General features: G+C 47.8%; 2 protein-coding genes and 1 non-coding gene across 3 annotated transcripts; 1 reads left to right on the top strand and 2 right to left on the bottom strand.

The window, feature by feature from the left end:
* Positions 1-8,466: 8,466 nt before the first annotated feature.
* Positions 8,467-8,538, bottom strand: TRNAA-UGC (transfer RNA alanine (anticodon UGC)). Its single transcript has one exon. It is a non-coding gene; the product is annotated as a tRNA-Ala (tRNA).
* An 816-nt stretch (positions 8,539-9,354) lies between these two features.
* On the bottom strand, positions 9,355-18,368 carry ERCC6L (ERCC excision repair 6 like, spindle assembly checkpoint helicase). Its single transcript, XM_060249515.1, has 2 exons — positions 18,151-18,368; positions 9,355-13,386 (listed from the first exon to the last, which is right to left on the bottom strand). The coding sequence occupies exons 1-2, from the start codon at positions 18,201-18,203 to the stop codon at positions 9,852-9,854; spliced, it is 3,588 nt and encodes a 1,195-aa protein (XP_060105498.1). The 5' UTR covers positions 18,204-18,368; the 3' UTR covers positions 9,355-9,851.
* A 4,081-nt stretch (positions 18,369-22,449) lies between these two features.
* Positions 22,450-40,737, top strand: CHMP1B (charged multivesicular body protein 1B). Its single transcript, XM_060249039.1, has 8 exons — positions 22,450-22,705; positions 31,652-31,749; positions 32,536-32,682; positions 32,922-32,990; positions 33,075-33,182; positions 36,004-36,047; positions 37,941-38,013; positions 40,015-40,737. The coding sequence occupies exons 1-8, from the start codon at positions 22,690-22,692 to the stop codon at positions 40,057-40,059; spliced, it is 600 nt and encodes a 199-aa protein (XP_060105022.1). The 5' UTR covers positions 22,450-22,689; the 3' UTR covers positions 40,060-40,737.
* The last annotated feature ends 22,233 nt before the right edge of the window (positions 40,738-62,970 follow it).

The following is a 62,970-nucleotide window of genomic DNA, read 5'->3' as shown; positions in this document are numbered from 1 at the left end:
GCTGTAAGATGTTTGAGAGCTAAGAGACATGAAAGTCAGATGCTTGAGAGAAGGAGGGAAGGGAAGGGAAGGGAAGGGGAGGGAAGGGAAGGGGAGGAAGGGGAGGGAAGGGAAGGGAAGGAAGGGAAGGGAAGGGAGGGGAGGGGAGGGGGAGGGGAGGGGAGGAAGGAAGGAAGGAAGGAAGGAAGGAAGGAAGGAAGGAAGGAAGGAAGGAAGGAAGGAAGGAAGGAAGGAAGGAAGGAAGGAAGGAAGGAAGGAAGGAAGGAAGGAAGGAAGGAAGGAAGGGAGGGAGGGAGGGAGGAGGGAGGGAGGAGGAAGGAATCTCTGCATTCTTGTGCTTGGGGGGGCACAGTGGAAGGGCTTCTAGCCCCACTGGTGGACCTCTTGATGGCAATTGGGGGGGGGGTTTGGCCACGGTGTGACACAGAGTGTTGGACCGGATGGGCCATTGGCCTGATCCCAACATGGCTTCTCTTATGTTCTTATGTCTTCTGTCATGCCTCCTTCTGTCCCCAGGTGAGACTCCTTCCTGCTACTTCCAACCAAAGGTCAGCAGGTGGGGGCAGAAAGCACACAGTACTTGCTGCTGCTACAGGACGCCGGCTCTGTGTCCAAATCCCCTATTGCTGTCTATGCTTGCAGCCGCCGCCCCTCCTGTGGCAGTGAATTCCATGTGTTATCACCCTTTGGGTGAAGAAGGGACTTCCTTTTATCCACTCTAACCCGACTGCTCAGCAATTTCATTGAAAGTCCAATTCAAGTTTGTGTTTTTTTTTAAGGTAAAGGTAGTCCCCTGTGCAAGCACCAGTCGTTTCCGACACTGGGGTGACGTTGCTTACACGACGTTTTCACAGCAGACTTTTGACGGGGTGGTTTGCCATGGCCTTCCCCAGTCATCTACACTTTCCCCCCAGCAAGCTGGGTCCTCATTTTACCAACCTCGGAAGGATGGAAGGCTGAGTCGACTTGGAGCCGGCTACCTGAACCCAGCTTCCGCCGGGATCGAACTCAGGTCGTGAGCAGAGTTTAGAACTGCTGTACTGCAGCTTTACCACTCTGCCCTACGGGGCTCTTAATTCAAGTTTAGCCTCTCCAATGAAGCAACTGGACGGGGCCCTCCATCCTATTCAAGCCGAGGATGGTTTTGCCTTCTGTGCCGAAAGAAATCGAGAGCGGTCCTTCGTTGCCAAAGCCCGAGGATGCTCTTGGCCCTGGCTCCCTCCGTGTGTGATAGAGCGGGAGATCAATCAGACCTGACAAGGATGCAGCTGCACCACTTCTAATGACCTCAAAGCTCATTTACCTCTTCAGAGGCCTGACGTCAGCAGCACATGAGTCACTGCAGCGAGGGAAGCGGTAACCTTAGCTGAGTCTATATTTACAGTGCCCAAACAAAGCCTATGCGCTCCGGCCAGCGTCTGATGGCATTCGGGGAGATGCAGGAAGCGCCTGGGCATGCAAACACAGGCTGATACAAACATGGATCACGAGGCATCTGAATGTAACCCGGCCTTTATTGCTTCCAGTCGTGGTGCTTAAAATAAAGCCGTCGGCTGGCTACGTTTCACTGGGAAGCGAAAGACCAGCCGATGGTTAACATCCAAGTTCTGTAGAAATTAACTTTTCTTTTTTAAAAAAAAAAGAAAAGTAACAATTGAGAATAAAGTCTAACTGCTGAGTCTCTCCGATTCAGGGGGTGCCAGTATTATTAGGCAGTTCTTCAAGCGTTAGGTAAGGGCCCCCGTGGAGCAGAGTGGTAAAGCTGCAGTACTGCAGTTCGAGCTCTCTGCTCACGACCTGAGTTCGATCTCGGTGGAAGCTGGTTTCAGGTAGCTGGCTCCAGGTTGACTCATCCTTCCATCCTTCCGAGGTCAGTGAAATGAGTACCCAGCTTGTTGGGGGGAAAGTATAGATCACTGGGGAAGGCAATGGCAAACCACCCCGTAAAAAGTGTGCCATGAAAACATCGTGATGCAATGTCACCTGAGTCGGAAACAACTGGTGCTTGCACAGGGGACTACCTTTACCTTTTTAAAGCATTAGGTAGAACTGTCTCTCTTGTGCCTTTCCAAATATTCTATCGCCAATGGCTGGGGCTGATGGGAGTTGTAGGCAAAAAACATCTGGAGAGCTACTGTTGGCCACCCCTGTTCTATCGAATTCAGGGCTTTTCTTTGTAGCAGGAACTCCTTTGCATATTAGGCCACAGACCCCTGATGTAGCCAATCCTCCTGGAGCTTACAGTAGGCCCTGGACAAAGAGCCCTATAAGCTTTTAGAGGATTGGCTAAATCAGGGGGGGTGCAGCCTGATATGCAAAGGAGTTCCTGCTAAAAAAAACAGCCCTGCTATCAATTCATACATTTCTATACTACCATTTAGCAAAGGATTCAGTGTCGGCATTCTAATCCCCTATTATAATCCTCACAGCAACCTTGCGAGGTAGGATAGGCTAAGAGAGAATGACTGATCCAAGGTTGCCAACACTTGCTGGAGGGGGAATTTGAATCTAGGTCTTCCAGGTCCCAGTATTACAGTCACTCTGGAGAAGAAACACCTGCTTCTAAATTGTCAGTAGGGACGTTGGCTCCAAGAGTGGAATTCTAGAAGGAGCTCCTTTGCATATTAGGCCACACCTTCAGGGGTGTGCGGCCTAATATGCAAAGGAGCTCCTGCTAGAATTCCATCCCTGGTTGGCACAATTTTATTTTAATTAATTTAATTCATTCGTATCCTGACTTTCTCCTCAGTGGGGACCCAAGTCAGATTACAGCATTCTCCTCTCCTCCATTTTATCCTCAGAGCAGCCCTGTGAGGTAGGCTAGGCTGAGAGTGTGACTGACCCAAGGTCGCCCAGGAAGCTTTTGGGGCATGACCGTGGAACTGAAGGGCTTTTTAAAAAGACTTTTTTTTTCAAAACCAAAAGGCCAAAACAAATTTAGAACTGCCTACCAGCTAAACCTGTTACCAGCAGATTTGTTGGGAATCCCAATTATCAGGCCTTGACTTCAGCAGCTCATAGGAGCGCAGCTCCTGAACCTTTCTGAGGGTTCCCCCTCCTCCTCCCCACCTACCTTCCTTGCCCATCAAATAGGAGGTGCAGCTGCATAACAATCCCTGGATTGAGAGAGCGGGCAGCCAGCCAGCCAGCCAGGCACCAGGAGCTTTGCCACACCCCCTGTGGCAGCCCTCATTAACCCCTGGAGAAGCCTGCACCACCCTTTCTCCACCTGTTATGTGATTTTGGGTAGCAGTTAGCTTGCTGGCCTTTTGATGTGAGGGGGGGCAGCCAAGGAGAGCCCCAGGTGAGCGAGGCCTGCTTGGACTGGCTGGATCTCTAACCAGCTCAAGAAGGACTCACTCACCCGGGGCTCTCCTTTCTTGCATTGGTTTGCTTTTGGCTGCTGGGGGTGGTGGCATATGCTAATGAGTTATGCTAATGAGCTCCATCACCTATTTTTCTACAATTTGTGGCCAGACAATATCCAGGAGCTTGCATACAATGGAAAAACTCTTGCATCAAATTAAAGCAGCAAAATAGGAATGTCAACAAGAAGATTTTGCATTAAACGGGTACTCTTTAGGATAGGCGTGTCAAACATGTGGCCAGGGGGCCAAATCAGACCCTCAGAGGGGTCCTACCAGGCCCCGAGCAACTGTACTATCATCTGCTTTCTTCTTCTCTCTTGCTTCCTTCTGCATCGCAGTTTGCTTTGCAAGACTTGCTCATTTGCACAGGAGCTACAGAGCAAAGTCTATATTTTCTCCATTGGCTGAGGCTCCTCCCTTGGGGAGGAAGGGAGAGCTTGCTTTGCCAGGCTCTTTCAATTGCACAGCAGAGCTACTGAGCCAAGCCTCTCTTCCTTCAGTTGGCTGAGGCTCCTCCCCCTCCTGGCCACCTGGGGAAGGAAGGAAAGAGCCAGAGCTTCCTTTGCCCAATTCCCTGAATTCCAGGGGAGAGATACAAAGAAAGCACCTTTAAGATCAACAAGCATGATTTAAGGGTTTTTTTTTTAAAAAAAAATTGTGTTTGTCTGTGTCCTTTATAAAGTGTATATCTCTGCTACCTAATCTTAAATAGGTACACATACAGCCCAGCGCAACATGGCCCGGCCCAACAAGGTTTCATTTATGTCAGATCCGGCCCTCCTAACAAATGAGTTCAACACCCCTCTTTAGAAAGTGTGGAAAAACAAGGCAAATTCTATGTAGGCCAATGAAAGACAAAGTAATTTTTTTCCCCAATAGGATATGTGTAAAAGCATACAAAGATGAGAAAACTGAATAGATTTTGCTTCTTTATTAAGTATTGATATGAGGCTTAGGTTGTCGTGTTACTCTTTCTGCTTATGTAAAGGCCTACAGGGCATGCTTCTTGCAAAGAATACAAGCACTCATGCTAGATCATCTTTCTTGTGTATTTGTAGAAGAGAGATTTTTTTTTTAAAAGATACAAGAACTTAAAGCCCATGGAGTCTGAGGACAGCCTGGTGATTAAAAATAAAATAAATCAGTGTATTTTGTGAGGCTGTTTTCCTCTGCCACTTGGGAAACAGCAGCCATTTCAACTGGACAGAACTACCAAAAATGATGGATTTCAAAAGACCAGGCGATACTGAAAGAGCTCCACCACTAAAGCAGCAGCACAAATTCCAGTGCAATTGTTTCATACATACTTTTATGTCTGTAATAAAACAGGCCCAGCTGGGGAGACGGGGCTGATGCTAATCTTGAGCTTCAGAGCAATCCATCAAGAGAAAAGCAGATTTTTATGAAGGCACTGAAGAAAGTATAGCTTTGTATGTGGGGCATTTTCTCTTTTATTTTCCTGATTTATTGGGCATCTCTATATTGCTTCTCTGCTATCTAAAGCAATGCACTTCCTAGCAATCCTTTAGAAAACCCAGGATTTTCAACTTTAAAGATACCATATTCAAAATAACGCTGCAAACCCTGTGCGAACGTAGCTAGAAGCGAGTCCCATTGACCACAAAGGTTTGAATGGCTTAAGAGTCCCCTTGAGAAAGAGCTAGAAAACGTAGTAGATTCTTGATGTAGGTTTGGTTGGATCCAGACAGCTTTTTCAGGTAGCTGGAGAGCCAGTTTGGTGTAGTGAAGTGTGCGGACTCTTTTCTGGGAGAACTGGGTTTGATTCCTCACTCCTCCACTTACAGCTGCTGGAATGGCCTTGGGTCAGCCATAGCTCTGGCAGGAATTGTCCTTGAAAGGGCAGCTGATGTGAGAGCCCTCTCAGCCCCACCCACCTCACAGGGTGTCTGTTGTGGGGGAGAAGATATAGGAGATTGTAACCTGCTTTGAGTCTCTGATTCAGAGAGAAGGGCAGGATATAAATCTGCAGTCTTCTTGATCTCCTTAGATCTGGGAGCTAAGCAGGGTTGGTGCTCACTAATATTTGATGGGAGACCTCCATACCAGGGCCATGGCGCAGAGGCCGGCAATGGCAAATCACCTTTTAATGTTTCCTGCCTTGAAAACCTCCCCAGGGATTGCCATAAATCAGCTGCTTGTGGAGAAAGAAGAGTACTTTTCAATACCTAATTTTCCTCTGCCCTACGGAGCTTCACAGCCACTTACAACCGTCTTTCCTTTCTTCACAACAGGCGCGTTCTGAGGTAGGTGGGGCTGAGGGAGTTCTGAGAGAGCTGTGACTGGCCCAAGGTCACCCAGCAGGCTTTGTACGGACCAGTGGAGAATTAAGGCCTGATTGCCAGATTAAAGCCCTTTGCTCTTAACTATGACACTGCACTGGCCTTTCTTCTGGAGTTGTGGGTTACGTAAGGACCAGTCAATTGAAGCTGAATCAGGACAGAACAGAGGTCTTTGGGATGAAAGCACTTGTTCTAGATGAAATCATACTTCCCCCTGAAGAGGTAGGGGCTGGATTGCCCAGTTTCCCACTGGATGGCCAGGGAGGACAAATAGTCCTTGCCCTCCCCCCTTCTCTGACCAGAAACTTGCACCTGCCAACAATGCAATGGTAACCTTCCAGTTAGATTAAAGGTAAAGGTAGTCGCCTGTGCAAGCATCAGTCGTTTCCAACTCTGGGGTGATGTCACATCACAACATTTTCACGGCAGATTTTTTTTACAGGGGTGGATTTGCCATTGCCTTCCCCAGTCATCTACACTCCCCTCTCCCCCGCCCCCCCAGCAAGCTGGGTATTCATTTTACTGACCTCGGAAGGATGGAAGGCTGAGTCAACCTTGAGCCAGCTACCTGAACCCAGCTTCTGCTGGGATTGAACTCAGGGCATGAGCAGAGAGCCTGGACTGCAGTACTGCAGCTTTGCATCACGGTGCTCGCTCCAGTTAGATCACTGCCATGTATTATACATTGGGCTGCCCTTGGGAGAAAATAACTCAAAAGTTTTAGCTAGCACAGATCACAGAAGACCCACTAATTAGTACAAGCAGGGGACCGAACCTATCCCTCCAGCGCTGATTCATGGAGGCTGTTTCCTGTCTAGCTTCCATACTCCTAGGGGCCTGCTCTTACCTTTAAAGCTTTCACTTAACATAGGTCCTGCCTACTTGTAGCAGTGCCTTCTCTCCTCCAGGTACCGTTGACACAACCAGAATTGCCACGTGGGTCTTCCCACCCTTTAGCTGAATGAGAACATGCGGAGCGGCCTTTCCAGGGGCTGCACTATACTTGGGCTGGCACAGGAGTCAACGGGCCATTTATGACCAGTCATTTATCGTGGTCAAATATTGCTTTCTTTAAAAAAAAAAAAGGGGGGGGGGAGCTCTCAACCATTCTTTGAAGTCAAGAAAGCCCCAGTGTAGGGGGCACCTTTCCTCTAAATTAAAAAAAGGAAGCTGAAGATGGTTTTCCCCTGGGGCAAGGAGAATTGCAAGGAGTTCCATGCAGAACTAGGAGCATAGCACGGTGTCTCCTGCTGGCCAGGTGCTGTAACTGCAGGCACCTTGACAAAAAAAAAAAAAAGAGAAGCAGACTACTTCCAAAACTGACTTTAAAACAGTGGAACAAAGTTTGTGCCCAGGGGGCAACTTTGCTCTGCTATTTCGACCGACACGGCTACCCACCTGAACTTAAAATAGGTGTAATTATTTTGCTTGGTCTTCATCTCATTTTTACATTATCATCTCCTAAACCAACAACTGCCCCAGCGTTCCGGGGGTGGGTGGGTGGGAACCAAAGACCCAAACTGTTCAGTGCATTGAAACAAAGTTTGAGCCCACTGGCACCTTTAAGTCCAACAAAGTTTTATTCCAGGTATAAGCTTGCACTTATACCTTGCATAAAAATTCTGTTCGTCTTAAAGAGCCGGCTTGATACAGTGGTTAAGAGAATCAGGTTTGATCCCCCACTCCTCCACATGAAGCCAGCTGGGTGACCTTGGGCCAATCACAGTTCCCTCAGAGCTTTCTGGGCCTCACAAAGTGAGCGTTGTGGGGAGACGAAGAGGAGATTGTAAGCTGCTTTGAGACTCCTTCAATTAGTGAAGGAAAGGTTTTCTGTGCAAGCACCAGTCGTTTTTCAACTCTGGGGTGACGCTGCTTTCACGTTTTCAGGGCAGACCTTTTTATGGGGTGGTTTGCCATTGCCTTCCCCGATCATCTACACTTTCCCCCCAGCAAGCTGGGTACTCATTTTACCCACCTTGGAAGGATGGAAGGCTGAGTCAACCTCGAGCCGGTTACCTGAACCAGCATCCGTTGGAATCGAACTGGTTGTGAGCAGAGGGCTCCGTGAAGTGAAGAGTGGGGTATAAAAACCAACTCTTGTTCTTCTGAAGATGCCACAGCTTATCATTGGAACTCTCTGTCTGGAGCAGTGATGCTCTGAATTCTTGGTGTTTGGGGGGGGGGGGCACAGTGGGAGGGCTTCTAGCGTCCTGGCCCCACTGGTGGACCTCCTGATAGCACTAGGGTTTTTTGGCCACTGTGTGACACAGAGTGTTGGACTGGATGGGCCATTGGCCTGATCCAACCTGGCTTCCCTTACGTTCACTGGACTCAGACTTTGTTCTGCTGCTGCAGACCAACACGGCTAACCGCATGAATCGAAGTTCAGTGAATTGTCCATGCTGATACCTCACCCAATCGCCGGCAAGTTCTGTTCTTTGCTTCACAACAGGCAATCTGTTTGCTTTTAAGGCCCAGTTGCAAGGCCGCTTGGGGGATATCATTTTTCTTAGAAAGGCAATGGCTTGAGAAACATCCAGCCCAGATGTTTTTCTTATCAAAGCTAGCCCTACCCCCAATTTTTTTAGATCTCAGAAGGATCTCCTCCTGTCCTTTCTCTGCTGTTTGCAGCTCACTGCCAACTAAAATGCACATCCTGGTCATTATTGTCTTAGCCTTGAATGTATATATGAAGCAGGAATCTATCCAATCTTGGTTTATCACAGCCAGTCTTGCCTACTCTGGCCGGCAACAGTTCTTCAAGGCCTTTACGCTGCTTCCCACCTGGTGCTTTTAACTGGAGATGCCGGGAATTGAACCTGGGGCATTCTGCATGCAAAGCAGACGCTCTACCACTGAGCCACAGCCCCTCCCTTGGTGTTTTTATGAACAGGGCATCTTTTCTCCTCACTCCTTTCTTTCACTCCCTGCTACCCTTTACTTTTTCAAAAACTCGTGGAAGGTTATTCATGAAATCTCCTGGCATGTTTTTGGCCCCACACAGAAGCCCTGTTCCCAAGTTACGAGTGAACACAGACCCATCCTCTTGGGGGTGAGAAAGTGCCAATACAAACTCAATTTATGAATGAAACAGGGAACCAAGACTTGGATAAATGTGATAACTCACATATTCAGTTGCATATGCGCTAAATGTAAGACAAGAATTACGCAATTACTTCTTCACCCTAAGGGTGATTAACATGTGGAATTCACTGTTACCGGAGGTGGTGGTAGCTAGAAGCATAGGCAGCTTCAAGAGGGGATTGGATAAACATATGGAGCAGAGGTCCATGGGCGGCTATTAGCCACAGCATATTTTTGGAACTCTCTTTCTGAGGCAGTGATGCTCTGTATTCTTGGTGCTTGGGAGGGGAGGCACAGTGGGAGGGCTTCTAGCCCCACTGGTGGACCTCCTGATGGCACTTGGTTTTTATGGCCACTGTGTTGGACTGGATGGGCCATTGGCCTGATCCAACATGGCTTCTATTATGTTCTTATGTTCTAACACACCCAAATAAAAATCAAGTGCACACAGATTGTACGTGCATCCTTCGTGACTTGGGAGTACAGTTGGATTAACCTGCATAAGCACCCATAGAAGGCCCTCTATAAGAACTGAGAGATTGCACCCACTGTAACTATCCCCTAAATGAAAGTGAGAACATATCAGGAGACACAAAAGGGGATAACACAGTGAAACCAAGTATATTTTTTAACCTTCAGCAGTCAAGCTGTAAGAAAGCAACGTAATCAAACTACAAGAGAGACAGCCAAGTGAAGCCAGCTAGGCCTTAAACATCTGCAAACGGTATGAAAGGCCTGAAATGCTGCCCGCAGTCAACAAATCTAATTCCCCAGTGTACTCATTGTGGGGGATTTTAAAAGCCCGAAATTCAAGAACTTGTGTTCGTGTTAAGAAAAGGCAACCGAGTGCTTTAAAGTTTCACAAAAGATATTAGATTTACCTTTTGGGGAAAGTACAGCTCGTAGATCAATATTTCCAGTTCCTTCATCTCCTTAAACATTCCCCGCCCACCTTCAGGAAAGACTACAATAACTGTTCAGAATCTCTACATGATTCTGCAGTTCAATGAAGCTTCTGTTATATTCCCCCCCTGCCCATAAATTATGAATTTATTATTGCCCGGGGGGGGGGGGGCGGCGGGCGCAAGGATTTCACCTTTCAGGGCACCATTCCTTCCAAAATAATAGAATTATCCAAAGGAGAGTCTGCTTCATCTGAATATCTGGATTTGCCCTTGGAATGCACCGTTTCACCTGGCCATTCCTCTTCTGTCTCCGCAGGCTCCCTGCCGCTGTACTCCTGAGCCAGCTCTTCCTCGAGATCACCTGGAAAGTGTCTCTCAGGAGACCCATCTGTGATGCTTTCTGCAACGTCCTCCACTTGATCAAAGACCACATTCGCCAAGGACCTTCTGGATGCTGTCGACCTTCTTTTACTCAGTTCGAACTGGGGGGAAAAACACAGATCGGCCAAAGGTTCGCTAGACTTCGGTGTTGACACGTAGATTCCTCCTGGGTAGTTTGAGGGAAAGGCTTTCCCGTGCTCGCCTTCACCCAGATTAATTATGGAACTCTCTTCATCCTCCTCGCTATCTGAAACAATCCTCTGGACCGGTTTCTTCTTACACGCAACAGGAACATCGCTGTTGTCCATCGAAGCATCGTCTGTGGAGTCGGAACCGTCTGTCGTAGGTGATCCCATCACATTTTCACTTGCCTGGAGGCTCCTGATGCTTCTGTTTTCTCCTACCCTGGATTGAGCCGCAGAGCTGCAGCGGCTGTCCAGCCTCAGATGAAACCCAGTGTTTTCTGTTTCTTCGAGCAACATTTCTTTGTCTGAAACGTCTTGCGGTTGGGTCTCCGAATCTTCTAACATGAGGTTGAAATCAGCCTGGTACGGGGACGAGGAAACTAAAGACCCCTCCCTTGCCAGAATTTCACTCCTCCCAGATTTCCGTTTTGCTGCATGCTCAGAAGTTTCACCAGCCTGTAATATTAGAGCTGTGGTCGCATCTCGCTCACCAGCTTGACTCGCCTCCCTGCACGGACTCCCGAGAACTTCAAGCGATATTTCCATCTTGGCTTGGGCTTCATGAACATCATCATCAGAGATGTATTCTACCGACTGCTGCAAAGCCGCCACGCAGACATCGTTAAAGCTGTCGTTTGGACCGGTTGGTGGCTCATGGGAGGTCATTTTGGATCCAGAATGGTCATCCTCTTCATTGGATACAAAGCGAGATGGAGGCGTGCTGAGGCTGTGCTTTTGTTCACATTCCTGTAGGCTGGCGTGTCTGGTTGCTTCAGCCTTGGAGAGAGAGACATCCATATGAGATACATCCAGAACCGGACTATCGTCAGCCACATCCTCAATAACCAGGCTCGTCATTTTAAAGCTGACATCAGCCAAGTCTTCCTCATCATCAGTTTCCACACTGATGACATCACCGCTGTCTGGAGGTTGCACAGGTACAGGCGTGGGAGCAGAATAAACTGGAGAAGGCTTTGGTGATTTTTTCCTTGGCTGAACGGATGACGAGTCTGTCGCTCTCAGCCATGCTCCTTCTGTTGTGTGTCTCATGTTGGCTGCCAGCTGGTCTTTCATTTGCGATTCAAGCTGCACCAGTTCTTGGGCTTTCTGTACCCTCTGCTCGATGTATCGATGAGCCTCTTCATCCTCTGCCTGGTCTTCATGGCCCGTTTCTCGCGTGTACATCAAGTCGTGGTCTGAAAGGCCAAAGATCTCCAGCGAGTAGAGGTAGGCAATGTGCTCGTCGAGTCGGACGTCTGTTTTCCTTTGATTCCTGTGCAAGGACTGCAGCTGGAGTTGGGTCGCAGAGCTCCGAGTATTCCCCAGAGTGAAAAGCTCTCTAAGTTCCTGCTTGGTGAAATACCGGTATGGGTTCTTCTTGTCCCCGGTGGTTTGCCTTATGAGCGAGTCTTTGAAGACTTGCCGCCGGTAGATTTTCTCCTCCACCGTCCCGCAGGTTATCAGCCGGTAGATCACGACATTCTCTTTCTGCCCTATTCTGTAAGCTCGGTCCACAGCTTGTGCGTCGGTTGCTGGGTTCCAGCTGGGGTCAAAAATCACCACCCTCGTAGCAGCAGTTAACGTCAAGCCAACTCCACCAACTTGGGTCGTAAGCAAAAAGACAGAGTAGTCTTTGTCGTTCTGGAAGGCGTCGATCCTCTTCTCTCGTTCCAATAGATGAGTCACCGTCCCATCGATGCGCATGAGTTTAAACCTCCTGTGAGTTAAGATGCGCTCAAGAATATCCAGCATCTTCCTCGACTGAGAAAACACCAAGGTTTGATGCCCTTCTTCTTGCAGTCTATCCAGCAGAGCGATGAGGAACCGGACCTTGCCCGACTCTTCGATAAGAATCTCGTCAGGAATGCGCTCAATGTCCATGTTCTTGCCCCAGAGCTCATCGGCTTCATTTTCACCACCTTCCTCCCTCTCGGAGTACTCAGACGTTGCCAGGCCAAGCTGGCTACAAGCTCGAGCAGACAACAGCCTGGGGTGGTCACAGAGCTTCTTCAGGACATTCAACTCAGCCAAGGGGGACCGGGTGGTCATCAACAGCTCCTTGATATGATCCAAGGACAGAAAGTTCCTGTATATTTCTTCTTGTATGGGCGATACATACACCCACACAATGAAATCATTTTTTCTGGGAAGAGAAGGCATCTCAGGAGCGGCAGCCTTGCTTTGATCCTTCAGAAGATTGTTCTGAGGTCCAGATTTTAGCTTCTTTTGAATGTCATCTTTGCTCCTTCTTAGGAAATAGGGCTTAATGATGGACATCAAGTTTTCAGACATCTTCAGCCCCAGGGCCTTCTCCCCTGGGGTGGCGTCCTTCTCCCTCGCTTTCGTTATGGGGTTTTCATATTCCATCCGGAAGGTTTTCATTGTGCCGAGAAGAGACCCTTGACAAGCAAAGTCAAAGAGAGCCCACAGTTCTTGCAGGTTGTTCTGGACCGGAGTCCCAGTAAGGAGGATGCGATTCCGGCAAGGGATGGCATGCACACATTTGGTGGTTTTGGCAGAAGGCGTTTTAATTTTATGGGCTTCGTCGAGGATCACGTAGTCCCAGACAAACTCCTGTCCTCCACAGCTAGAGAGCTGCTGCCAGTTGTTGAGGATCATCTGGTAGGTGGTGATCAAGACCCCGTTCCTCTTTTGGATGCGCTCTAGGTTTCTGCTGCGCTCCACCTTGCTGGTCCCATGGAAGACCTTCACTCGCAGGCCAGGCGTCCAGCTGGCAAACTCTCTCATCCAGTTGCTCACCAGAGTGGTCGGCATAACGAGCAACACGGACCGGATGTACTCGCTGTCAAACATGCCAGAGAGGAAAGCGATGATCTGAATCGTCTTCCCCAAGCCCATGTCGTCTGCCAGGATGCCGCCCTTCCGGCTATCCCTATATAAGCTGTACAGGAAGGCAATCCCTTCCCTCTGGTGGTCAAAGAGCTTGTCATGCATCTCTCCGTACAGCATCAGTCCGCTCTGACACACGTTCACAAAGCCGTCATCCTCCTGATTCAGGGCCAGTGATGCCAATGCCTCCTCGAGCTTTTGAACTTTCACCATCAGCTTTTCACTGGGATGGATCTCATGGGCTTCTCTGAAGAGCCGGATGGATTCTTCTAGATTCCCATTTCGGGCCTCCTGCTTAGCTTGGGACACACATCTGTAAAATACCACAAAACATAAGAACATAAGACAAGCCCTGCTAGGTCAGACCAGTTGTCCATCTAGTCCAGCATCCTGTCTCACTTAGTGGCCAACCAGTTTCTCTGGAGGTAAACAGGGCTTAGAGGCGGAGGCCTTCCCCTGATGTCACCTCCTGGCTCTGGGATTCAGAGGTTTACTGCCTCTGAATGTGGAGGTTCCCTTTAGGCACTGATGGCTAGTAGTCAGCCACTGATAGATCTATTCCCCATGAATCTATTCAATCCTCTTTTAAACCTGTCTATGCCTGTGGCCATCACTACATCCTCTAAAGAGTTTGCCCAGTGAGACACAAGACAAGCTCAAGGCCAGAACAGGTAAATACTTCTGTGCTTTCAATCACAAAACACACCACACCAGTTATGGTCAATGTGGATACTAGTTTGTGAAAATCAAAGGACAAGTCAATGCAGACAGATTGCGCAGCCAAAGGATTTCATTACTCTATAAAGGGCACTGATAGGAAAAGCTAGGCAAGTGTAATGCTTGATACACATTCTATTTAGCCAAGAAATGGGGTGGACAGAGAATCATGGACACCCAGATGGGCAGGGGTGGAATTCTAGCAGGCGCTCCTTTGCATATTAGGCCACACACCCCTGATGTAGCCAATCCTCCAAGAGCTTACAAAAAAGAGCCTTGTAAGCTCTTGGAGGACTGGCTACATGAGGGGTGTGTGGCCTAATATGCAAAGGAGCTCCTGCTAGAATTCCACCCCTGCAGATGGGGAGTTTTCAGGTTTTGTTTCCAAAAGGAAGCCAAAGGAAGATCATCAAACTTGGAACAGCAAGGAGAAATACTTAAATGTAATCAAATTTAAAACAATAGTTTAAATGCTGGCCATATCCTCACCTCCACAGTTACAATGCCTTCCTGTTAGGTTGACCAGGGATTGCCTATGCATTTTAAAAAAATGGCAAAGAATGTTTATGTCATGGTGCATGGATTACTAACATCTGGACCACTCTTCAGTATGGTGTTTTCCTGGTTTTTCAACAGGTGTTTTTAAACTGACTCTCTGAAGAGGACAGGCAGGGTTATCAATATATTAAAATAAACAAGCAGTTGCACAAGGCCTTTCTCAGGATGCATTCAGAAGACCCAAAGCAGCAAGCATTGAATTTCACCAGAGCTGTTCATCAGGCCGGCTAAGCAAAATAACAACACTTGAAATCCTACCGAAGCATAACAAGGAAGGAAGGAGGAAGAAACATATAGAAAATAGGCATGAGAAGCAGAATCATATCATTGGCTTCTTTAGTCTTCAAAATGAAAACCTGGCTATTGAAATGGCCATTCCCCCAGGGCCAGATTAAAGAAGAAAAGAGTTGGTTTTACACAAGGGGAGTATTCTAGCAGGAGTTCCTTTGTATATTAAGCCACACACCCCTGATGTAGCCAAAAAAGAGCCTTGTAAGCTCTTGGAGGATTGGCTACATCAGGGGTGGCCAACGGTAGCTCTTTGCATGTTTTTTGCCTACAACTCCCAGCCAGTATGGCCAATGGCTGGGGCTGATGGGAGTTGTAGACAAAAAAACATCTGGAGAGCTACCGTTGGCCACCCCTGGCCTACAGTGTTCCCTCTAAGCTGAGTTAGTGTGAGCTAGCTCACAGATGTTTAGCCTCCAGCTCACACATTTTTGTCTTAACTCAGGAAGGATGACCCCAGAGCACATTAATTTATGCAGTCGCTCACAGCTTTAATACCAGTAGCTCACAAAATATAATTTTTGCTCACAAGACTCTGCAGCTTAGAGGGAACATTGCTGGCCTAATATGCAAAGGAGCTCCTGTTAGAATTCCACCCCTGGACACCCTGCTCTCCACTACCTGAAGGAATCTCAGAGTGGCTTACAATCACCTTCCCTTCGTCTCCCCTACAGCAGACACCCTGTGGGGGAGGTGGGGCTGAGAGTGCTCTGAGAGAACTGTGACTGGCCCAAAGTCACCCAGTTGCATGTGGAGGAGTGGGGAATCCAAACCAGTTCTCCAATTTAGAGTCCGCAGCTCTTAACCATGACACCACACTGGCTTTCACGTAATGTGCTAAACACAGCCCTACAATGGTGCCCCTTGGCCCTTCTGTTGCTTAACGGACAAGACATTGAGAATCAGTAAGTGCTGAAAGGGAAATAAAACCTTTTTTTAAAAAAAAATGCAGGCTAAAGTTGAACATTGCAGAATAAGGACAATGATGAAAAAAACTGACTCAAGTCAGAGTGTGGCAGTGAAAGAGTTAAGAGCATGACAGCTAGGGGGGAAACTAGAGGGTGCCCCCCTTCCCTTGGTACCTTAAGCACATGTTTCTTTTGCTTAATGATTAATACAGGGCTGCATTCCTTCCCCCCACCCCGCGCACACACCTTTTTGTATATTTTTGCTCACATCCAGCCTGGAGAGAATGAATGAATGATGAATTCTAAACCTTGGTTCCCAGGAACCCATTAGTTCATGGGTTCCCATTAGTACACGGGTGGTCATAGACACGTGACACCTTTCCTTTCTTTTTTCCAAATATGCTGATAGAGGACAGGTAGAAGGGAAGAGGCACTGCTACAGGGTAGCAGAACCTCTACTGCACGGCAGACGTCCCAAAACTCAGACCTCTTCCCAAGATTCTATTCACGGTAGCAGCAGCCTGCTTCTGTCCTTTCCAAGAGCTAAGTGCCACACTTCCTTCTCACACAAACATTCCAAGGGCTGGCTCAGTTGGTGGAGCATCTGCTTGGCATGGCATCGCCAGCACCTCCAGCTCAGGTAACAGGTGATGTGAAGGACATCTACCTGAAGCCCTGGAGAGCCACTGCCAGTCTGAGTAGACTTTGATGGGCCAGTGATCTCATTCAGTATAAGGCAGCTTCATGTTTTCACCTCCACAAGTTTGGGGATCTGCTTCCTCAATGCCATGAAGACTGACTGAGGCGGCTATTCACAGTCCTTCATTACAGACCATTTTGCAAGGTAGGAAAGCCCAAGTTGCAGCAATCAGAACCCAAGTTTGTTATCCTAGCCATTGGGGCTACCAACCTCCAGGTGCCACCTGGAGATCCCCAGATCAGTTCCCCTAGGGAAAATGTCTTCTTTGAACGATGTACTCTATGGCATTAATAACCTCCACTAAAGTCCCGCCCCCCCCCCCCCCCTGGCTCTATTCCCAGAGCTGGCAACACCTTCCCAGCTCAGAAGCAGTCTTTGGAAACTTCCTGACTCCCCCAACCAGTGTTAGCAGGCGCTCCACAGTGATTCTAAGGAGTAGGATTGCCATCCTCCAGGCGGGCAAAAAAATCAAAGGTACATAACCCACCGTGAAAACCAGCTTCTATTATTAAATTATACAAGGTCAACAAAAATAAACACAAATTCCACCATCATAAATTACAAAACAACCATAACTTTTAGTCCTTAATAGAAAAGGAAGCAATAGCACCAAGAGTCTTTCTTTTCATCCTACGGTAAAACTTCCCATCTTATTCCATGCAATCCTGGTGTAGCATTCCAGATGTTTAATGTCTGTCCAAAGATGCAGCCAATAATCCAATAATCCAAGTTTCCAAGGACAAGGTCGTAGGTGTTCCTTCAAATATGCTGGCTGTTTGGCCTAACACTTAAGAGAAATTGCTAAGAGGATTGTTGCAGCTTGAAGAAGCTCAGGCGAAACAAGGGCTCAGTACGACCTTGTCCTTGCAAACTTGGATTATTGGCTGCATTTTTGGACAGACATTAAACATCTGGAGTACTGCACCAGGATTGCATGGAATAAGATGGGAAGTTTTACCATAGGATGAAAAGAAAGACTCTTGGTGCTATTGCTTTCTTTTCTATTAAGGACTAAAAGTTATGGTTGTTTTGTAATTTATGATGGTGGAATTTGTGTTTATTTTTGTTGACCTTGTATAATTTAATAATAGAAGCTGGTTTTCACGGTGGGTTATGTGCCTTTGATTTTTTTGTCCTTTTGCCGTGTTACTCTCTCTGTGTTGTATATCCTCCAGGCGGGGGCTGGAGGTTCCCTTGGAATCACAACTGATTCCTGAACTACATGGAGAGCTTATTTATTTAGAACATTCATTCCACTTCTCCTGGAGAAAATGGCTACTTCAGAATGCAGGTTATAGGGCAATATGCCCCACTGAGGTCCCTCTCCTTAGTGGCGGACTGGCCAGGGTGTCAGCTTGCCCGATGGCAAGAGGGCCCCTGATGAAGTGGGCCCCCTTAAACGTTAGACAATATGTTAAAAATGTTAATGTCCTTTTAGTAGCTTTAAAATATAATAGAAGTCCCAATATTATTTCTGTAATGCACCTCAAATTTGCATTGCATGTAGCGTTACCAGCCTCCAGGCGGGACCTGGGGATCTCCCGCTTTTACAACTGATCTCCAGTTGGCAGATATCAGCTCCCCTGGAGAAAATGCAATCTGTATTTACATTTAACATCTACTGCATACTGCCAGTAAAATGTACCATATATGTACGCTGTAATCACTAATATATACACAAACATTTATTTCGCAAAAGTTTTAATTGTACTTTTTCCCACTTATTTTTTTGAAAACTATTTATTTCTTATAAAAGTGAAATGATAGCCTCATAGTTGTGGGTGGGCCGCCTTTGTCTCCTGGCAAGCCACATTTTTAGACCCAGTCTGCCACTGCCTCTCCTCCCTAAAAGCCCCCCTCCCCGGACCCCACCCTCAAATCGCCACCTATTTCTCAACCTTTTTACCTCCGGTACCGCTCCGCCTGCTCGGGGCTGACCAGCTCTTCTGTCTCAGCCATGACGCTGCAAGTCTAAATTAAAAAAAAGATGAACGGCAACTCCGGCGGCTCTCCATGAAGATTCAAACCGGCCCGCCTGCGCGCCCTCTCCGGCAGCCTATCCCTTCGCGCCTTGCAAAGAAGTCGCTGGGCCGCCAGCCAATAAGCTCGCCGGGAAGGCCGTCAGTCAGGAAAGAGGCGGCCCCATTGCTTTTATTCGTTCGTTCTGTTCCGGGACTCCTCAGCGGCCAGTGACGCAACAGTCGGGTTTCTGGGCATGCGCTTTGCTTGTTTCTCCTGTTGTAGTCCGTTCAACAGGGCTGTTTGCGAGTGAGATGTTAGTTATGGCCAAACTGTGGCGACGGAGCCACATGCGACTCTTTCCCAGATATTGTGTGGCTCTTGAAGCCCCCACAATCCCGTCATTTGTTTCTTTAAATCATTTCTCCAAGCCTAGCCAGCTTGGAGTATGCATTTAAAGTTGCTTTCTTTTCACTTCTCTCTCCCTCCTCCCTTGACATTCATGTCTTGCAGCTCTCAAACATCTGATGTTTACTCTATGTAGCTCTTATGTTAAGCAACTTCGGCCACCCCGTGTCTCTGCTTCAAGCCAAATGGGCCACCCATTTGGAGCTTCCCTAAGAAAAGATAGTTGTGCATTTGTTAAACTGCAAAATCTGGAGGGGGGGTTTATATCGGACCTTTTCCTTCCTGAGCCGTATGGCTAAGGCAACAGAACGCATCCCATGGGCAGCCTACATAAATCGCAATGTACCCGTCATGCAAGCTCCAAAGCAGGGGTGGTCAGACTGTGGCTTTGGAGCCGCATGTGGCTCTTTCGCACATATCATGTGGCTCTCAAAACCCCCACCACCCCATTGGCCAGCTTGGATAAGGCATTTCTCTCTGTAAACCACTTCTTCGTCAAACCAGGTGGTGGCTTGGCGAACGCATATAAACTTAAAGTTGATTTCTTTTCATCTCTCCATCTCCCTCCCTCCCTTCCTGTATTGTGGCTCTCAAAACAGCTGACGTTTAGTCTATGTGGCTCATACATTAAGTTTGGCCACCCCTGCTCCAGAGGGAAAACTTGCATGGACAAGGTCTCTGGTTCAAGCTGTAGCATCTCCCACAGGCGCCAGGAAAGTTTTCTCTGTGTTTTGCTTTCCTAGAGAGCTGCTGCCAGTCAGAACAAAGCAGATGCTCGGCCGCTATCCTAAGTTGCCTAAACAATGAGAGCTATTCTAAATGAGGTGAGATGGGGACGACATGGTTCAATCCACAGGGGTAGCTGTGTTAGTCTATTGTAGAAAACCAGAACAGGGGTCCAGTGGCACCTTAAAGACTAGTGTTTATCCCAGGATAAGCTTTCCTGAAACAATGCTCACTTTTCCAGATGCAATTAGAGGTAAAGGTAGTCCCCTGTGCAAGCACCAGTCATTTCCGACTCTGGGGTGACGTTGCTTTCACGTTTTCACGGCAGACTTTTTACAGGGTGGTTTGCCATTGCCTTCCCCAGTCATCTACAGTTTCCCCCCAGCAAGCTGGGTATTCATTTTACTGACCTTGGAAGGATGGAAGGCTGAGTCAACTTGAGCCGCCTACCTGAACCAACTTTCGCTGGGATCGAACTCAGGCTGTGAGCAGAGAGTTCAGACTGCAGTGCTGCAGCTTTACCACTCTGCACCACGGGGCAGAAGCCTTATTCATTTATACTAATTATATTATGACTGCATCACAATATATCCTGCTGTGTCTGGGGAAGGGAGCTCTGCCTCATGAAAACTCATAATGGCATAAATGTCACTGGATTTCCAGCATGGATAATCCAGTGCTAAACTACCCCACTGTCCTCTCCCATGGGGATACAAAGTGATTTACAACATTCTCTCCTCCATTCTGTCTTCAGAATGTGGTGGGTCAGGCTGAAAGTGTGTAACTGGCTTAAGGTCACCCACCAAGCTTCCCTGGCAGAGGGGAGATTCAAACCTGGGCTTCCTAGATCCTAGACTGACACTTCTGAACAGTCTGGAGAGGGGTCTGGAGACTAAATCCTATGAGGAAAGGTTGAAGGAGCTGGGCATGTTTAGCCTGGAGAGGAGGCAGCTGAGAGGTGATATGTTCACCATCTTCAAGTACCTGAAGGGCTGTCATCTATTCTAAAGGATGGTGTGGAGTTGTTTTCTGTGGCCCCAGAAGGTAGGGCCAGAACCAATGGGTTGAAATTACATCAAAAGAGTTTCCGGCTCAATATTAGGAGGAACTTCCTGACTGTTAGAGCGGTTCCTCAGTGGAACAGGCTTCCTCAGGAGGTGGTGGGCTCTCTTTCCTTGGAGGTTTTTAAACAGAGACTAGATGGCCATCTGACAGCAATGAGGATCCTGTGAATTTAGGGGGAGGTATTTGTGAGTTTCCTGAATTGTGCAGGGGGTTGGAATAGATGGCCCTGAAGGTGCCTTCCAACTCTATGATTCTATGAATCGATTTCTTTCAACAGATTTTCTTGTGATTAACTTTTTGAGACTGGCTGTGCCAAAGGATGCATGTAAGTGAGTATAGTCTGTTTAGAAGGCATATGTATTTGTCTTTTTTCTTCTTTACGAAGAAATCTGCTGCGATTACAACAGTCAAGTTGCAACGCACAACAGCAAATGCTGCTATCGTCAAGAAGAGGCTTCTTGCCAATGGTTTTGTATGTCATCTGATTTCCAGTATTGATCGTTGAACTCTTTAAGTTTCACTTTTAAGAAAAGACACTTAACAAGAGTGGAGGGGTATTTGAGCAGCTAGCTATTTTGAATGCTTTTTGCCGCCTGGAATTGCTTATGTCACTAACTGCATAAGGTGTAAGGATCTGGTCCTGCCCTGGATCAGTAGTTCTAACAAAGTACGTCTTGCTGTGAACATGCATCTCTTCAATAAAATCCTTATTTGACTCAAATAAAAGAGGATGTTGATGAGAGCTACACAGAACCTGACACCTACAACTCTGCCCACTGTTGTCTCCATATTAGAGATGGTACTACATGTGTTTTCTTTCAGGAAGGGGTACGGTTGCCAACTCTAGGGTTGGAAAATATTGAAGATTTGGGGCTAGAACGTGGGGACAGCAGGGTAGCCCAGCAGGGCTGTGATGCCATAGAGCCCACCCTCCAGAGCTGCCATTCTCTCCAGGGGAAAATGGTCTTTGTAGCCTATTGTGAGTGATCTGATGGCCAACCTAGGGAGGAGGGTGGCTCAGTGGTAGTGCATCTGTGCACATTAAGCCGTAGGTTCAAGGCCTGCTGTCGCGAGTTAAAATGACAAGGTAGTAGTTGATGTTGAAACAGCCGTTGTCAGAGCCAGCGATTCTGGCATTGACAAGTTGCTAATTCATTCTAATACTTCAGAATGAGTTAAATGTGGAGCATTAAAATATATGAAGGTTTTTAAATGGTTATAATAAATTTTGTTATTCACCACAGTAGTTGTTTAACTTCCATTGTTTGTCCCATTTACTGTGATCCTTTTCCTTGTTACAATCCCCAGGTGGGGGCAGGGGATCCCCGGTTTGGGGGCCCTCCCCCACTTCAGGGTCATTATAAAGCGGGGGGGGGGATGTCTGCTGGGCACTCATTATTCCCTATGGAGACCGATTCCCATAGGGTATAATGGTGAATTGATCTGCTAGTATCTGGGGCGGGGTGTTTTTTTTTTGAGGCAGAGGCACCAAATTTGCAGCATAGCATCCGATGCCTCTCCTCAAAATACCCTCCAAGTTTCAAAAGGATTGGACCAGGGGGTCCAATTCCATGACCCCCAAAAGAAGGTGCCCCAATCCTTCATTATTTCCAATGGAGGAAAGGCATTTAAAAGGAGTGTGGTCCCTTTCAATGCGATGGCCAGATCAATTATGCTTGTCACACCCTTGCTCCTGGCTCCACCCCCAAAGTCCCCAGATATTTCTTGAATTGGACTTGGCAACCCTAAGAAGGATGCCAGTGGGTAGCCGTGTTGTTCTGAAGCAACAGAGAACAAAGAGTCCAGTAGCACCTTTAAGACAATCAAAGTTTAATTCTGGGAAGAAGCTTTTGTGACTCCTCGTTCAGCTACCCTCATTTTGCGAAGCCGGCGACCCCCCCTTTTCCAAACAACCCCGTGCAGTTACCCCTGACATCCTGCAGGGGCAGCCTTTTAAATAAACAACCCGCCGAGCGAAAAGGGAGGAAATGAGAGTTTTACGCCTGCGCTTTTGTGCACTTCTCCCGCTCGCCTGAAAAGCCGCGCTGTGATTGGGAGCCCGCAGCGCCCGCAGGCGCATGCGCCCTTGAGTCACCAACACAGCTCTCCGTTGCCGAGCTCCGCCTTCCGCGCGTGACAGGATGGAGGGGCGGAGGAGGAGGAGAAAGAGAAGGAGGAAGCAGGAAGTGAGTGCTCACAAACAAGACCGGAGTCTGGGCAGCGGCTGCCCTCGCGAGCTCAAGAGCCATCATCGCCGGGCCTCTGAGGTGCCTCCATAGCCGCCGCCATGTCAGCGATGGAGAGTATCCTTTCGGGGGTTGCGGGAGACAGAGGAACGTTCCTGATTGGGGGCTGTGGCGCTCGAGGGCGCCTAAGCCCCACCCCTCGCCCGTGAATGACAGGGAGGGGGCGGGACTTACCTGTTGGATTCCGGCGCTTGGGGGAGCTCTTGATTGGTGGGCGCTGACTGTGTGGGCGTTGTCTCGGAGTAGCCCCTTCCCCTTTTGCTGTGGGTGGGAGTCATGGCTGACGGAGGGTCTCCTTCTGGGTCCTCACCTGTTGGATTGTGTGTTGCTGTGAGTGGCAGCAGAAGGTGGAGCTTGTTGAGGGGGGGTGTGGCCCTGGAAGCCTTCCTTGGGGGTTTGATTACTATAAGTGTCCCCACAAAACTTGTGGCTTCTCAGAGCCTTAAAAGAATGAAATGAACTGATGTACAGTAGCTAAGAGGTGGGGTCCAGGAAGTCCCTGGCTCAAAGGTTATTTCCACCAACAACTTGCTAGGTTGCCTTCGGCAAGACATTCTACTCAAGTGTGAGCATTGGAGAAACGTTGACTGAGGGGTGATATGATAGAGGTTTACAAGATTATGCATGGGACAGAGAAGACAGAGAAAGAAGGACTTTTCTCCCTTTCTCACAGTGTGTGGACATTCAATGAAATTGCTGAGCAGTCAGGTTAGAATGGATAAAAGGAAGTACTTCTTCACCCAAAGGGTGATTAACTTGTGGAATTCACTGCCACAGGAGGTGGTTGCGGCTGCAAGCATAACAAGCTTCAAGAGGGGATTAGATAAGCTTATGGAGCAGAGGTCCATCGATGGCTATTAGCCACAGTGTATTGTTGGAACCCTCTATCTGGGGCAGTGATACTCTGTATTCTTGGTCCTTAGGGGGACACAGTGAGAGGGCTTCCAGTAGCCCTGGCGTCACTGATGGACCTCCTGATGGCACTTGGGTTTTTTGGCCACTATGTGACACAGAGTGTTGGACTGGATGGGCCATTGGCCTGATCCAACATGGCTTCTTATTTCCTCCCCCCCTCCCCCCCATGTGTGCAGTGTTTGGGGTGTGTGGTGTCTGTACTGCCCTAGCTGGTGTATCTGTTCTGATGGTTAAAGCAAGATAATGTGGCGGGCCTTGAAGATGCAAAACATTGTATAAGTGTCAAGTGTTGTAGAGGCATGATATCTGCTGGACTAGAGTCCACTTTGTAAGTGCATGAAGCGTGAACTTTGGTTGTGGGAATCTAGAGGAAAACAAGTTGTAGAAATGGTACATGAAAAATCCCAGTCATTGATGTGTGTGCCTGCAATATAAGCACTGGGAGATTGCATTAATAATTGGTGGTAGTGCGGTCTTTGTATCTCTTGCATCAATTTGTCTCCCTTGTTGTATAACTGTTAAGGAGAACATTTAATGGGATTGACGGTGTGGCTCTAAGCCGTGAAGGTTTATAGCTCCTGAAGGTACTGCTAGATTATTAGTGTTACTTCAAATAACTCCAAATATAGCTAGAGAGGGCAGGGATCCCTTTGGGAGTCCTCATTTTTCCACAGCCTCCTGTTTCAGAACTGAAGTTCTGCTCTCTCAAACTAAACAGGGCATCCCATGCAGAATTACTCTGATCAAAGCCAATTGAAATCAGTGAGTTTGGATTGGAGTAATTCTGCATAGAATTGCAGAGTAACCCAGGCCTGCACTAGACACCGATAGGGCTCAGTCTTCCTAACATCTGTCACTCGGTTTTGCCTGTGGATGACTTCGGTGATGCTGCATGATATCACCTCCACCCACCCCCCTTTTTAAAAATTTGGTTTCTCGCGGTGGATGTAGTTTTCTTTCTGTCTCTCTGAAATCTTGTCCTGTCAAGGAAAATAGAATCACTTCTTCCTTCTGTTTCAGTTGTCGAATGTACTCTTTCTGCTGTTTCATTGAAAGGCTACAGGACAAGCTGACTTAAGAGCTCTGTACTCTCGCACTGTTCCTATTAAGTAGGAAGTGTCCTGAATTTTACAACAGTTTCCAGGCTGGCTTGTTTTGTTCTCAGCCTGCCTTTTTGGGTGTTGAAAGTGATGCACTTCTGGTAAGTGTGATCTGAGAGAACAAGTAAAATTTTTAAGCTTTGTATCCTTTAGGCTTTAGGGGAAAAGCTAGCTGGTAGTTTTACTGTACCCAGCTTGCTGGGGGGGAAGTGTAGATGACTGGGGAAGGCAATGGCAAACCACCCCATAAAAAGTCTGCCATAAAAATGTTGTGATGTGATATCACCCCAGAGTTGGAAATGACTGGTGCTTGCACAGGGGGCTACCTTTACCTTTTTAGTTTTACTGTAGAGTGGATTTATTCAGCTCAAGGTGATTTCAGTTGAAGTGGGGAGGAAGGCTAATTTAAAATATAAATGACCCATTTATTATTTAGCTTTTTCCTATTTTATGTATGGCCACAGAAGCTATGCTATATGTTCCTTGAATATTTACCCTGAAAACTGTCTATAATTTTTTGGATAACAATTTTCATGACCTTATATAGAGATCTCTTTTACAACTTGCAGCCACAATAGGTCTTTTTGACCAGTCCTAGTTGGAATTGACTATAGAAACTGTTTCTTTCCACTGGTTTTTCTGCTTTTGGTTTGACTCATGAATGCAGAAGAATGAGGTGAGAGAATGGACTGTGTCATTACAGGCTGCACATGAAGGATCCCATTTCAGAATACTCATCTGTGTTGGAAACTCCCCGCAAATAGAAAACAGCTCAGGAAGCAAAGGGCGGGCTAGAAGCTTTCTCTGTGTTGTGCTAGATTTCTTCTTGGGGGGAATTTTAATTCAGAAGAGCATTTATAGCTGGAATTCAGGGCTAAGTCTTCCCCATCTTGTTTGTCATAGAACTTCCCTGACTTGCTAAACTCTCCACCACACCACTCCACTCCACTATACTCTCCACTAGAACTAAAGGCCGGTGGTAGTTACTGGTTAAATTGCTGTCTTCCTCCCCTTTCATCTAAGGTTTGGAAACCTTTCAGGGTTGCTGCAGTACATCTTCCTTGAAGCTGAGATGACTTGGAAGCTCTGACTGATGTGAAAGGTGTGGCCTTCCTCCTTGAGCATTCAGTGAGGTGAGAGCATATTTCAGGTAGAGCCCTGGGTGCGAATCACCATTCTGCTATGAAGCTCATTGGGCTAATCGCTCTAGGGCAGTGATGGTGAACCTTTTAGAGACCGAGTGCCCAAACTGCAACCCAAAACCCACTTATTTATTGCGAAGTGCCAACACGGCAATTTAACCTGAATATTGAGGTTTTAGTTTAGAAAAAACAACTCATAGTGAAATTAACAAACTGAAAGAATATTTGGTCTGCATAGCATTTGCTTAGGAAACCAACAAAATAGTAACATGTCAGAATGGGAGAATGATGGTGAGAGTGTCATAAGGCAATAAATGGAAGCTGTTCATTGCTCTGCTTGCAAGTCTGGGTTGAACTGAGAATATGCCTTTCCCAGAGGTGTTCCTGTCCACCTAATTTAATTTTGAACATGTAACATGTATTATAAACATCATTCTAGTTTGTCATTAGGAAAAAAGAATACATTAAAATATAGTGTGTTTAGTAGGAGCTGGTGGTTAGGGTGTCCAAATCAGATCTGGGAGGTCCTGATTCCTATGCCCACTCTGCCCTGGTAGTTTGCTGGGAAACCTTGGACCAGTAATATACTCTGAGTTAACCCGCCTCATAGGTTCGTTGTGAAGATAAAAGAGAAGGGGAGAGTGTGTCAAACCAACCTTCCTTTTGGGGGAAGAAGGCAGGGGATACATGATGTTAGTTAATAAATTAAGTTGATGAAAGGAGTCCACTGATTTATATGGCTAAATCTGAGTCCAGCAGCACCTTAGAGAGCAAGATTTTTGAGAGTCAAAGCTCCTTTTATCTAATCGAGGGAGCTCTAATGCTGGAAAGCTTGTGCCCCCTCCCCCAAATCTTGTTGGTCTCTAAGATGTTCCTGGGCTTGAATCTACTATGGACCAGCATGGCTACCCTTGAAAAGTTCAGGGATGGTCTGAACTGTATTAACTAAAAAGTCTGATGTGTTAAAGGAGGGCCAGTTTGGTGTAGAGGTTAAGTGTATGGACTTTTATCTGGGAGAACCGGGTTTGATTCCCCACTCCTCCACTTTTAACTGCTGGAATGGCCTTGGGTCAGCCATAGCTATCACAGAGCTGTCCTTGAAAGGGCAGCTTCTGGGAGAGCTTCTCTCAGCCCCACCTACCTTACAGGGTGTCTGTTGTGGGGGAGGAATATAAAGGAGATTGTGAGCTGCTCTGAGGCCCTGAGAGTCAGAGTGAAGGGTGGGATATAAATCCAATATCATCTTCTTTCTTTAAATTAAAACTGCAATCCTGTGCATGTGTAGAGAGTAGGTGCCACAGTGCTCACTGTAGATTACTTCCAAGTAACCATGGAGAGCAAGCCCAATGAGGAAAGGCTAAGGGACTTGGGGATATTCAGTCTTGAGAAGAGGAGGTTGAAGGGGGGGGAGACATGATTGCTCTTTAGAAGTATTAGAAGGGCTGCTACTTAGAGGAGGGCAGGGAGCTGTTCCTGCTGGCAGCAAAGGAGAGGACTGGCATAGGAAGAACTTTTTAACAGTAAGAGTTGTTCAACAGTGCAATCAACCCCTCACTGGCAGTCTTTAAGCAGCGGCTGGACAAACACTTGTCAAGGATGCTCTGGAAAACCAGAGCAGCAGTGCAACAGTTCAAAAACAGCTTATCAACAATTGGCCTTATGGTCCCTGTAGCTTGAAAGAGCTCTGCTCAGATACTGCTTTCAGAAGCATTGTATTTGAAAGCAAGGAAGCCTGCAGTTCCTCCCTTTCCACTCTTCCAGAGGCAATCCCGGCCGCTGTTTCTGCCAGATTAGTGGGATTCAGCATTTCCTGTAATAAACCCACATCCCTTTTAAAAAAGTGCTTGATTCAAGGTCCTGATCTCTCCTTCCTCCCCCCCCCCCAAACCCCACACACCCATGCTCTCTTCTTCCCTTCGACTTGGACCGTGCCACAGCAGTTTTGAAATATGAAACGCAACCAGGTCTTGACCACATGAAAACATGAAGCTGCTTTATACCCATCTCTCTAGTGCACGGGTGGCCAAACTGTGGCTCAGGAGCCCCATGTGGCTTTTTCAACACATCGTGTGGCTCTTGAAGCTCCCACCAGAGAAGGCATTTGTCTCTTTAAACCACTTCTTCAAGCCAAGCCAGCCAGTGGCTTGGAGAATGCATTTAAAGTTCAAGTTGCTTTCTTTCCACCTCTCTCTCTCCCTCCCCACCTATTTTCCTTCCTTCTCGCAGTTCGTCTCCGGTGGCTCTCACACATCTGACATTTATTCTATGTGACTCTTATGTTAAGCAAGTTTGGCCACCCCTGCCCTAGTGGGTCCCATCTAACCCCCTCCTTAAAACTGCAGGAACACCTGCAAGGAATTTTCCTCTGCTGCATTATGGTTGCACCCCCCCCCACACACACATCAGAATTCCAAAGGTGCCCACAAGTTCAAAAAGGTTGGAGTGTCCTGTTGTCTCTCTGAAGGAGGCCCAGTTAGGGTTGCCAGGTTTGGATTGGGAAATACTTGGAGATTTGGGGGAAGGAGGAGCTCCAATGAGAAACGACTCCAGAGCCTCGTGCGCAGGGTGGGGGCGGGGAGGGAGCGTGCATGCCCACAGAGAGGGCTCCGAGTGCTGCCTCTGGCACCCATGCCATAGGTTCGCCACCACTGCTCTAGCATAGCCTACCATGTAGGGATGTTTTGAGAGTAAAATGAAGTACAGAAACATATACCCTGAGCCGCTTGGACAAAGAGTTCACAGGGACGATCCACAGTTTGGCAGTGGTTCCATTGAGAACAAGTGTTAGACCTGGGCCTTGGAGCTAATTCTGAAGTATTAGAATGAATCAGCAACTTGTACATTACAAAAAAGGAAACTGAAATTTAACCTTGCGTTTACTGGAACATTTATTTTAGTGAAAGCCTTTTAACTAGATAAATTCATCTTTCTGTATTTTTAAAAAAGCTATATCTCGGTATCCAGTTTCTGTCCCAGCTGTTATAACTTCCTCATTGAATAGCTTATCATATCTGCAGTCCACTCTTAAGTAGGTCTACTCAGAATTCTACCGGAGTCTGCTCAGTGGGACTTACTCTCAGGAAAGTGTTCTTAGGGCTGCACTGTTAGTGTTGTAAATGCTTAGTAGGTGTTGTTTTGGCCATCCGATCCCCCATCTGTACAATATTCAAAATCTCAGAAATGAATGAGAAATAAGGAACTGTATCATCTTATGCTGCCATGGGACAGTCCTCAACTTTACACCTGTTGTTTTTGTGGATCTCAAGCTGCAACATTTAGCAAAAAATCAAGTTTAGGGTTTGCTGGACCCCTCAGCCCCTTTCTAGTAAAGGACTAAGCAAGGTGTCTAACTGCTGGGTTTGTAACTTAGAAGATATGATTCTGATATACTTAGGACCAGTGATCCTTCTAAGCTGCAGAGTCTTGTGAGCAAAAATTCTGCTTTGTGAGCTACTGGCATTAAAGTTGTGAGCTACTGCATAAATTAGTGTGCTCTGGGGTCATCCTTCCTGAGCGAAGACAAAAATGTGTGAGCTAAAAGCTAAAAATCTATGTGCTCGCTCACACTAACTCATCTTAGAGGGAACACTTTGGATCTGTCCAGTTATTCAGTCTTTTTGGCAGGAAGTTGTTATATTACATTTGTATGAGTCTATGCACTTACCTTGAGGGTGCTTGTGTACTTTTAGACTATTGGCCTGTTTCTTGGAGGATGACTGATTGGCCAGTGAGGTAGTAGTGGACCCTCCATGTCCTTACTGTTGCCAACACCCCCCCCCCCAAAAAAAAAACAAACCCTACCACACCAGACAAATACCCACCTCCAGTAATTCAGTGTATTGAGGCCATTACAACATTATCAACATTTGAAACTGTAGCATGTAGATGGCATTTGCACATGGCAATATTTTTAGGTATTTGGACACTGGTTTTAGATGCTTATCTATAGACTTAATAACATAAAAGAAGCCATGTTGGATCAGACCAGTAGCTCATCCAGTCCAATACTCTGTCGCACAGTGGCCAAAACCCAGGTGCCGTCAGGAGGTTCACTAGCAGGGCCAGGACTCTAGAAGTCCTCCCATTGTTGCCCACCCCAGCACCTAGAATAAAGAGCATCACTGTCCCAGACATAGTGTTCAGTCTGTACCTTGTGTCTAATAGCTACTGATAGACCTCTGCTCCATATGTTTATCCAATCCCCTCTTGAAGCTGTTTATGCTTGTAGCCATCCCTATTGTTGTATTTTTTTTTTATTTTTAGCTTTGGAATATTATGTTTAAAAATTAAAGTAAATACCGTAAGACGCACTTTTTCCTCCCAAAAAAGTGGGGGGGGGAAGTGTGTGCGTCTTACGGAGCGAAGGTACCATACGTACCTTCCTCGGGGGGGGGGGGGGGGTGATCCGCTGCCTCCGTCCCAGCGCTTCCCACCCCTGCCTGCCTGGCTCCAGCTCTGACGCTTACAGCAAGTGCCAGGATCGCTCCCTCCGCCCTCCGATCCCAGCGCTTGCTTTAAGCATCAGCGCTGAAGCCAGGCAGGCAAGCAGGGAGAAAGCACGCTGCCCCCTCCACAGCCAGCGCTTGCGAAGCGCTGCGTTTGCGGAGGGGGGGGGTGCTTCCTCTGTCCCTGTCTGCCTGGCTTCAGCTTGTGCTGATAGCAAGGGCTGGGATCGGAGGCTTGGCTGCCTCCGATCCCAGCCCTTGCTATCAGCAGAAGCTGTAGCCAGGCACAGAGGAATCACCCCCCCCCCCCTCCGCAAACCCAGCGCTTTGCGAGCGCCGGCTGTGGAGGGGGCGGCGTGCTTACTCCGTGCCTGCCTGGCTCCAGCTCTGATGCTTAAAGCAAGCGCCGGGATCGGAGGGCGGAGGGAGCGATCCTGGCGCTTGCTGTAAACGTCAGAGGTGGAGCCAGGCAGGCATGGAGGAAGCACGCTGCCCCCTCCGCAGCCGGCGCTCGCGAAGCGCTGGGTTTGCGGTGGGGGCAGCGTGGAGCGATCCCAGTGCTTGCTGGAAGAAGCTGGAGCCAGGCAGGCAGGCGCGGGAGAAGCGCCGGGATCGGAGGCAGAGGCAGCGGATCGCCCCCCAGGAGGAAGGTGCGTCCTATGGTCCGGAGCGCCTTATGGACCGAAAAATACGGTACATACACACACTATATGTTAACAAATGCAAAAATAACTCTTAATATATTTTGGCATACTTCAAGCCAAAGACTTCTCATTCCAATGGAACTTTTATCTCCCAAATCTCTTTAGTAGTTTTATATATCATCTTCCAAACACATTTTGTCCTGTAGCAGATCCACCACATGTATCTGAGGTTCACTCTGTTTGCTGTACGTAAGAGAGGCAGGTGCTTTTATTCTAGATTTAAGACTGAAATAGATTTTTTAAAATGGAATTCAAGCTTGTATTATGTGTTTTTTGGTTGGTTGACCCATAAGTCTAAGTAGGAGGGCAAAGGGGAGGGACGGTGGCTCAGTGGTAGAGCATCTGCTTGGGAAGCAGAAGGTCCCAGGTTCAATCCCCGGCATCTCCAAAAAAGGGTCCAGGCAAATGGGTGTGAAAAACCTCAGCTTGAGACCCTGGAGAGCCGCTGCCAGTCTGAGAAGACAATACTGACTTTGATGGACCAAAGGTCTGATTCAGTATAAGGCAGCTTCATATGTTCATGTTCAAAGTAAATGAAGTTTAATTTTGTATAATTAGCAAACTGTCAAACTACTGAACATTGTGCCTGAGTATCTGGAGAAAGCTTTCGAGCTTCGGCGAGTTCCTCTTCAGACTTTGCTGCTGGCATTGATGCGGTTTTGAGGATTTGGAACACCTTCCTTAACTCGAGTTGCAGAACATCTCTTTAACTTGAAATTTGCTGCCAAAGAATTGAACAGAAATTCCAAAAAGTGTGATAAAGAAGAAAAGCTTGAAAAAGCTAAAATAAAGAAGGTAAGCAAAAGGGTTTTTTAATTCAAAGTCTATATCCCGTTTGTTCCATTTGATCGCATGTCACTGGGATCTTCTAGCGGGATGTTAGAAGTGTACATAAAAACTGGAAGAGCTCATGTATACTTGTTTCTGGCCAAGATATGCTTCCATACATGATGATGGTGGTATTGGATTTATATCTCTGAATCTCAGTCTCAGAGCAGTCACAATCTCCTTTACCTTCCCCCCCCCCCCTCAACAACAGATGCCCTGTGAGGTAGATGGGGCTGAGAGAGCTCTTACAGCAGCTTCCCTTTCAAGGACAACTCCTATGAGAGCTATGGCTGCCCCAAGGCCATTCTAGCAGCTGCAAGTGAAGGAGTGGGGAATCAAACCCAGTTCTCCCAGATAAGAGTCTGCACACTTAATCACTACACCAAACTGGCTTTCTATATGTCTCCAGGGCAGCCATGTCCTGCAAACCTGAATATGGGTATTCTGTCTCTGGAAGATAATATGTCATGAGGCTGGATGATTGGTGTGTCTTTCAACCACCATTTGAAGAAGGCTTCAGAAGACGTCCAGGTCTTCTGGGATCTCTCATTTGAGTGTCCTTAAAGCATAGCGCTAATCTGCTTTGTGTGTAGTTCAGAGAATGACCTAGCAAATGTTCACCCAAGTGTCTTACCTCATTTTCTGCAGATAAGGGTTATAAGCTTGAAATTGTTGGGACATAATTCTCAAAAGAAGTAAGAAAAAAAAATGTGCTCTGCTTTCTTTCCTTTTTCTTTCCTTTTTTTAAAAAAGGCAATTCAGAAAGGTAATACGGAAGTTGCAAGAATACATGCCGAAAATGCAATCCGACAGAAGAACCAAGCGATCAACTTCTTGCGCATGAGCGCTCGGGTGGATGCTGTGGCAGCGAGGGTTCAGACGGCAGTAACTATGGGCAAGGTGAGCAGCTTGCTGGCGGTTTTAGTAAGGATCACGGGTTTCCAAAATATCAGTTTGCACTGTGCATAGCAAGGCGGATCCACAGGTTTTCTTGCAAATTTCTGTGGCCAGTTCATATTGTGACTGAAACCAATATCTGCAGAGAAAGATATTCCAGATTTCCTGACGCAGGTGAGCAATGTATCAGTGATCTCCACTGCACGCCTCTTGATGTGGCTGCTATATTTGTTGTCTTCCAGGTGACAAAGTCAATGGCTGGAGTGGTTAAATCTATGGATGCCACCTTGAAAACTATGAACTTGGAAAAGGTAAAACTTATACAGTGAGTTCCAAATTTGCCTTTGGCCCTGAGGTTGTGTGCTCTTGCCTTGATACCATTTCCTTCTCTGCAGATCTCTGCTTTGATGGACAAATTTGAACAGCAGTTTGAAACCTTAGACGTCCAGACGCAGCAGATGGAAGACACGATGAGCAGTACCACCACGCTAACAACACCACAGGTGAGATCAACAGAGGCTCGTAGGACTCGAAGAGCTGTTTTCCCTATCAGTTATTACCCATCGTTGCCACGGTGAGGAACTTTCAGAGAAAGGTCTGGGCAGATTTGGAAGGAATCTTCCACTTTTTTCCTAGAGCCACTATTATCTGGGGGAACCGGGTTTGATTCCTCACTCCTTCGCATGCAACTGCCGGAGTGACCTTGGGTCAGTCATAACTCTCTCAGAGCTGATCCTCTCAAGAGCATTTCTCTCAGAGTTCTCTCAGCCCCACCTGCCTCCCAGGATGCCTGTTGTGGGGAAGGGAAGGAGATTGTAAGCCAATACTAGTTAGGGGAGGGATGGTGGCTCAGTGGTAGAGCATCTGCTTGGGAAGCAGAAGATCCCAGGTTCTATCCCCGCCATCTCCAACTAAAAGGGTCCAGGCAAATAGATGTGAAAAGCCTCAGCTTGAGACCCTGGAGAGCCGGTGCCAGTCTGAGTAGACAATACTGACTTTGATGGACCGAGGGTCTGATTCAGTATAAGGCAGCTTCATATGTTCATATATGTTCATATGTTCAATGAACCGGGGCGGGGGGCGGTATAAATCTAATCTCTTCTTCTTGGCTACCAAAGAAAGCAGATTTTGGTCTGAAAGCAAAACGGTACAGCTAAATCACCTTTTTTATTTACAGTTACATCATTATACTAGTAAGAGGGTCCAGTTTAGAGAGCGCAGGATTCAGCTTGGGGAAAATAATTCGCACTGCCCTAGCTGGTCAGGCGCGAAAGGCTGTGGGGTCTGATCAGCGCCCTCCTTCCCTGTCTTATCAGCACTTGAGACTGATCCTGGTGGTAGAAGTGCCATCAAGACACAGTCGACTCACGGTGATCTCATAGGGTTTTCGAGGCAAGGGACGAACAGAGGTGGCTTGCCATTGCCTGCCTCGGTGTAGTGACCTTGGACTTCCTTCGTGGTCTCCCATCCAAGTACTAACCAGGACGCTATGTCAAGTCCCGGTTCTCCTTCAATAATTATGACTCGCCATGTATTTGGGTAAGCATTTATTGTAAGGCCGGATACAGTGACACTTGACACGTAGTCGGTGTCGAAACTGGTATATAGCATCGATTATATACTCTTGCAGTGGCCGTTACAAGCGCACCCCAATTTAGGGCACAAAGACAGTTTAAACTTAGTGGCTACAAAGCCGCTACAAAGCATTCTGTAAGGCATCCTGAGATAGGAGCTGTGGCCTTGAGTGGCAGGCAGCTTTCCCAAGAGGTAGGCAGTTAAGTTTAGTTTCTCCAGCAGGCTAAGCATGCATTCCTCAGATTACATCAAAGAGATACAGAAAATAACAAGGGCCTTGACACCAACACTGCTTGTGTTTGTAAAGTGCCATTGAGTTGCAGCCAACTTACAGCCAACCCAGCAAAGGAAGTCCAAGGTCACTACACCGAGGCAGGCAATGGCAAACCACCTCTGTTCGTCCCTTGCCTTGAAAACCCTATGAGATCACCATGAGTCAAGCAAATGAGAAGCAGAGTTGGTTTGCCATTGAGAGCCAGCTTGGTGTAGTGGTTAAGTGTGCGGACTCTTATCTGGGAGAACCGGGTTTGATTCCCCACTCCTCCACTTGCACCTGCTGGAATGGCCTTGGGTCAGCCATAGCTCTTATCTGGGAGAACCGGGTTTGATTCCCCACTCCTCCACTTGCACCTGCTGGAATGGCCTTGGGTCAGCCATAGTACTTGCAGGAGTTGTCCTTGAACGGGCAGCTGCTGTGAGAGCTCTCTCAGCCCCACCCAGCTCACAGGGTGTCTGTTGTGGGGGGAGAAGGTATAGGAGATTGTAAGCTGTTCTGAGTCAGAGAGAAGGGTGGGGTATAAATCTGCAGTCGTCTTCTTCCTCTGCAAAAGTTGTTCTAGGTGGTCTTCCATCCAAATGTTGACTCTGCTTAGCTTCTGAGATATGAAGAAATCAGGCCGTCCAGATCAGGGCGACTGGCCCCAGTGTAAGGACATTGGGAGCGAGATCTGCCAGGTGCATTTCCACTTGAGGAGCTGCATCCAGACCAGGAAACCAGTTAGAGGCTGGAACATGAATATTAGCAGGATTGCATTGAATTAGAACAACGGGGGGCAAACAGCAGCTCGTGAGTCACATGTGGCTCTTTCACATATATTCTGTGGCTCTCCAAGCCCCTGCCACCCCATTGGTGGCTTAGAGAATATGTTTAAAGTTAAAGTTGCTTTCTTTCCACCTTTACCTCCCTTCCCCCCATCTATTTGCCTCTCAAACATCTGATGTTTATTGTATGTGGCTCTTACGTTAAGCAGGTTTGGCTACCCCTGAACTGGAAAAATCTTCAGTTCTGTATTGTTTAGAGGTGTGGGTGAGGGGTTCTTGGTAGACCGGCTTGGACAGACACTGTCTTTCCTGTCCATACCATGCAGCCAAATCGATGTGCGTGTTTGTAATACACTCGGGTCACATAGAATGCTGGTATGATCCAAAAGGCCTAGCTTCTAGAAGTCTTCCCGAGTTTTGGGTGTGGCTTAGCATTGGTCTACTGATTTGAGAAAATGCAGCCTCAAAGCCACTTTAGGCAAAAGTTTCACTGGATCCAGGCCAGGAAAAACATCCCAAATCCTGATCCAGTGGATTTAAGGCAATAGTTGCATAAGTGGAGGTGGTTTATACGCTTGTTGCTCCCCCTAGTGGTAATGTACTTGAAGTTTTTAAATTTGGATGGTCTTTCTCATTTGTTCTGCTGCCGTGTATTATAATATAAACTGTTTTGGTCATCTCTGTATTTTTTTTTCTTTTTTGCTCCAGAATCAAGTGGATCTGCTTCTTCAAGAAATGGCTGACGAAGCAGGGTAAGCGTAAACTTAAAAGTTGAAACCTCAGGCATCGTAATGGCAGAAACGCCCAGTGATGTACTCGAGCGTTATCAGTCCTCCCTTGTTCTGCCTGCTTCAGCAAATGTGCGGGCATTTGACTGCATGGGAATAGCTTCATATAAATATTATGCTGTATTTTTGCAAGGACATTTCCAGTCTCTCCGTTGGGTCATTCATATTTGAAACGAAGGCAGAATTTCTCATGAAAGGTTTGGAAAGAAAAAGCAATGGAACCTGTATTAAGACGGCACTGGGATATTAAGTGGGCAGTGCCCACTGCAGAAGATCCTCCTTGTCTTGGGTTCCAAACTCCTGAACTGGTCTCTTCAGCTGTCTCCTGAATATCTGCTTGGTCTGCAGCAGTTATTTGGGGTGGCTGTTTAGCTCCAGGCCAAGAAAAGCTTAATCTGTCCACTTCTGCTTATTAAACCTGATACAAGGGAAGGGCATGTTCCTTCTGGCCAGCTGGTAACTTTAATCTTGGTCCTGAGGGGGGGAGGAGTTAGGCTGGGGTGGAGAGATCACCAGGGGGCCTTAAGTGAAATCTGCTTCTCCCACATCCAGGCCTAGCAGGGCATTCAAGAAGAAGACTGCAGATTTATATCCCCCCCCCCCCCGCCCTTCTCTCTGAATCAGAGACTCAGAGCGGCTTACAATCTCCTGTATCAGGGGTGGCCAACAGTAGCTCTCTAGATGTTTTTTGCCTACAACTCCCATCAGCCCCAGCCAGCATGGCCAATGGCTGGGGCTGATGAGAGTTGTAGGCCCTGTCCTATATCTTCTCTCTCCACAACAGACTCCCCCCACAACAGGGTGGGGCTGAAAGCGCTCTCACAGCAGCTGCCCTTTCAAGGACAACCTCTGCCAGAGCTATGGCTGACCCAAGGCCATTCCAGCAGCTGCAAGTGGAGGAGTGGGGAATCAAACCCATTTCTCCCAGATAAGAGTCTGCACGCTTCACCACCACATCAAACAGGCTCTCCCTGAATCATATTAGGCTTTGAAGAAATTAGTAAAGTATAACCGGATGTGTACAGGCAGGAGCTTGGGAGTTACATATATGTCTGAGAGAGCACATGTAGGATTTGTCACGCCTGGCAGACAAGCGAGTGGAGAAACACCCAACATATTTGCAGAGGATCTGGGGGCACGTTCTGCGACACACACGTCGCTCACGCTGACTTAAGCCCTTTGAGTCTCATGATTCTCCTTCATGAGTCGAGCATGACGCTTGTGTCATTGGGGGGAATGCGCTGAGGATTAGGAGATGTAAGCGTGCGAAAGGGGGCAATTCAAAGGGAAAGGCTTTGGCTCTGTGGCAAAGCACCTGCCTTGCATGTTGGGGGCCCCAGGTTCAGTCTCCAGCATCTCCCGTTACAAGGACTGGGCGTCAGTTGATATGAGAGACCTCCAGCTGAAACCCTGGGGAGCTGGTGCCGCTCAAAGGCCAGACTGATTGTGAGGGACCGGTGTTCTGAGTCAGTTTGGTGTAGTGGTTAAGTGCGCGGACTCTTATCTGGAAGAACTAGGTTTGATTCCCCACTCCTCCACTTGCACCTGCTGGAATGGCCTTGGGTCAGCCATAGCTCTCCTTGAAAGGGCAGCAGGTATAAAAACTCTCTCAGCCCCACCTACCTCACAGGGTGTCTGTTGCGGGGAGAGAAGATATAGTTGATTGTAAGCTGCTCTGAGTCTGTTTTCAGAGAGAAGGGCGGAGCATAAATCTGCAGTCTTCCTCAGTGTAAGGCAGCTTCATGTGTTCAGTTTCCAGCATGTGTTTTGTGGCAACATGGACCTAAGAGATGGGTCCAGGGTTTTTTTTTTGATTGCACATGCAGTAATCTTGGCTTCTCTTCTTTTGGCTTCCAGCCTTGACTTGAATATGGAGCTACCTCAAGGACAGACAGGTTCTGTCGGCACGAGTGTTGCTTCCGCGGAACAGGTAAGCTTTTCGTTTAATGATGCTGTAGCATCATTAAAAAATGTAGCAGTATTGAAAACTTAGAAGTGGGCTGGCATCCGGGGAACTTTACCTATATTGCCTTCCGCTAGCACATAATTAGGGGCCCCGTGGCACAGAGTAGTAAAGCTGCAGTACTGCAGTCTGAGCTCTCTGCTCACAACTTGAGATCAATCCTGGCGGAAGCTGGGTTCAGGTAGTCAGCTCCAGGTTGACTCGGCCTTCCATCCTTCCGAGGTCGGTAAAATGAGTACCCAGCTTGCTGGGGGGAAAGTGTAGATGACTGGGGAAGGAAGGACAAACCACCCCATAAAAAAGTGTAGTGTAAAAATGTGATGCGACATCACCCCAGAGTCGGAAATGACTGGTGCTTGCACCTACCTTTACCTTTTTAGCACATAATTTGGCTCAGTGTTGAGTTGGGATGATGGTATATTTGAAGAAGCTGCCTTATTCCTTCTCGCAGTGCCCTTCATTTTTAATTTTTAGAATATGTGTGTATTTGTATATATACGAAACATCAATATAGATATGAATTTTAAGAGGTTATACAGATCTTTCATTGCCCGTTTAATTCTCCAGCCTTCCTTTTCTTCCAACATAGCCCTTAAGATGTAAAATTATCTTTGAAAGTTCTCGGCAGTTAAAAAAATCAGATATTTACTGTAGGGGTTCCCCCCCCCCCCACTGTGGAACCTGTTCCTACTTTCACACCCACAACAAAGAGGCAATCAGTTCTCATCAGTGGGAAATAGAGCAAGGGGAGGCCAGAGAGATGGCAAGAATTGAAAGGAAGTTTTTAAGTTAAAAGTACGGATGGAATAAGTAATAAATAAAAGCAGAGCAGTACCTAGGATGATAGTTGCGCTAGACTACAATCCTATTCCATTACAAGGTGCCCTCTTATGCTGTTCTATTCTTCTACTGTTCTGTCCCTTCAAAAAAAAAAAAGTCATTCAGCACATTTCTGTCTGGCACATTTAGCAGAACCGAAGCTTCTTCTCACATCTAAAGCTATTGCTTGTTCTTTACATGCCAAGTATGAGGAGTGCATCTTAATGCCCAGTCTTTGGAAGACAATTTCTTGTGCATTCCTAAGACTGAGCTGAACTATTTACTTACCTCTTTCTTGGTTTTAATGACTGGACGTTCCCTCTGTCTTATGTTCCCTCTTAGCTGCAGAGTCTTGTGAGCAAAAATTCTACTTTGTGAGCTGCTGGCATTAAAGCTGTGGGCTGCTGCAGCAATGAGTGTGCTCTGGGGTCATCCTTCCTGAGCTAAGACAAAAATGTGTGAGCTGGAGGCTAAAAAATTGTGAGCTAGCTCACGCTAACTCAGCTTAGAGGGAACACTGGCAGTGGTCATTGTGCACCTTCCAATGATTCTGAGACCCAGCAGTCCAGTTCAGACGTACTCTGTCTTGGAAGCAAAGATCCTTGGACCTTGCGGGATCTTGCATGCACAGCGCTGGGTCATGTTGTGCTTATACCTTTAAGTTGGGGTAAAAATTCCAGAGGAGCAGCTGTCGCAGCAGAAATAAACAGAAGCTTAGTGATATCTTAAACTGGCAAGATCACATTTCGGCTTTTTGTGGAATAGAAGAGATAACCCTGGGAGATGGAATCTTGGCGATCTTTAGGAAGAGCCCCATGGCACAGTACTGCAGTCCTAAGCACTGCTCACGACCTGAGTTCGATCCCGGTGGAAGCTGGTTTCAGGTAGCCGGCTCGAGGTTGACTCAGCCTTCCAGCCTTCCGAGGTCGGTAAAACGAGCACCCAGCTTGCTGGGAGGAAAGTGTAGAGGACTGGAGAAGGCCATGGCAAACCACCCCCTCAAAAGTCTGCCGTGAAAATGTTGTAAAAGCAACGTCACCCCAGAGTCAGAAACGACTGGTGCTTGCACAGGGGACTACCTTCACCTTTTTAGATTCCTTTAGCAGCAGATCGCTGAGTGTCTTTTTTCCCCCCCTTTGTCCTTCGCAGGATGAGCTCTCGCAAAGACTGGCTCGCCTTCGTGATCAAGTGTGACGGGAAGAATCAGTTCAGCAGTTCTTCATGTATGCTTCCAAAGCATTCTGTGTACATAACTCCTGGCTCCGTTAGGAATTCCTCTGTCTGACACATCTGGATATTTGTCCAGCGTGCTAAAGGGTGCTCCTCTTTGTCTTGCTGCGCTTTCTAAAATACATTAACTCAAAACGTGGTATTAACCCTTCGGCATTGTGTGTGTGGTTTTCTAGTTCCGTACAGCACATTCTCTCCCCCCCCCCCCCAGTTGAAGCTTCTATTTTTGCAGATGTTCTTCATATAAAGACCCTGGTGGAAATGTCTATTTAGCCGAGTGTAATGTCAGTTCATCCCATTAAGAGGAAAGTTGCACCCCTAACATATGTGATTTTAAGTTATATAGCGGGGTTTTAAATTATGGTTAAGGGCTGTGGTTGGCAGAGGTGGCGCACGTCAGCTGCGTGATCATGACACTTAATGCTCAAGAAACACAAAACAGACCAGGTGGACAGAATGGTACATGTAAGTGTGTACTGTGCCTATATGTATATTCTTTAAACTGTACTAGATTATCTGCCTTTGGCATTGCAGAGCAAGCATTCTTGTAGCGAGGCTGAAAACGACAGCCGCCTCAGCTGTCATCACTGGAACCTATCGTCACTTCCGTTCCAAAGGAATAAAATATATTTTTCAACACTTTGCTTAGGTATTCTCTCATATTTCTTAATTGTTGTGCCTAGAGTTTGGCTCAGGTTTCTTTTAAAGTGGTGCTCCCCAACCTTTTTGGCACCAGGAACCAGTTCTGTGGAAGACGGTTCTTCCACGGACGGGGGCGAGGGGAGCGGAGGATGGTTTCGAGATGATCCTTTATTTCTATTAGTTTGGTGTGGTGGTTAAGTGCGTGGACTCTTATCTGGAAGAACCGGGTTTGATTCCCCACTCCTCCACTTGAAGCTGCTAGAATGGCCTTGGGTCAGCCATAGCTCTCGCAGAGTTGTCCCTGAAAGGGCAGCTTCTGGGAGAGCTCCCTCAGCCCCATCCACTTCAGAAGGTGTCATTATGGGGGAGGAAGGTGAAGGAGATTGTGAGCCACTCTGAAATTCAGAGTGGAGGGTAGGATATAAATCCAATGTATTATTGTTATTTTTACATTGTAATATATAATGAAATAATTATACAACTCACGGCCCGGGTGCTAATAGGTCACGGACCAGGAGTGGTCCATGGCCTGGGGGTTGGGGACTGCTGCTTTAAAGGACCAGTTCAAATCACCAGCTTTGTTGTAACGCAAGGACGTTTCATGGTGGTGCTCTACATACGCCATGCCCTGGATGGCCCAGGCTAGTCTGATCTTCTCAAATCTCTGCAGCTAAGCAGGATTGACTCTGGTCAGTATTTGGATGGCAGACAAGCATGGAAGCCCAGGGTCACTATGCGGAGTCAGGCAAGGGCAAACCACCGCTGAACATCTCTCGTCTCGCAAAGCATATGGGTTTGCAGAAGTTGACTATGAGCTGCTGGCACTTTACACACTTTCTCTTGCTTTCTCTCCCCACGCAAACCATCAACTTTTGTCCCTGTTCCACTGGGGTCTGGGGCGGGAGGTGGATTATTTAAAAGGAAATAATCTTGTGTAAATAATGACACCAAAGTGTACTCGGTCTTGCTTGTCGTTTTGTGGTGTTTTCAAGGAGAGCAAGATTCAGAGGTGATACGCCATTGCTCGCTTCTGTGTCACAGCCAGGGGCTTTTTTTGTAGCAAGAACTCCTTTGCATATTAGGTCACCCGTTCCTGATGTAGCCAATCCCCCAAGAGCTAGGGGTGTCAAACTTTTTTGTTATGAAGGCCGGATCTGACATAAAGGAGACCTTGCTGGGCCAGGCATGGTATAAAAAGTAATGCCAGGTAGCTGAGATATAAACTTTATAAAGGATATAGACAAATGCAATTATTACGTACTTAAAAAAAAATACTTAAAACATTAGCACTTGTTGGTCTTAAAGGTGCTTTCTTTGTATCTCTTCCATGGGAACTGGGCAAAGGGAAGCTCTGGCTCTTTCCTTCCTTCCCTGGGGCCAACTGAGGAAAGGGAGGCTTTGCTCTGTAGCTCCTGTGCAATTGAGCAAGTCTTACAAAGCAAGCTGTTACGTAGAAGGAAGCAAGAGAGAGGGAGAAGGAAGCAGACGAAAGCCAGTTGCTCAGGGGCCTGATAGGAGCCCTCTGAGGGTTTGATTCAGCCCCCAGGCCACATGCTTGACACCCATGACTTAACGGGCTGTTATTACAGAGCCCACGGTAAGCTCTTGGAGGGCTGGCTGCATCAGGGGTGTCTGGCCTAAGATGCAAAGGAGTTCCTGCTACAAAAAAAGCCCCGGTCACAGCCTTCAATTTCCTTGGTGGTCTCCCACCCAAGTACTAACCAGGGCCAACACTGCTTAGCTTCCAAGATCAAGTTAGCCTGAGCTACCCAATTCAAGGCGTTACGCTTAGGAACAAGCGGTTTTTAAAAAGTGTTTTACTGTCTGATGGGATGCCTGGTTGACCTAAGAATCGAGCATTTCTTCTCTTTAAGTTAAGCATCCGAGGGTAACTGAGACTTGCGGATGCAGCCGGAAACATGATAAACTGAATTTATAGTAAATAAAAATTACACAGACGGTGCTTACCGTATTAAAACTTGGCTTCCGGGGTGAAACTCAAGATGTTCCTTAGAAGCGTAGTAGTTAATAGGGGGCGGGGGAGAGAGAAGGGTGCAGGATAAGAAAGCCCAGAATAATATAATGTAATAGTTATGCCCAAGGCTTCTTTTGTAGCAGGAACTCCTTTGCATATTAGGTCACATACCCCTCTGATGTAGCCAATCCTCCATGAGCTTACAGGGCCTACTGTAAGCTCCAGGGGGATTGGCTACATCAGGTCCGACACCCTTTGGCCAAGGGTGGGGGGGTCTAGTTAATGTGCCAACTGTTTTATACTGACTTTATCAAAAGTCATTTCTGTTCTACTTATTTTCTGAGGCCAGGCACTGCTGTTCTTCCGTGAACTCGCTCTGAGGCTTTGTGTTTGAGCTGGCTTCAGCCGATTCGTTTAATCAACTGATCTTACCGTGGCCAGGTTTCACAAGAAGGCAGGCTGACTGCAAATTTGTGCAGCGGCACTGGAAGGGACGGGGAACTGGGATTGCGCTTTGCGGCGAAGGGGCAGGATAAACAAGCAAATGTCCATTTCTTCCCATCTGCTGTTTTGTGTTGTCTGTGACTAAGATGGCATCGCTGATGCATTTGAGTCCACTTGTGACAAGGGGGTTCTTGTGCGGGCTGTGTCTTTTCTTCTTGAACCAGCAGAGGGGAGCAGAAGACCTTGCTTCTTTCAGAGGGTCCAGCTATAACCTTGGCTTTATCCTCAGAGGCAGGATGCTGCATTTAGAGACCCTTCCAGGTCAGCTTGTTTACGAGTTCCTGGAACTCTTAAAACCTGAACGAGCTGATCCTACCAGGTTTAATTAGATTCTTACTCAAAGGTACTTTCTCTCACGATCAGTGTAATCCTAAAGAGAATTAGATCCTTCTAAATCCGTTGAAAAGAGCCCTGTGGCGCAGAGTGGTAAAGCCTCAGTAATGTAGTCGGAGCCCTCTGCTCACGACCTGAGTTCGGTCCTGGTGGAAGCTGGGTTCAGGTAGCCAGCTCAAGGTTGACTCAGCCTTCCATCCTTCCGAGGTCGGTAAAGTGAGTCCCCAGCTTGTTGGGGGGGAAAGTGTAGATGACTGGGGAAGGCCATGGCAAACCACCCCGTGGAAAAGTCTGCTGTGAAAACGTGAAAGCAACGTCATCCCAGAGTTGGAAACGACTGGTGCTTGCACAGGGACCTTTACCATTTTAAATCCGTTGAAGTCAATGGGCCTTTGAAGGCTGCAACTCTCTGTAAGTCACTGTGATATACTGGATAGAAAGTGCATTAATTGTCCGCAGAATATAAAAGTTGTGTTGCTGCATGAGACCACTGCCCAGCGTTCTTGCTGCTATGGGGCAGGTGAACGGCCAAGCGTTCCTGCAAAAGTCACACGTGTGTCATTAAGGACATTTCCCTTTGTTCCCTCAATCCTTAAGTATTTAGAAGTAGCCTGCTTCTGGACTTGGAGGTTCCATTTGCCTTTCATGATACATAGCTGTAGACAGAGCTAATCCTTTTTGTTAAGAAAGGTCATCTGATATGCCAAATATCCTCATACTTTCTGGAAATGAATAGTCTCCCAAACTTTAGTAAGGTCCCGAGGCTGGCCTGCGAATCTATCACTGTGGTGTTTGATTAATAAAGTAGAAAAGAACTCCTTTGCATATTAGGCCACACCTCCCTGATGTAGCCAATCCTCCAAGAGTTTACAGGGCTCTTCTTACAGGGGCCTGCTGTAAGCTCCAGGAGGATTGGCTACATCAGGGAGGTGTGGCCTAATATGCAAAGGTGTCCCTGCTACAAAAGCCCTGTCAGGTCTTGGAAGCTAAGCAGGGTTGACAGGGCTTTTTGTGTAGCAGGAGCTCCTTTGCATATTAAGCCACACACCCCTGATGCAGCCTATCCTTCAAGAACTTACAGGGCTCTTAGTACAGGGCCTACTGTAAGCTCCAGGAGGATTGCCAACATCAGGGGTGTGTGGCCTAATATGCAAAGGAGTTCCTGCTGCAAAAAGAGAAAAAAGCTCTGGCGAGCCTGTACATATGAGGTGGAATTGAGTATACGCAGGGCCCATTTTATAAATTTGTTCCAAGCTCAAAGAAATAGGTGAGCCTTGTACCAGGCTTAAATAGCCTGGGATCAACTACTGGACAAAAATGTAATAAAAAAAATATTCAATTTCATGTCAGCCATAAAAAAATCTTAACAATGCTTTTGGAAGACAGACTTTGAGCACAATAGTTCTACCATTATAAGTCAACTTCTGTTTGTTCCTTACATTATTTATGGTCTGCCTTTCTGAGACCCTAGGCAGATTACACAGCATTTAAGTCAATACAAGCAGCAGGGTGGGACATTTAGCTGAGATTTGACTTGTAGAAATCTGGAAGCCTGCCGAAGGTAAAGTACAGAAGTTTTAACATGACATGTTAAACTAAAGAAGATAATGATGATATTGGATTTATATCCCACCCTCCACTCAGTGGTTCACGATCTCCTTTATCTTCCTCCCTCACAACAGACACCCTGTGAGGTGGGTGGGGCAGAGAGGGCCCTCGCAGCAGCTGCCCTTTCAAGGACAACTCCCGCAAGAGCTATGGCTGACCCCAGGCCATTCTGTCATGTACAAGTGGGGGAGTGGAGAATCAAACCCGGTTCTCCCAGATAAGAGTCCACGCACTTAACCACTACACCAAACTGGCTCTCATATTTTGGAAAGCTAGCTTTTTAAAGGAATAAACCCATAGTAGGAGCCTACTTAACAGCAACAGATAGTCTGAACCAGGGGTGGCCAAACTTGCTTAATATAAGAGCCACAAGACATGAATGTCCGATGTTTAAGAGCCACATGGAGGGAAGGCAAATATATTGGTGGGGGAGAGAGAGGTGGAAAGAAAGCAACTTTAATTTTACATTCTCCAAGCTGGCCAATGGGGCACTGGGGCTTTGAGAGCTACACAATATCTGTGAAAGAACCACACGTGGCTCCTGAGTCGCTGTTTGGCCACCCCTGGTCTGAACTTATACACAGTGGTATCAGGCCTATAGCCACAGAAGGCCCTGGGCGTCATGGCCCCTATATTAAACCCCCCTTCCCCCTGTAGTGCCCCTCCATCCAGTGCCTCCACACCGCCGCCCACCTCTTCCCTTCCCATTGCAACCCCCCCCCATCGCGTCACTCGCCATCGCAGCCTGTGCCGCCTCTGCTGACCTGCTGCCCACCCCTTCCTTTCGCAACCCCCCCCCCCCATTGCGCTGCCTGTTCACCTGCTGCGGCAGCCTGTGCCTCCTTCGGCAACTCACCGTGGCCACTACTGCCGCCCATCTCTCCTTCCCCATCCTTTCCCGTCGCCTCCCCCTCGTGCAATCACAGCAGCGCCCTGTGATTGCGCCCAGTGGAGAGGCGATGGGAAAGGAGGGGCGGGCAGCAGTAGCAGTCGCGGCAAGCCGCCGAAGGAGGCACAGGCTTCCATGATGATATGCAAAGGGTGGGTGGCAGCGGGCCGGTGGAGGAGACACAGGCCATCGTGGTAGGCAAGCCAGTGGTGCTATGGGGAGGTTGTGAAGGGAAGGGGTGGGTGGTGGCGGGCCGGCAGAGGAGGCACAGGCTCCAGCGGCAGGCGAGTGGGCGGCACGATGGGGGGGAGGGAAGGGAAAGGTGGAAAGGAAAGGCCGGCGGGTGGGCAGAGGAGGCAGGGAAATGAGTTTGCATGAAGGGCTCCTTGAGAGAAGCCCTCTGTGCAAACGGGGCCATATGGCCCTGTGGCCCCACCCCCCCAGAATTCTTACCTCGAGGGCCCCTGCACCCAAAAATTTCTGGCTACGGGCCTGAGTGGTACCATCTGCAGTCTCCAACATTTGCCCCGCAATTCTTTCTGAAACACATTGTTATCCTGCAGCCCTATTTCCTGAGCCCTCTTGAATAATTCAGCTTTGCATAGCTTGCAGAAAGCCAGGAGGTTATGGTTGAAATATTTTGGGAAGCTAGGTTTTTAAATTAACGGTATTTCCTGGAGCCCACAGTAAGTTCAACATGGGCTGCGCACCGTGTGCTGAGCGGCACAGCGAGGCAGGCCAGCAGTGGTCTCCCTTCTGGTGGAAGCCATTCTTTCAAAGCATGCCACCCTGTCATTACCATTCAAACGAAGGAAAAGCCCTATTGGGACAATCTGTAACCAATTTCAAGCCTTTAAACTCCCAGGAAGGTTTGTTAGCGATCCAAGTGGCTCCGGGAGTGACCTTTGGCTCTTCTTTATTGAGAAAGTCATGCTGAATCAGTTCTGATGTGCAGGCAGAGAAGGGTTCTCCAGAAGCTCATGGCAAGCTGCAAATGATTCCAGAAAAAGAGGAAGCTGTGTTTTCTTACAGTAAAAATATATAGAAGTTTTGTGCAAACCCTTGGCCGGTGAGAAAGTACAGACTGTAGAATGGAAAGAGGCCAAAAGTCAGAAGACTTTATCGGTTGAAAGGAGATGGGGAAGGCCGTTGTTGCAGAGTGCCAGGAGACCTTGGGAGTTTGCCAACAGTCCTTGGTGATCAGCCTTGACCTTTGAAGTTATTGAGGCGTGAATGGCTGTCACCAGACCTGAAAGGGAAGGGTCGTGGCCTTTTCATCAGATGGAGCAGATGAATGTGTTGCTAACCGTGCCATCCCTCTTGAACCTCCGAACATTCGGTAACAGAAACATCCATCCCTCTTGAACCCCCGAACATTCGGTAACAGAAATATCCATCTCTCTTGAACCCCGGAACATTCGGTAACAGAAACATCCATCCCTCTTGAACCCCCGAACATTTGGTAACAGAAATATCCATCTCTCTTGAACCCCTGAACATTCGGTAACAGAAACATCCATTGCTCTTCAACCCCTGAACATTCAGTAACAGAAACATCCATCGCTCGTCAACCCCCAAACATTCAGTAACAGAAACATCCATCCTTCTTCAACCCCCAAACATTCGGTAACAGAAACATCCATCGCTCTTCAACCCCCGAACATTCAGTAACAGAAGCATCCATCCCTCTTCAACCCCTGAACATTCGGTAACAGAAACATCCATTGCTCTTCAACCCCTGAACATTCAGTAATAGAAACATCCATCGCTCTTCAACCCCCAAACATTCAGTAACAGAAACATCCATCCTTCTTCAACCCCCGAACATTCAGTAACAGAAACATCCATCGCTCTTCAACCCCCGAACATTCAGTAACAGAAACATCCATTGCTCTTCAACCCCCAAACATTCAGTAACAGAAACATCCATCCTTCTTCAACCCCCGAACATTCGGTAACAGAAACATCCATCGCTCTTCAACCCCCGAACATTCAGTAACAGAAACATCCATCGCTCGTCAACCCCCGAACATTCAGTAATAGAAACATCCATCGCTCGTCAACCCCCGAACATTCAGTAATAGAAACATCCATCCTTCTTCAACCCCCAAACATTCAGTAACAGAAACATCCATCGCTCGTCAACCCCCGAACATTCAGTAATAGAAACATCCATCCTTCTTCAACCCCCAAACATTCAGTAACAGAAACATCCATCGCTCTTCAACCCCCGAACATTCAGTAACAGAAGCATCCATCCCTCTTGAACCCCCGAACATTCAGTAACAGAAACATGGTAAAGTACCCCCTAGCTTAAAGTGTTGCAGGGCTTGCCAGAGCAGCATCCTGAGGTTCCTTGATCATTATGTATGTGTTCTGCACCCCAAGAACCAACACTCAAAATTTTTGGAAAGGCTGTGATATCAGTGAGACCATCTCTCCCCCTACGCTCTGCCACAACAGCTCCGCACATCCAAGCAGGGCATTCTGCAAGTGCCAACCTGTCAACGGGCAAAATCGACCGCCTGTCCCCGTGCTTTCTCTGTTGCAACCCCCATTTTGTGGAAGGGCCTGCCTGAAAAGATCGGGAAGGCTCCCACCCTCCTGGCTTTCCTCGAATGATGCAGAACGGAATGATTCATGAGGGCTTTTCTATGCAGACAATTAGGGTAGTGCCGTACAAAAAGATTCACAAAGTTACTTGGATAAATTATTAGGGACTGTGGTCTATACTGTTGTGCATAGTTTGCTGTAAGTTGGATCCTACTATGTAATCCTGCAGTGTTTCATGTGTCACGTCAACGTTGTTGCTTTGTTTTAGTTTTGTTTCTTAGACTTCTGGTTGGCTCTACAACCTAAATCTTATTGTTTGTTCAGGGTTCCTTCTTGTTGATTGTATTGACTCTGGGTAAGATCACACAAGAGAATTGGCCCAACCTCTTTTATCAATATATTGGTAAATAAAGCACATGTTAGTGCTGTCCCTCCACTATCTTGCCACTTCAAGAAGTGGGACCACATAAACATGAACAACATTTGCCTTTATCCTGTAATTACTCTATGTTTGTATTGGGATATTCGGTTAATGTAGCAGAGCTTTGCTCAGTCATAGAAGCATGATACTGAGTGCAGTAAATAAACCTCCCAAGACGTATATTGCAAAAAAGGTAAACTTACATCTAGTCAAGTGGATTCAGTTCACATTCAGGTTGCAGTTGAAAGGAGAGAGAGAAGCCTAATTGAAAGAATTCTTTCCTTATCACAAATGACCAGCTCATCTGGCATCATGTACGTATGAATATGAAGGCATCGTCTCTACAGGAGAGACTTGCAGAGACATGAATCTCCATGGAAGGCCATGTGAAGAGGGACTGAGAGGACAAATTGAGAGAGAGGAGGGGGTCAGAGGGCAGCTCCCAGGTTAAGACAAAGAGAGGCATCCCATTCAAGGAGAGACTATCCATACACCCTTAGAGTGATGTGGTGCTCCCCCAGTGTCCAGCCATGCGCAAATTTGTACCAACAGTTTGCTCTGTGGGTACAAATAATTTGTTTTCCATCAATACTTTAAATACTTCACGTAATCTGTGCCCTTCCTTCAGTTTCATTCCTTTAACCCCAGGATCCCAGCTATGTGGCCCGGAGCTCCTAGCTAGTGCAGACCTTTCCACGGGGAGTGTTGTAAATTAGTTCCAGTCTAGAGGAGAAGGCTGTAACGAATGGCTGTGACCTGGAAGTTGACAGAGGAAACCTCATCACAGGGAAGTCAATCTTTGCCCCCAATAACTTGACAACCCTAATCTTTTAAGGTTCTAAATGGATGAGGTCCCTGATTCTCTTCCCAGCTCACGGGCCTTGCTTTTATGCTGGAAGTGATAATGGTTTTCAAGCTTTCTCTTGATTTGTGCAGCAGGTGCTCCACCGGAACGTGTGGGGAAGGCGGGTGGAACACACTCGATAACAAAGCAAATCTAAGCCAGGCAGCCGTAGATCAGCCTCCGCTTATCTGGTTACATCCTCCCCGGATCTTTTTTGGTTCTCACTTGTAAATCTCATCAAGTTGCCTGGGGAATTTGCAAGAGAGGAGATGCTTGTTCACAGATGTATTGAAAACATGCCCAGTAAGATATCTTAAATGGCAGAGCTGCCAAGAATCAAGGGATGGTTGAGTGTATTGATTGACACCCATTTGGATTGACCAAAGTGGTTCCCATAATTAATCTTTCAGTGGATTAATTGTATTTTTACTTGACAAAGTTTGATTTTTTTTTTTTAAAAGTAAATTGTAGAGACTGTTAATGGTAATTGACATATTGGAAGAGGCATCTCTCTCTCTCTCTCCCTCACACACACACACACAGAAAGAGAGAGAGCAGGGGAATGCCAAGACCGTGAAACTGAGCTGCAGCACAGTAGCCAAGACCATACAGCGGTTTAACAGGACAGGTTCCACTCCGAACAGGCCTTGCCATGGTCGACCAAAGAAGTTGAATTCCCGTGCTCAATGTCATATCCAGAGGTTGGCTTTGGGGAATAGACGTATGAGTGCTGCCAGCATTGCTGCAGAGGTTGAAGGGGTGGGGGATTAGCCTGTCAGTGCTCAAACTATACGCCACATGCTGCGTCAAATTGGTCTGCAGGGCTGTCGTCCCAGAAGGAAGCCTCTTCTAAAGATGATGCACAAGAAAGCCCGCAAAAGGTTTGCTGCCAACAAGCAGACTAAGGACATGGATTTCTGGAGCCATGTCCTGTGATCCGATGAGACCAAGGTAAACTTATTTGGTTCAGATGGTGTCAAGCCTGTGTGGCGGCAACTAGGTGAGGAGTACAAAGACAAGTGTATCTTGCCTACAGTCAGGCATGGTGGTGGGAATGTCATGGTCTGGGGCTGCATGAGTGCTGCTGGCACTGGGGAGCTACAGTTCACTGAGGGAACCATGAATGTCAACATGTACTGTGACATACTGAAGCAGAGCATGATCCCCTCCCTTCGGAGACTGGGCCACAGGGCAGTATTCCAACATGCTAAGGACCCCAAACACACCTCCAAAATGACCACTGCCTTGCTAAAGAAGCTGAGGGTAAAGGTGATGGACTGGCCAAGCATGTCTCCAGACCTAAACCCTATTGAGCATCTATGGGGCATCCTGAAATGGAAGGTGGAAGTGCGCAAGGTCTCTAACATCCACCAGCTATGTGATGGCTTCACGGAGGAGTGGAAGACGACTCCAGTGGCAACCTGTGAAGCGCTGGTGAACTCTATGCCCTAGAGGGTTAAGGCAGTGCTGGAAAATAATGGTGGCCACACAAAATATTGACACTTTGGGCCCCATTTGGACATTATCACTTAGGGGTATACTCACTTTTGTTGCCAGCAGTTTAGACATTAATGGCTGTGTGTTGCGTAATTTTGAGGGGACAGTACATTTACACCGTTATACAAGCTGTAGACTCACTACTTTACATTGTAGCCAAGTGTCATTTCTTCAGTGTCACATGAAAAGATATACTTAAATAGTTACAAAATGTGAGGGGGTGTACTCACTTCTGCCACATACTGTATGTCAGATCCGGCCCACCTAACAAATGAGTTCGACAGCCATGGCTTAGAGCATCCCTTCTTTGTGCGTCAGGGACTGCTGCATCCTTCAAACGTTTAACAACGGAGCTTGGGATTGTTTGATTTAGGAAGGCCGTCCTTATATGGCCAGTTCCACAGCTGTCTCCTAGCCGATTAAACCTGCTGATGTGTAACAGTGACCTAAGCTCCTCATTCCGTAGTATAGCTATTTGCATTTGATGAGGTCCGGCAGAAAGTATTTGAACTGCTTCCCTGGCACAGCTGGAAACTGCTGCCTGTGTTAGCCAACTGGGCTACAAGAGAGGGTCATATATTTCGAGAGGGCGGCCTGACAGCCCCTGGGCCGGGGCGATGCTTGGAGGCAGCTGGTAAACATATTTAACTGTGGGGCAGTTAGTCACACTTCTGGCCTCTTAATTGAATTACCTTTGACAGTGAGCTGCAAACCTGGTGGGTGATCTCCTAAATTAAACTGACGAATGGGTTCCCCCCCAAATCAATTAGCATATAAAGCCGGGACGCGGATACATCCTGTCCCTCGGCAGGGGGGGACCAAAACAGGTTTCGAAGGACAGCAACAAATGGGGGAGCACGTGAGGGCCCTCCTGCCTTCCTCAGGCTGACCTCTGCTCGCAAACTTGAAAGGAAAACAGAAGCCCAACGGGAGCTGGGAAACCAGAACGGGCGCTCCTTCGAGATCTGTTTGGGCTGCGGTGATGCAGGATGCTCCCAAGGGGGTTGATTAATGCTGGGCAGTATATTACAAAAAAAAAAAAAAAAGGAGCTGGTAAAAGAAGAAGCAGTTTAAATATTTTCTGCCGGACAGCATGAAATGCAAATATCTATACCAGGGGTGGCCAATGGTAGCTCTCCGGATGTTTTTATGCCTACGACTCCCATCAGCCTCTGCCAGCATGGCCAATGGCTGGGGTTGATGGGAGTTGTAGGCAAAAAACATCTGGAGAGCTACCGTTGGGCACCCCTGATCTATACTATGGAATTAGGAGCTTTGGTTGTTTTTTTTTGGGAGGGGGGGACAATGGGAGGGCTTCTAGTGTCCTGACCCACTGGTGGATCTCCTGGGTTTTTGGGCCTGTTTTTTTTTTTTTACCACTGAGTGATAGGGTGTTGGACTGGATGGGCCATAGGGCTGATCCAATATGGTTTCTCTTATATTCTTATGTCCAGCATATAAACAGAAGCATCTCCCCATTTTTAATTGAGAGGTGGACTATTTGGGGAGCATTTGGTGATAGAAAACTATTTGGTAGCCTTCACGCTTCTGGTGACTTCTCGTAAACTTTGTTTTTGTGTGAGTGTCCACACCTTCTGGAAGCACGACAAGGCTGGTGTGATGCATAGATCCCCAATTTCAAAGATCAGTAACTCAAACCCAGGCCATTAAACCGATAATACATACTTCAGGTTGCCATATTTTGAAAAGCAAAAAAAGAGGATGTATTTCCCGACTGACTACTTCAAACAAATGGTCGCTATGACAAATCTCATTTGAAATACCCCTATGATTTCAGCAATGATAATTGCCACTAACCAGGAATATTCTGAACCTTCCAGCATTTTCCTCAGTTTTTTTTACAGAGCTCAAAAGAGGACAGACACCAGAACAAGAGGACATGTCCTCTAAAAAGTGAACATTTAGTAACCCTGTTCATACTAGACTCAAATTTTATGAGAAAGGCTAGTTTGCATATATTGTACTTAAGTTCTACAAAGACCTAACAACTTGTGACAAGGGTTTCATAACTGGTCTCCTGAGGGCCAAACAAAGCATTAGATGTTGTCTCTGGGTTCTTCTTCCCAGGGCAACAAAAGCTAAGAGAAGACATCCTTGGATATCTCGGTAAGAAACCAACTACAGGTAAAGTCTGAGGTAGATTTTCTCAAAAACAATATGGAACGTTCTCTACCAAAATAAACCGACTGTTCTGGACTTTTTGAGAGCTCTTTGACCACCATTGTCATTTCCCTCATTTATCTTTCTTCTGAGCTTTCTAGAGGACAGGTGGTTGATGGTGCTATGCAGAGTGCTGGCTAACTGGTCCTTTGGTCTGTTATTGCAGGGTGAGGCCTTCCTCTCAGCTCCACAAGGAAGATCTGCATGTACGGTTGCCAGGTCTAACTCAAGAAACATCTGGGGACTTTGGGGGTGGAACCAGGAAACTTTGAGGGTGGAGCCAGGAGCAAGGGTGTGACAACCACAATTGAACTTCAAAGGGAGTTCTAGCTATCACATTTAAAGGGACCGCATTCCTTTCAAATGCCTCCCTTCCATTGGATATACTATGGAGGGGCTCATAGAATTGGACCCCCTGGTCCAAACTTTTTTAAAATATGGGAGGGCTTTGAGGAGAGGCACTGGATGCTATGCTGAAAATTTAGTACCTCTACCTCAAAAAACAGCCCTCCCAGAGCCCCAGATACCACGGATCAATTCTCCATGATACCCTATGGGAATGGTATCCATAGGGTGTAACGGAGTGCCCAGCAGCCATTTCCCTCCTCACCCCAGCTTTCTGATAACCCTGAAGTGGGGGGAAGGCCTTCAAACTGGGGGATCCCCTGCTTCCATCTGCGGATTGGCAGCCCTATCACATGTGGAAGTCAGTCTCTTATCATGTGGTCATAGGTGTTTCGGTGTGCAACCGGACTGGCCTTGCCCCGCTCATGCTGGAACTTTTGAACTATCACAGGAAGCATCTTGGAATGTGACTGAGAGAGTCCCGGACCACAGGTTATGGCACACCATTGTTTCGCACAGAGTTGGGGTTTTTTTGTAGAAAAAGCCCAGCAGGAACTCACTTGCATATTAGGCCACACCCCCTGATGTCACCATTTATTATTTATTTATTTGGTTCACTTATATTCTGCCCTTTCCCAGACGGGCTCAGGGCAGATCTCATGCAGATAAAAACCAGTCACATATAATAAAATCAATAAAAACCAATAAATACAATTTAAAACAACAGCATTACATCAGCATTAAGTGGCAGAGGTGGGTGGCACATAGTGCAACTTTAGGTGCAATCATTCAGTGGCTCGAATATAAAAGTTCAGATGATGGATCACCGTGGCGGGGGGGGCAGCCGATGGTAGAGGCAACAGAGTAGAGGACGCCCGCCTGCCTCAACTAAACGCCTGGCGGAACAGCTCCGTCTTGCAGGCCCTAGGATGGGTAACAAATCCAGCAGGGCCCGCACCTCCACCGGGAGCTGATTCCACCAGGTTGGGGCCAGGACTGAAAAGGCCCTGGCCCTAGCTGAGGCAAGTCAGACGTCCTTGGGGCCAGGGATGACCAGAAGGTGTTGGCTGGTCGATCTCAATGCCCTTTGGGGCTCATATGGTCCCGCATTGTTTCACACAGGAATTTTTTTTGTAGAAAAAGCCCAGCAGGAACTCACTTGCATGTTAGGTCACACACCCCTGATGTCACCATTGTTTTGCACAGGGGTTTTATTGTAGAATAAGCCCAGCAGGAACTCATTTGCATAGTAGGTCACACACCTTGATAGCGAGCCAGCCAGAACTGCGTTCCTGTGCGTTCCTGCTAAAAAAAAAAAAAAAAAAAGCCCTGAGAGAGGCTATTATCTTTACCAAAGCGGGGGGGGGGGCAGGATCTGATTACTTGGTGCAATTTCCCTCCTTCCAGACACACTGTCAGAGCTGACTGTAGCAATGCTCTCTCTAGCCTTGCCGATGCGGGGATTCACAGGTTAGCCTTACAATGGCTTTCCTCCTTTCTCTATGATCGGGGACAAAGGGTGGCGATCGGGGTGGGGGGGGGCAATCTTCCCAGAGGCATCCGCTTAATTGTGGGGTGCATCAGGGGGCGGTGCTTTCCCCGATGTTGTTTAATATCTACATGCGCCCCCTTGCCCAGATTGTCAGGAGATTTGGGCTGGGTTGCCATCAGTATGCAGATGACACCCAGCTTTATCTGCTGATGGACGGTCAGCCTGCCTCCGCCCCAGAAAAATTGGCCCCAGCGTTACAAGCCATGGTGGAGTGGCTCAGGCTGAGTCGCCTGAAGCTGAATCCGACGAAGACAGAAGTTCTTTGTCTGAGTCGCGGTGGTCTGGGAAGGGAAATCCCTTTACCAGCCTTTGATGGGGCGCCACTGATATTGGCGCCTAAAGTCAAGAGCTTGGGGGTGCTACTGGAGCCCACATTGGCTATGGAGGCCCAGATAGCAGCCACTGCGAGATCCGCCTTTTTCCATCTTAGGCGGGCACGACAGCTGGCACCCTTCCTAGAGCACTGCGACTTAGCAACTGTGATTCATGCTACGGTCACCTCGAGACTAGACTACTGTAATGCCCTCTACATGGGGCTGCCCATGTCTCGAATCCGGAAGCTGCAGCTGGTGCAGAATGCTGCAGCCAGGCTGTTACTGGGTCTCTCTATCCGGGATCATGTGCAGCCGGGACTGCGGTGACTGCACTGGCTGCCGATAGTATTCTGGCTTCGCTACAAGGTGCTGGTTATTACCTTTAACGCCCTATATGGCCGAGGTCCTGTCTACCTTAGGAACCGTCTCTCCCTACATGTTCCCCAGAGGATACTGCGATCTGGATCACAAAACCTATTAGGAATCCCCGGGCCGAGGGAGGCGAGATTGAAGGCTACCAGGGAACGAGCCTTCTCTATTGTGGCCCCCCCCACTGGTGGAATCAACTCCCAGAGGATGTTAGAAACTTGCGGGATCTTGCCCAATTCCTTGTAAAACAACACTGTTTCGAATGGCCTTCAACTAAAGTACAGAGTTGCTTAACATCATGGTATGGAACTTAGCACCAAAACTGTTTTAAAATTGTTTTAATATTTTAAGTGTAATTGTTAATTTTAGCTGATCTTATTGTAATTGTTCTTGTTGTTATGGTTTTGTTATTTTATTGGATATTTAATGTTGTGAGCCGCCCTGAGCCAGCTTCGGCGGGGAGGGCGGGATAGAAACGCGAAAAATAAATAGCTAGCAGCCCCTGCCTGGTTCAGGTGTGCCGTGTGCAGGAGCGCCCGGATGCCGAGAGGCTTTCCTCCTCCGCGGTGTGCATCCTTCAGGGCAGGCGGCACCTGATCCAAAAAGCCAGTGCAGGCAGGGAAGCCTGTTTCCATCAGTGGACCGCTTGCATTGGATTAGGGCACCCACCCAGCCTTCCAGCATTGGTTTCTCTCTGCTGCCTGGGGAGAAATCACAGCCAGAACGCTGCTTCTAGCCTAGGCCAGGCTGCCCTGTTCTGCGGAGGGGCCATCTGTTCAGGATTTGGTCTAATGTAAGGTAATGGGGACTGATGGGCAATTAGTCATCTCGAGCATCTGGAACAAAAAGGTCTGCAAACGCATGAGCTGAAATCGTGTTGACTTCGTTGTTGTTTTTTTAAAATATTGCCTTCCTTCGTTGTTGTTTTTTTAAAATATTGCCTTCATTTATACTCTACTTTTCTCCCCAGTGAGAATCCCAAAATGGCTTGCGTCATTCTCCCTGCCTCCATTTTATCCTCACAACAATCCTGTGAGGTAGGTTAGGCGGAGAGTGAGTGACTGGCCCAAGGTCACCTGGCTGATTTCCATGGCACAGTGGGGATTTGAGCCTGAGTCACTGGGGGAAAGTGTAGGTGACTGGGGAAGGCAATGGCAAACCACCCCGTAAAAGTCTGCCAAGAAAATGTCCTGATGTGATGTCACCCCACGTGTCGGTAACAACCCGGTGCTTGCACAGGGGACTACCTTTACCTTTTACTCCCAGTTCCGAGCATAACATGCTATACCATACGGCTTTAACCTTAGCAGTATGTCCAAGATGAGTTGGAAGAATCACTTTTCCAAAATCATTTCATTGAACTGAAGGGCTGGGGGGGGTAATGCCTGAGCCTTGCAGTTAAGACTGCCTGCCTACCGCGTGCCTCCATAATTGCTTGCTCAACAGATACACTTATAAACAAATACTTATAAAAATGCTATATGCATCAAGCCCTGTCTCCTCTAAAGGTCTCATAAAGTGCTAATACAGGAACAGGCAGCCTCTGTTGGGTTGCCAGGTCTTGGTGTAGTGGTTAAGCGTGCGGACTCTTATCTGGGAGAACCGGGTTTGATTCCCCACTCCTCCACTTGCAGCTGCTGGAATGGCCTTGGGTCAGCCATAGCTCTGGCAGAGGTTGTCCTTGAAAGGGCAGCTGCTGTGAGAGCCCTCTCCAGCCCCACCCACCTCACAGGGTGTCTGTTGTGGGGGAGGAAGATAGAGATTGTGAGCCGCTCTGAGTCTCTGATTCAGAGAGAAGGGCGGAGTATAAATCTGCAATTCTTCTTCTTACCTGGCTCCTAGCGGGGGATCTTCTCACTCACATGGTGCAATGACATTGCCCAGAAGTGATATTGTTGTATGGGACATGTCACAAGGGAGTGGGTGGGAGTGCTCTAGCACTTTGGGGAAAAACTTCTATGATTATCGTAGTGTTTCTTCCCCAAATGCTAGAGCATCCCCCTGCAACGTACCCAGTGTGATAACATCACTTCTGGGTGATGTCATTGTACTAGGCATGTCATGGCACACCGGTGCTCTTCAGGGATGCAGAGAGCCCCTACCAGCCAGTTCTTTGGCAGGAGGCTGGGAACCCGAAGCCTCTGGCTCAACACAGGAGGCAATTTTGCTCTGTCCAGTAGCTCCCCTGCACAAAAGCTGGAGGCAATCTTTTCCTGTCCGTTCCTCCCATAGGATTGCCAGCACTAGGTTGGGATATACCTGGAGGTTTTAGGGGTGGAGCCTGAAGAGGGCGGGGTTTAGGGAGAGGAGGGACTTCAGTGGGGTATTATTGCCAAAGAACCTACCTTCCAAAGCATCGGTTTTTCTCCAGGTGAACTGATCTCAGTCAACTGGGGATCAGTTGTAATAGCAGGAGATCACCAGGCATCACTTGGAGGTTGGCAATCCTCTCCTGTTCTGGGATGAAGATCCCAGGGAAAGGCCTTCCTGGCTGCCCCATCCATGAGCCCCCTGGCAGCTCATTAGATGAACCAGCGGAGGACTGGCATAGCTGACTCTCCGTGGCCGTCAATGAGACCGTTTCCTGGCGCCCTTGGCACTTCCGTTGAAAGTGAGCTCCGTGGTACACGATGCAGCTGCGACTGATGAAACAATTCCGCATTAGACCTTTAATCCTGGTTTAATCCTGTCCCCAAGCTGACATTCTGCACAAGAATCAGAGACTCATAGGCTGAGAACAGACGGGCATTCTGGGGCGGCTTGGAGGCGGCTGAAAGCGGGACGGCTCAAAAAGAGCAGTGCCGGAGCCTCTGCATGATCCCTGGCGAGGCGGCCCCATCCCGTCTGTGAGGTGGCTGGGTGCCTCCACATGGGGAAGCGCCCTAGAAGCTGGATTCCCATTTTTCCCTTGGGGGGAAAAGGGCTGGTGCACATCGGTGCACCAGAGCTCTGATTGGTTCCATTTAAAAAAAAAATGGAACAGCTTGAGGCAGCTTGGCAGCTCCAGACCGCCAAGTCGCCTCATGTGTGCCCTTTCCTGTCCAGATGGCAGGGAGGCGACTGAAGGCGAGTTCAAATATTTGCTACCACTTTGGAAGTGGTAGCTTTTTGAGCCGGTCAACGGAGCCTGGAGGACAGGGTGAGGACAGGAGGACGATGGCCGGCAGACGTTGCCGTCTGCAGGGATTTTTTGGGCCGACTTCAGAGGCATCTCTGAGTCGGCCCAAAGTGCCGGTCTGTAATCAGCCATAGAGTCATAGAGTTGGTTTCTCTGATTAAAGGTCTAGTGTGAAATTAGGCTCCAACAGTCAGAGAGACAACAGCCCTGTAGCTAGGGGCTGTGGGGGGAGGGGCCACAGGGCGGAACATTCCTCTCCCTCCCAGTGATTTAAAGCACCTTTCGATCAGCTGATTAATGGACCTTTTAAATGGCATGGGAGGGGCAGTCGTGCAATTTAAATCACATAGGAGGGGTGGGCATGGGAAGGGGGTGAGGGGCCCCCAAAACCTGTCAGGGGCCAGGCCCCATGGGCTCCTAGTTAGCTACGGACCTGAGGCGACAAGAACATCCTATAGGTCATTTATGAAAACTTACAGGTGCCAGTCAAGGCTGCTAAGAAAATTTACTGTACGGTCTTGATTGTGTCTGCGAACTCATATCCGGAGCAGTTATTGAGAACGATTTGGTCCTTGACTATTCTGCCACAGGCCAGACTAACACTAGGGAACTGGATATCAGATGTGAGGCTTTTGGAGAGCTTTTTCGCAGATAAACTCCTGTCTCTCTGCCATGACTTTCCCGCCACAGTTGAGACAGTTAGTGAGCTTGAGGCCCAGATTGTCAGGAGGCATGGGCTGGGATGTCACCAATACGCAGACTGCTCTATCTGCTATTGGGTGGCCTGTCTGGCTACAACTCGGAAAATCTGGACCTGGCATTACAAGCTGTGGTGGGTTGGCTCAGGCTGAGTCAACTGAAACTGAATCTGACCAAGACAGAGCTCCTATACCTGAGTCGCTGCGGTCCAGGGGGAGGGATCTCACTCCCGATGTTTGATGAGGGCACAAATGATGCTGGCGCTTGAGGGTTAGGAGTATGGGAGGTCTCCTGGATTCCTAACAATGGAGGCCTAGGTAGCAGCTACTGCCAAATTGGTTTTTGCCATCTTCAGCTAGTTAGGCAGTTGGTTCCCTTCCTCAACCCTGGCGACTTAGTGACAGTGATCCACACTGTGCTCACCTCAAGACTAGACTCCTGCAATGCTCTGTACATGGGGCTGCCCTTGTCTCAAATCTGGAAGCTCCAACTGGTGCAGAGTGCTGCAGCCAGGCTGTTATTGGATCTTCCAGAATACAGAGCATCCCTGCCCCAGACAGAGAGTTCCAACAATACGCTGTGGCTAATAGCCACTGATGGACCTCTGCTTGATATGTTTATCCAGGGCTTTTCTTGTAGCAGGAACCTCTTTGAATATTAGGCCACGCACCCCAATGTAGCTAATCCTCCAAAAACACAGGGCTCTTTGTACAGAGCCTACTGTAAGCTCTTGTAGGATTGGCTACATCGGGGTCGGTGGCCTAATATGCAAAGGAGTTCCTGCTACAAAAAGAAAAAGAAAAAAAGAAAAAGCACTGGTGATGCCACACACTCCACTCTCTGAAGGTGTCATTTTCCTTCAGGAGAGCTAATCTCTCTCCCCTGGAGATAAATTGTAATTTCAGGCAGGGGTAGAATTCTAGCAGGAGCTCCTTTGCATGTTAGGCCACACACCCCTGATGTAGCCAATCCTCCAAAAGCTTACAAAAAAGAGCCTTGTAAACTCTTGAGGACTGGCTACATCAGGGGTGTGTGGCCTAATATGCAAAGCAGCTTCTGCTAGAATCCCCCCCCCCCCCCCCGATCGCAGACAACTTCCACTTCCAGATGAAGTTGATTAACCCTAATTCTGCCCCCATCTTTGTGGTCTCATGCGCATCAGAGGACGTGTGATGATAGGGTTGCTTTTGTGTGCATTTTTGCAAGCTCCTTGCGAAATTGTGAAACATTCTCATGATAGGGTTGCCAGCCTCCAGGTGGCACCTGGAGATCTCCTGCTATTACAGTTGACCTCCTGGTGACGGAGATCAGTCCCCCTGGAGAAAATGGCTACTTTGGAGGGTGGAGCCTAGGCATTGGACCCTGCTGAGGCCCCTCCCCTCCCAACCCCTGCCCTTCCCAGGCTCCATCCCCAAAATCTCAAGGTCGTCCCCAACCCAGAGCTGGCAACCCGAGAATAGGGCTTTTTGAGCAGGAATGCACAGGAACACAGTTCTGGCTGGCTTGGCATCAGAGGGTGTGGCCTAATATGCAAATGAGTTCCTGATGGCTTTTTCTACAAAAAGAGCCTGCCTAAGAGTAATGCTGAGATCTTAGCTGCAGAGGACTGGGGGACACATTTAATCAGCCTGAGGAATGCTCTTCGGTCTCCTCGGATTCTCAAAATAATGATAGATGACAAGCTAGTCCGAAGAGCAGCCCAGCGCCGAGGTCTGCAGAACAGATGAGGGCTGCGCAGGGAAATGCCTGCAGTTACGGACTGCTGATTGACGGCTGGGGTCAGAATGTGGAATGCATTTGTAGGGCCCTGTCAAATCATAGGAGCTGCTGACAGCTCGCTCTGCAGTTCACTTCCTCCGCACACTGTTGCGATTTATGCTGCAGTTGGTGGAGGTGCTAATTAAACTCTGCTTTGCAGACAACTCCTTCGAAATTGGCGCTGCAACCTGTCCATCTCTGCCTGTCCCAGAGTCTTTGATATGTCCTGTTTCTGGATTCTGTGCCAGGCGATACCTTTTGTCCGTTATTTTTCTGGAATACAGTTCCCTTCCTTTTTTGAAATGTTAATCTCCACTACAAAAGAAGATACAAATTCCGTTGATAGAGCATAGCTGCAAAAAAAAGAGAGGCTCTACTGCCTTTCTTCTCATATTGTTCTAGTGTGGCATTTGCAGGAGTGGCGGGGGGGTGGGGGTGCAATGAGGAAGCTTTCCAACATGGGATCCTTCTCCACCTGCTGTCTAAAGTGGTGTAGTCCATTCTATCACCTTAGACTCTGCCATATTTTGCTTTCATGTATATGTGGTGCAGAGTGGTAAACTGCAGTACTGTAGTCCAAGCTCTGCTCACAATCTGAGTTCAATCCCCGCAGAAGCTGGGTTCAGGCAGCCAGCTCGAGGTTGACTCAGCCTCCATCCTTCCAAGGTTGGTAAAATGAGTACCCAGCTTGCTGGGGGGGAAGTGTAGATGACTGGGGAAGGCAATGCCAAACCACCCTGTAAAAGTCTGTTGTGAAAACATCATGATGCGATGTCACCCCAGAGTTGGAAATGACTGGTGCTTGCACAGGGACTACCTGTACCTTTTTACTTCCAGATTCTAGTCTGACACTCGAACTACGGGATACCCAACATGGTGCCCATGGATATATTACCTGGTAACTGCCTAGTGTTTTTGAAAAGTGAGTAGGACCCCTTCTGAATGGCCATCAGAGATCTGATTGGCTATGCAAATTAAATAATACTTCAACAGCTGCTACCACCACAGTGCTGGTTTTCTTCCCTGTCCCATTCCTCTTTGCCAGTGTATTGTTAAACAATTCTCTTTTCTCCTGCATTGGACTTCCTCCAGGGTGTATGTGTGGTAGTAGTAGCAGGGCTTTTTGTAGCAGGAATTCCTTGCATATTAGGTTCCACCTCCTAATGTAGTTAGCCCTCTAAGACGGGGTGGCCGACAGTAGCTCTCCAGATGTTTTTTGCCTACAACTCCATCAACCCCAGCCATTGGCCATGCTGGCTGGGACTGATGGAGT

This window comes from Heteronotia binoei, chromosome 11 (genome assembly GCF_032191835.1).
Source record: "Heteronotia binoei isolate CCM8104 ecotype False Entrance Well chromosome 11, APGP_CSIRO_Hbin_v1, whole genome shotgun sequence".
Taxonomy (NCBI): domain Eukaryota; kingdom Metazoa; phylum Chordata; class Lepidosauria; order Squamata; family Gekkonidae; genus Heteronotia; species Heteronotia binoei.
Note: the sequence above shows the minus strand (reverse complement) of the source record. Positions and strands in the feature narration are given on the sequence as shown.

What these genes read in the sequence shown, in the direction of transcription:
- ERCC6L (XM_060249515.1), bottom strand. Translation starts at nt 18,203, where the DNA reads ATGGCTGAGACAGAAGAGCTGGTCAGCCCCGAGCAGGCGGAGCGGTAC. An exon ending in CAGGCGGAGCGGTACCGGAG is followed by an intron (nt 13,387 to 18,150) that starts GTAAAAAGGTTG and finishes GGTATTTTACAG; the next exon opens with ATGTGTGTCCCAAGCTAAGC.
- CHMP1B (XM_060249039.1), top strand. An exon ending in CCACGCTAACAACACCACAG is followed by an intron (nt 33,183 to 36,003) that starts GTGAGATCAACA and finishes TTTTTGCTCCAG; the next exon opens with AATCAAGTGGATCTGCTTCT. An exon ending in GTGTTGCTTCCGCGGAACAG is followed by an intron (nt 38,014 to 40,014) that starts GTAAGCTTTTCG and finishes TGTCCTTCGCAG; the next exon opens with GATGAGCTCTCGCAAAGACT.